Source organism: Cololabis saira, chromosome 14 (assembly GCF_033807715.1).
Source record: "Cololabis saira isolate AMF1-May2022 chromosome 14, fColSai1.1, whole genome shotgun sequence".
In the NCBI taxonomy this organism is placed as follows: Eukaryota; Metazoa; Chordata; class Actinopteri; order Beloniformes; family Belonidae; genus Cololabis; species Cololabis saira.
Window position 1 is genome coordinate 5,958,736 of NC_084600.1, and position 68,765 is coordinate 6,027,500.

The 68,765-nt window shown below is 40.5% G+C and overlaps 1 protein-coding gene across 1 annotated transcript; it reads right to left on the reverse strand.

Annotated features, from left to right (window-relative positions):
- Window positions 1-14,474: 14,474 nt before the first annotated feature.
- On the reverse strand, window positions 14,475-60,343 carry rad50 (RAD50 homolog, double strand break repair protein). Its single transcript, XM_061740791.1, has 28 exons — window positions 60,296-60,343; window positions 58,842-58,979; window positions 58,366-58,449; window positions 57,957-58,108; window positions 57,657-57,842; window positions 56,983-57,187; window positions 56,701-56,829; window positions 55,501-55,666; window positions 54,283-54,341; window positions 53,979-54,113; window positions 52,596-52,802; window positions 51,129-51,311; window positions 50,442-50,599; window positions 50,154-50,329; window positions 48,948-49,185; window positions 43,298-43,487; window positions 41,965-42,091; window positions 40,369-40,562; window positions 40,009-40,119; window positions 39,237-39,329; window positions 38,962-39,075; window positions 36,692-36,819; window positions 36,239-36,340; window positions 35,186-35,308; window positions 23,420-23,505; window positions 23,190-23,332; window positions 17,584-17,717; window positions 14,475-15,310 (listed from the first exon to the last, which is right to left on the reverse strand). The coding sequence occupies exons 2-28, from the start codon at window positions 58,968-58,970 to the stop codon at window positions 15,124-15,126; spliced, it is 3,939 nt and encodes a 1,312-aa protein (XP_061596775.1). The 5' UTR covers window positions 58,971-58,979; window positions 60,296-60,343; the 3' UTR covers window positions 14,475-15,123.
- Between the last annotated feature and the right edge of the window lie 8,422 nt (window positions 60,344-68,765).

A 68,765-nucleotide genomic window follows, 5' to 3' on the forward strand; every position in this document is an offset into this window, starting at 1 on the left:
AGGCTGCAGTGAAAGCGCTTGTATGACTTGCATCATGTAGATTCTTCAGGCCTGGACATTTAGCAGATGAGACCAGCCACTCTCTATGTCAAACCAGTCAAAAGTTATGGCAGAAAGTAGGAATATGATAGGATATGAGAGGATATGATACAGGTGTGTACCAATTTTCGTGCATGTACATCAATCCGTATTGTGGGGCTTGAGGCACGAAGTTTTATCTGTATGGACCAATAAGATGGAGGGGGGGGGGCACGCTTTTTAGCATCTAGTGTCGCCACAGTAACGCTTTTGACTGAGAAAAGTAATGCACATCTTCACAGGATAGAGACGCACATTTTGATGTATAACACACCTGGGTGCACGTTACGGTTCGGGCCGTATTAACGGACGAAGAAGTGGCATAAATTGTGCCAAAATTACACAATTAATTCAAAATGGCCGACTTCCTGTTCGGTTCCGGCCATGGCGCCAAGAGACTTTTCTTTAAGTTGCGACATGATACAGGTGTGTACCGATTTTCGTCCATGTACGTCAAACCGCTAGACGCTAGACTGCCGTAACTTTTGAATGGTATGACATACAGAGTCGTGGGCGGTGTCATCGGACTCGGTTTTGACCCCTTCACCTTAATTGGTGCAAATTAGCCTCGTCCCTTCTTCTGATTGGTCGATATTTGATAGTCCCTATTCTCTGCCATATCTTTTGAATGGGTTGTGATAAAGACTCGTGGGTGGTGTCATCGGACTCGGTATTGAGTACTTGACCTTCATTGGCATGACTTAGCCCCGTCCCTTCTTCTGATTGGTCGATATCTGATAGTTCCTACTTTCTGCCATAAATTTTGAATGGTTTGATAGAGAGTCGTGGGTGGTGTCATCCGCTAAATGTCCAGGCCTGAAGAATCTACATGCAAGTCATACAAGCTTCCACTGCAGCCTGAACGTGCACAAGGGTGCGAAGGCCCGTTCATCGCTGCTTGCAGCTTTAATTTGTTTTTCCAGTTGCCTAGAAGAGAAAAGAAGTTTTTAGAACTTTCAGGGGGTCGAGATAAATCTCGATGTTTCTGCACAATCCTCTCGAGGTCTTTGTTTGGCTTTTCCTCAAATATCGGACGATGATTCAGGATATAATGAAGTGTGTCTATAATAGAAATCAACCATAAATATAGAAACACAGACATGAACATGAAAAAAGACTGAGACAATGTAGATCTTGATTACAGATAGTGAATACTAAAGCAAACGTGATACTTTTCTCACCTCATATCTTTCGTGATACAAGTCGTCCACATCCTCCACATAGTACTCCTGTCATGCAGAATAATTATCAATCACTTGCAGGTTAAGATAAGCTCTCATAGTAAAGCAGACAGGATGAGCTCTTACCTTTGTGAAACTGCTGTTAAAGTCTGAAACCAGGTCGATTATTTGTTAGAAGTTGTATAAGTTCTGTGTTGAGACGGAGGCTGGGCTGAGCTCCTGGGCCACAGCAGACACCAGGAGAAGCATGACCACCTCCATGCATGTTGCTCGTTCACTGACGCCCTTGGACTCCCTTGATCAATTGTCAGCTGGCAGTATGCTCTAAAAGTCTTGAGTTTGAGCAAAAGATATATAAGTGTTTCCCCACACCTCTGTCCTGTTTCTACATTGCAAAAAAACACATGCAGCGCGTATCTGAGATTAGATAAGAGTTGTGGCTGGTGAGCAGCGTCACAAGAAGGTTTTCAGAGAAAACTTTCAAATTGGCTCAGTAAACTGGAATGGTTTCGGTATTATTGGAAAAGCAAGCGCATCTTTGTTTCAAACATGTTGCTTCGAAAGAGGTTTAAAAACAGAACATCATCTTCAAGCTTCAACACGCCAAATTCTTTGCACAAGCACCCATGCACATTTGAAAGAGAAACAATGCAGTTTTCCAAATTAGAAAATAAATCTAAACATGTTTTATATGTAGAAAACTATAATGATTTTAGTTGGAGAACTTTTTACAGTATTTCAGAAAGAAAAAAGTCAAGAGGGTCACAACATGGCCTGTTCTCACTAACATTATTTTGAAAGAACTAAATGTTCACATCCGTCTGAATCAAATTTGTATCAAATCAACTCCAACAAGCATTTCTTCTCTTTATATTATTTAATTCCAAGACTTGGACCAAAAGTTTCAAATAAACTGGTTCAATACATCAACCTCAATGTTAGTATACGCAGGTCCAAAAAAACAACCTGACTTTATGGCCAGATTATCTGTTGGTGATCTATTGTTGAATTATATCAAAAATAATCAGGTTAAATATTATTTAATTGGGTTTTATATGAATTAAAAACATCTGAAGCTTAACTAAGCACTTAGAATGAGTGAGAAATTGATCACTGGAGCTATCAACATATTTAACAATTAATGCAACAGAAAAAAGTGATAATAATAATAATGTAACAGAACCAAAGATTTCTTGACAGTTTCCATTCTTGGGCAGCAAGATTTATTGTTCTGTAAATACTCAATCTCTACATGACAAAATTCAATTTAAATAAATACATTGTTCAAATATATTCATAAAAGACATGCAATTAAAATTAATTTATGTTAAATAAACTAAAAATATATATTTAAATATGTAGATGTATCTGGACTGCAAAAATACCAAGTTGCTACGGTTACGAATGGACTGACACCTAACGAAACACATGGAAGCAAAAAAATTAAATTTGGTAATTTTACTGCATACAGTTGCTAAATGATAAGCTTAAACAACAGCATAAAAAAGAAATTTAAATGTAAACTACTAATAAAATCATCTACTCCATTCAGTATGTCCCATCAACCTGCCGCGTGACTTCTCTGTTGTGATCAATGTGAACTTTTAGACAATGATTAACTTATATAAATTCAGCAATACGAACAGAAACATGGCTGAAGACGGAGATGTCTTCAGGGGGAACTGGTGGTGTTGAAGGGCCCGCTGAAGTTGATGCGCTTGCTGCATTTGCTGACGAAGTCCAGCAGTGTTGTGATGGGTCTGCTCACTTCTGACTTCCTCACAGTCTTCAGGATGAGCGTACAGTTACTCTGAAGGAAGAAGAAAAAGGTGAGTGCTTCGCCGTTAACGGATGCTCCACAACTCATCTCTGGCAGTTTTCTAGAAGCAGAGAAAACGTCCCCGACCCCCCAGTCTGGCCCTCGGCAGGAGGGTCCCCCCTTATGATCCTGGTCCTGGTCCAGGTTTCTTCCTCCTAAAGGGGAGTTTTTCTTGCCACTGTTTGGCTTAAGGTTTTTCTCCCACTAGGGGAGGTTTTACCTGCCATTGTTTATGTAATAATTGCTCGGGGGTTCATGTTCTGGGTCTCTGGAAAGCGTCAATAGACAACTTTTGTTGTATTAGACGCTACAAATAAAATTGAATTGAAAAAAAAATGAATAGAAGACAGAAGAAGAAGACATTCTTACTTTCAGGTGATTGTTATAAACCTCCAAGTTTCGCACAATCCTAGAAATGTCCTTTTTAAGATTCTCCTCAGCAGCCTTGTTGTGGTGCTTCAGGACGTCGTGAACTTTGCAGAAGAAGTGCGTCTATAAGAGAAAGCAACAAAGAATATAGAAACACAGACAAACATGAAATAAGAGACAATGTAGATCTTGATTACAGATGGTGAATACACAAGAAAACATGGTACTTCTCTCACCTCGCATCCTGCGTGATACAAGTCCTCCACATCCTCCACATAGTACTCCTGTCATGCAGAATAATGATCATTCACTTGCAGGTTAAGATAAGCTCTCATAGCAGAGCAGACAGGATGAGCTCTTACCTTTGTGAAACTGCTGTTAAAGTCTGAAACCAGGTCGATGATGTGCTTGAGGTTGTCATGTGGGGTCTGTACTGAGACGGGGGCTGGGACGACCACCGGGGACACAGCACACACCAGGAGAAGAATGACCACCTCCATACTCGCTGATGTTGACTCACGTCCTCTGGAAGAAGTTGCTCGATTGTTTGATTGTCAGCTGGCAGTTTGCTCTGAAAGTCTGGAGCGTGAGCACAAGTTTTATACAGACTTGCCCACGCCTCTGCCATGATTCCCCATCGCGAAAAAAAAACCCATGCTCTTTGTTCTGAGATGAGATAAAAGTTGTGGTTGATGAGCAACATCGCCAAAAAAAATGAGCAAGTTTTCAGAGAAAACCTCACTAAATGGTGAACCGAACTGCAAACACTGCAACTTCAGCACACCAAACATCACCCGAAGGCATCCCTCAGTTACCACTGACCGTGTGACACCACCACTAAATTGAGCAACACTTTGCCCAAGAGATCTAAAATAAATGCAGTTTTATTGCAGAAAAGAATTCAATACACTGTTTTCAAAGTGTCACATCAGTAGAGAGCTAGAAACAGAAAGTTGTTGAAGTAACTAGTCCAGAAATGCATGTTGTCAGTTAGGAATCATTGCAGCAGAATATTGATTGTTGTTAAAACGGTGACGTCTCGTTTTCAGGCCGGTACCGTGACAAACCAGACCGACTCGTGCCTTGAATGAAAGATATTGTCAATTATTTCAGGTATTGTTTCAACCAATTCTCTTCTGAGAAGTAGTTCATGTGGTGTGTCGGTTGTAGCTGATTTTGTAATCAATATCTGGCTTGTAGTCATTTGTTCTGTGTCTTCAGCGGCAATGACGTGCCCTTCTCCTCCACGTCTGCCACCGACACACGAGGGCGACTGATAAACCGTTGAATGACGACACAAAGCTGTAGATGAACAAAGATAATTATAATCAGCTTCATTGGAGTTCTGACTAAACATGGGACGAATCGAGACATTTTTTTTGTAACAAGCCAGCTGTGGTTCCAACCTGAACTGTAGTGCTTTAGCAGACTCGTCTGCTCGGCCAATCACAGTCATTATCTGAATGGAATTAGATTTTTATTTATTGAAAAAGTGTATATTTACCTACATGCAGTACTCGAGTTGTAAAAAAAAATCAGGGGGGATGGTGGATTTGATCATATGGAGACAGATAATTTGTGCTGATTACAAATAATATAATATATTACAAATAATAGCAGTGACCAAAACACCTGCAGAAATACTGCAGGAATGACATAGCAGCAGTTAAATGCAGCCTTCTGTAAGCTTTAAATATCCACTGGACTTACATCAAATACATCAAAACACAACAATAAAAAACACTTTTCTGAACTTATCAATATGACTCTGTCCTTCACAGGATAAGTAACATGGATCACTGCAAAAACTCACAATCCTAACAAGAATATTTGTCTTATTTCTTTTGGGGCTCTAGTGGCCCTTTATTCAAGCTGCAGATAGGAAAGGGGTAGAGAGAGAGATCGGGGATGACATGCAGCAAAGGTGTGCAGGCTGGGATTCCAACCTGCGACCGCTGCAGGAGGACTGTAGCCTCAGTATATGAGCTGCTGCTTAACCCACTGCTCCACCGAGCGGCCCATATTTGTCTTATTTCTAGTTAAAATGTCTCATTTTAGTAAAAAGATCTCATTACACTTAAAACAAGACTCATCACTGGAAAAAACAACAATTTTCACCTGTTTCAAGTAGATTTTTTCACTTAAAATAAGTACAAAAATCTGCCAGTGAAACAAGATTTTTTTGCTTGTAATAAGAAGATAAATCTTGTCCCACTGGCAGATTTTCCTACTGATTTCAAGTTTACTTGAAACAGGTGAAAATTGTCAAATAAGTTATTTTTCTGGTGTTATTTTTCTGGTGATGACTCTAAATGTTTAAATAGCAGTAAAACCACATTCATTGATGAAATGACATAAGGGATGGAAAGGGGGGGATGGCAGTTTTACAGGGGGGATGATTTGGACCGTTTTTTTATTTCAGGGGGGATGATTTGGACCGTTTTTATTTCAGGGGGGATGATTTGGACCGTTTTTATTTCAATGGGGGATGATTTGGACCGTTTTTATTTCAGGGGGGGATGATTTGGACCGTTTTTATTTCAGGGGGGGATGATTTGGACCGTTTTTATTTCAGGGGGGGATGATTTGGACCGTTTTTATTTCAGGGGGGATGATTTGGACCGTTTTTATTTCAGGGGGGGATGATTTGGACCGTTTTTATTTCAGGGGGGATGCCGTCCCCCCTCATCCCCCCTCAACTCCAGTACTGGATGTACATAAACAAACAAAGAGTGAACAACAGACTCCTGTAAATGGTCAATAAATAAATAAATATACTTCATAGAAACCTGTAGGTCACATTACTGGCACCAGAAAGTGAAATATAAGTCTTGTTCTGAGGTAGTATTTACAAGTAATTAACATGCATTTCTGCAGATCTCTTGCAGCTTCTGCAGCCTCCCTTGGTGCTCGGGATCAGTGTCCCCCCCTCTCTTCTGCCTCGTCTCCCTCCTGCCGTTGCACCTTTTCTCCCCCCCCCCCCCCCACTCCCCCACTCCCCTGACCCCACTATCTGATTGTTATAATTAAAAAAAGATTAAGTGCAGAAGTTTAAAAAGATCTCATACAGCATGGTAATCTTACGATTCACATAAAAATAAACCCAGAAATGGATCTTACAATCTCGCTAATTTTGGGTGCAATAATGTAATCTGTCGCTCCTTACATTACATCAGTCTCTCTACGGAGGAGTATTAGGGCCATGCAGGAGAAATTTTTTTTTTTTTTATTCTGCACTTTGAGAAAAAAGTGGAAATGTCGAGAAAAAAAGTTGAAATGTCGAGATTAATGTTGAATACAATTTCGAGAAAAAAGTCGAAATGTCTAGACTAAGGTTGAAATACAATTTCTAGAGAAAAGTCCAAATGTCGAGATTAACGTTGAAATACAATTTCAAGAATAAAGTTGGAATTACGAGAATAAAGTCGGAATATATTTCGACTTTTTTCTCGAAATTATACTTCAACATTATTCTCGAAATTTCGACTTTTTTTTTCAACATTTCGACTTTTTTCTCGAAATTGTACCGCTGTGGGGTGGAGAGGTCTCGGGGGCCCGACAGGTGGGTGGTGCCGGTGTCTTCACGTGAGCGGAGCGGAGCCGTGAGGAGCCGCGGCTCAAACAAATGAATTAACAAACTTATTTAACGAAATACAGAAGAGAACAAAAAGGAAAAGAACTTCAAAATGACAACAAGAAAGCAGGCGAGCAAGTTGGATGAGGATATTGAGGACATCAGAAAGTCCCTGAATTTCACGAGTGGTGAGATTAGCCAGGTTGTCAAGCAGGTCAAGCAAGAACCTCCTGGTTCTGCTCTCGTCATGTTGGGGTACTGGGTGTGGGGCTGCTGGGGGAGACTGGACTCTGGTGGTTCGGGGGACAGAGTGCAGCATGATGGGTCTAGGTGCTCTGGCCCTTTTGCACTAGTACCACCTCAGCTCAGTTCTACCCGTTTTGCGCTTTTGCATTAGGGCTGAGACGGGTAGAGCCGCTCCAAGCCGATACATTTTTCTGTATCCATTCTAGCGAGGTTCTATCCGGGCTGAGCCGGGACTATTTCTGACGTCACCACCCTCCTCACCACTGATTGGTCGGGGGGCGGGGCCATCACCACCCTCCACGCCTCTGATTGGTCGGGGGGCGGGGCCGTCACCACCCTCCACGCCTCTGATTGGTCGGGGGGCGGGGCCGTCAGACGTTTGAATCAGGAAGGGGGAGTCAGCGCGAGGCGACTCGCGACTCGCGGCGATTTTATTATACAGCACAAACGTCTGTTTGGTGATCCAACTCTGAGGTGCAGATGTTCATAAACCTGGTGCTGAGGAGAGAATTAAAAAAGGGATGTAGACGGGCTGTTTTTTTCTCAGCCGCTCGCTGCTCCAGCTGATTTCTGATCTGCGCCGACACAAACAAAGGTGTTGCGCAATCGAGTACGTCACAGCAGATTCACCCCAACCCCCCCACTTCTCACCTGGCTGTGGAAAAGCACACGGGTGGAGCCGCGTAGAGCCGCGCCGAGCCGAGCCGGGCTGAAGCGAGTTGAAAGTATGTGTATAGGAGTACCAGTGTGTAGTTGGATGTGAATGTGTATCTGAATGTCCATTTACAACGTTAACATTTAGCATTAAAATAATATTAAATTACTTTCTGCATTACTTTATATGTAGATATGTTTTTTTTTTTTCACAACACTCCGAAAATTCAATTCAATTCAATTCAATTTGATTTATGTAGCATCTAATACAACAGAAGTTGTCTCTAGGATCTTTCCAGAGACCCAGAACATAAACCCCCGAGCAGTTATTACATAAACAATGACAGGTAAAAACTCCCCTAGTGGGAGAAAAACCTTAAGCCAAACAGTGGCAAGAAAAAACCCCCTTTAGGAGGAAGAAACCTGGACCAGGACCTGGATCATAAGGAGAAACCTGGACCAGGACCTGGATCATAAGGAGAAACCTGGACCAGGACCTGGATCATAAGGGGGGACCCTCCTGAGGCCAGCTGGGCAGAGTAGGAAAAGAGAAAACAGAGAGAATCAAATCAAATCAAATCAAATCAAATAATTCTTTATTTATATAGTGCTTTTCATGCATAAATAAAATGTAACACAAAGTGCTTTACATAAAATTTAAACAAACATAAAACTTAATAATATATAATATATATAATAAGAAAGCAGGATAAGACAGGCTATGAAGTTAAATTACACACTAAAAGAGTTTAAAAGTATAGCATAAAATCCTAAAAGTAAGAATGATAAGGATGACTATATAAGCAGATGTAGACAGCAGACGCTAAGGTGGTCAGGAGTGGGGGGGGAGGGGTCAGGATGTCAGCAGCATCTACCAGACATCCACACAGACCTGTAGGAGAGTAGTGGGATGATCAGAGGGGGGGCTGCAGCTCAGCCTGCAGCTCCTGGAGCTCTGGCCTGCAAACATGCACCAAGAGACTTTTCTTTAAGTTACGACATGATACAGGTGTGTACCGATTTTCCTGCATGTACGTCAAACCGTATCGTGGGGCTTGAGGCACAAAGTTTTCTAGGGGGCGCTGTTGAGCCATTAGGCCACGCCCATTAATGCAAACCATTAAATATCACATTTTCCACCAGGCCTGGATTGGTGCAAAATTTGGTGACTTTTGGGGCACGTTTAGGGGGAAAAAAAGACCCTCATTTCGTCGGAAAAATAAAAACGAGAAAAACACTGTCAGTGCTCGGGCCCTAATAATAATAATAATAATAATAATAATAATAATAATAATAATAATACTGAATAATGCAGCAGAACAAAAGATTTCTTTACAATTTCCATTCATGGGCAGCAAGATTTATTGCTCTGGAAATAATCTCCACATGACAAAATTACAAATAAATACAGTATTCATTAAAGACTAAAAAAAATAAAGAATAAATTATGTATAAATAAAAATAAATCAAATAATTCAAATATAAGTGTATATATAAGTGTACGTTTACAGTTATTGATGCACTTCTAATGAAACACATACAAGCAAATGTTAATGACAACTCAAACGTAAAGCCCATACCAAAATCTGTAACTTTAAGTAATATCCTTTTTTACACAATAAGCTCAATCAACAACATAAAAAAAAATATATTTTATAAACCAATAAAATAATAAATTAAATTACTGCATTCATTATTCAGAATCAGAATCAGAATCAGGTTTATTTGGCCAAATCAGGTCAAACTAGACTGGGAATTTAGTTGCAGAGAGCGAAACACCGTGGCGAGCGTCCAAGGCTCCGTCTTGGTGGAACATTCACTATGTCCCATCACGGTGGAACATTCACTATGTCCCATCACGGTGCCTGAGGGAGCCGGGGCGTCTTCAGGAGTCACTGAAGGCCCCGCTGAAGTTGATGCGCTTGCTGCATTTGCTGACGAAGTCCAGCAGCGTTGTGACGGGTCTGCTCACTCCTGACTTCCTCACAGTCTTCAAAACATCTGTACAGTTAATCTGAGGAGAAAAGATCATTCAGTCCTTTGCTATTAACTGGTGCTCCGTAACTAATGAGTTTTCTGAAAGAACAGAAAAGAAATTCTTACCTTTGGGTTGTTGATATAAAAATGGAGGTTATGCACAATCTTCTTAAGATCCTTCTCGACGTTCTCCTCAGAAATCTTCCTACAGCCTTTCAGGATATTGTGAACTTTGCAGAAGAAGCTTTTCTATATAGAAAACAACCAAGAATATACGAGAAAATACATGAAGGTCAAATTATGCAGTCGGTGTAGATCATCTACAGATGATTACAACCAGTACTGGAGTTGAGGGGGGATGAGAGGGGATGAGAGTCATCCCCCCAGTAAAACTGCCATCCCCCCTTTCCATCCCTTATGTCATTTCATCAATGAATGTGGTTTTACTGCTATTTCAACATTTAGAGTCATCACCAGAAAAATAACACCAGAAAAATAATTTATTTGACAATTTTCACCTGTTTCAAGTAAATTTTCACTTGAAATAAGTAGGAAAATCTGCCAGTGGGACAAGATTTATCTTCTTATTACAAGCAAAAAAATCTTGTTCCACTGGCAGATTTTTCTACTTATTTCAAGTGAAAATCTACTTGAAACAGGTGGAAATTGTTGTTTTTTCCAGTGATGAGTCTTGTTTTAAGTGTAATGAGATTTTTTTTACTAAAATGAGACATTTTAACTAGAAATAAGACAAATACTCTTGTTAAGATTTTGAGTTTTTGCAGTGATCCATGTTACTTATCCTGTGAAGGACAAGTTCAGAAAAGTGTTTTTTATTGTTGTGTTTTGATGTATTTGATGTAAGCCCAGTGGATATTTAAAGCTTACAGAAGGCTGCATTTAACTGCTGCTATGTCATTCCTGCAGTATTTCTGCAGGTGTTTTGGTCACTGCTATTATTTGTAATATATTATATTATTTGTAATCAGCACAAATTGTCTGTCCCCATATGATAAAATCCACCATCCCCCCTGATTTTGTTTTACAACTCGAGGACTGATTACAACACAAGCAAATATATAGAAAACATGGCCGTTCTCTCACCTGACATCCTGCGTGATACAAGTCCTCCACATCCTCCACATAGTACTCCTGTCATGCAGAATAATGATCATTCACTTGCAGGTTAAGATAAGCTCTCATAGCAGAGCAGACAGGATGAGCTCTTACCTTTGTGAAACTGCTGTTAAAGTCTGAAACCAGGTCGATTATGTGCTTGAGGTTGTCATGTGGGGTCTGTACTGAGACGGGGGCTGGGACGACCACCGGGGACACAGCACACACCAGGAGAAGAATGACCACCTCCATACTCGCTGATGTTGACTCACGTCCTCTGGAAGAAGTTGCTCGATTGTTTGATTGTCAGCTGGCAGTTTGCTCTGAAAGTCTGGACCGCCAGCTAAGATTTATACTTGCTGGCCCACGCAAGGTTTCTCCTTTAAAAAAAACCCATGCAGTCTGAGATGAGATCAAAGTTGTGGTTGATGAGCAACGTCACAAAGGTTTTCAGAGAAATCCTTAGACTTGTAGTTCTGGTCTTGGTCTGGAGAACAGTTTTTTATGGTCTTGGTCTTGTCTCGGACTCGGATAATTGAGATGCCGTTGCCACAACAAGGTGACAGAATCTGGTGATCAGTTCTTCCTCTTGTTAATGTAGTTTTGTAAACTATTTGTATTTTGCATTTGATTTAATGTTTTGGTGCATCTGCATGTGTCTGTATTTAATTACAGTCTTGTGTTTATAACGGCCTTGTTTGAATAAATATATGCCATCATTGGCCTTTGAACAATATTTGCATATCGTTGTGATTGATTAAGCATCCGGTCCATTTCAGTGATGCTGATATACGGTGTAATCTGATTACTATAATGGTAAATAATGCAATTTCAAGTTGATAATTGTGTGCATCTTTAATATCTAAAATTCAGGTTTCAGCTCCAAATTAAGTCCAATTTAAATCAGTAACTATTCATTCATTTCTGAGGTGGAGGGGGTGTTGGAGGCTTGGTGTTTTGTTAAATTACTTTGGGACTAGTTAGTAGTCGTGTCAATCCTTAAAAGCTCTGGAGTCAATCCTCCAATAGTGTAGAAATAGCGGTAGTGCAGTCACACATATCTGATCTCAGCTGATGGATGGAAACATTTATAGTGAGTTCAACATCATCATCCACTTCTCTGTGTTATTGATCTGCAGTGGAAAACAAGCTCATATGGAAACTATCTGAACCAGGATGATGTTCTACAATCACGCAGGATCAGGACATTACTAGGTGTTGTTGGTCTCGACCTTGAGCTGAACTAGTCCTGGTCTTGTCTTGGTCTCGGTTTAGGCAAATTTGACTACAAGTCTAGAAATCCTGCTACATGGCGAACCAAACTGCAGGTGCCTGCTGTTTTACCCTGTATAACGTCCGCTCAGGGTTCCCATAGTGAGTCTGTGGCCACTTATAAATACCTCGGCATAACATTAGATGATAGCCTTTCTTCTAAATGCCATATTGACCAATTAATGAAGAAACTTACATGAAAGCTGGGGTTTTTTTCTTTTAATGCAAGAAAACGTGTTGTTGCAGCCACTTTCTTGCCACTCCTGGATCATGGTGGTGTTTATATGAATGCCTCTGCTCACTCCCTACATCTACTGGATGCTGCGGATCACAGATCTCTGAGATTCATAACTGGTTTTAAACCCCTCACACATCACTGCACATTGTACTCTCATTGACTGCTCTTCACCTCCCACTGGCATCTATCAGTCTATAAATCCATCATTGACTTCTATATTTATCCACATACTTGACACGGAACCAGTCTGATCAAAGCCCCGGTCCCTGGATTACATCTGGATTACATCTGGATTACATCTCATCTGCCCCTCAGTCCTGGAACCTGGAACCGGCTCCAACAGAAGCTGAAGTGTCCAGTTTTACTCGGCTAGAGGACGGCTGGTGAGACAGTGAGAGGGCTCTGCACATGGACTGTATTTAACTAGTTCCTTTTTTACTTCATTTTATTCTTATCAATTATCTTATGTTCCTGTTTGTTTTTGTATCTTATACGTTCAGTTAGTCTGTAACTTTGTGTTTTGTTGCTGCCTACCTGAAACAGGGGCCGGTTCACCAATATGTTCTTAAGAACGATCTTAGGAAATGTCTTAAGATCTAAAATTAAGAACTTCATAAGAAAGTTCTTAAGTGCAATTCCTCAATATTTTCTTAAGAACCGTCTTAAGAACTGTCATTTCTTACAAATTTCTTATTTTTCCTACTTACGAACTTCTTAAAATATGGCTGTATCAGAAATGGCATACTAAGTACTACAGCTACATACTGCATCAGTATGTACTGTATACTGCATCAGTATGTACTGTATACTGCATACTACATGAAGGATTCAGTAGCCACTCCAGCAGACCGTTCACACAGCAGTAGCAGCCAAGTATCCCAGAATTATTTTATATTTATATTATTATTATTCATTTCATCATATTCAGTCGATGCACCTGAAGCCAGACTTCACTACACCGATGCATCGCTCCACAATATTGCTGGTCTTTGTTTGTGCAAATGTGTTGAAAAAGGTGATATTAGAGTCTTACCTTTTCACAGAAGACATTTTAAGACAGGTCAAGGTTGTCTTAAAGTTAAGAAAAAAAGTCAAGAACAAATTTGAGAACTTTTATTTCAAGAATACCATTTATTCTTAAGTTTTTTCTTAAGAAGAAACTTAAGATGAAAGTTGAGAAAATACTTAAGAACTTTTTTGGAGAATATGACTTCTTCTCTTTTTTCTTCTTAAGACTGAACTTAAGAAAAAAATGACACTTAAAGGAGCTTGAGGCTCCTTTTAAGAAATGAGACTCTCTAGCGCCACCCTTCACCACGACGGCCGTCGGGGGTACTGCAGCCAACAGCGTAGCCGGCACAGGAGAACGGGGAGAACGCACATGCAGCGTCATGTGACGTCACATCCACAGCCCAGCGCGGAAAATTCGGGACCGAATTGCAGCACATTTTGCAGCACACAGCCTGTTCAAGGCAAAGGAGAGATACACTAGAGGAAACATTCTTTTGGGTTTAGAACGCTTCATCTGACATTATTACTAGAAAACTTAAAATGTATACAGATTTTTTTCATAAATCTTGCCACAATCCGGCCTCAAGCTCCTTTAAGATTTTTTTTTTGGTTTTGTGTTTTTGTTGCAGATTTCCAGTGCTTGACGTGTGTCTCCGTGTGTTCCTGCTTCCTGGATTGGCAGTGGATGTCACCCCCCCCCCCCCCCACGCCCCACCCCCCCATCTTAATGTTTTGTGAATCCGGCCCCAGGTCTCTTGTAAATGAGACCCTGGTCTCAATTAGATTTTAACTGTATAAATACAGGTTAATAAAAAAGACAAACTGCACTGCCACTTTGAAAAAGCAAAAGAAAAGCAAAATAATGTTGATATCAAGCAAAAACTCCAGTCAGACCAACTGTCTCAGAGCTTGTAAAGAGATTTAATAAGAGAGCATCATCTCCTCACAGCTGAAAATGAAACATCTTGAACTTCAACACCCCGAACTTCAATCCCTGAGTGAGTTAGTGGTCACTGATGAAGGCGTGACGGCCACCACCAACTCGGTCAACAAGGAAACAAACTTGGAAGAGATTGAACATCCGTATCTGTCCAGAGCCGTCATGAACCTCAGGAGAGAGCAGGTTACAGCGTTACAGCTGTCCATGCAACACATAAGGATCTTAACTTCTGATATCCCTTTCATGAATTTGTTGTTGTATGCAAATATTATCTATACAAAGGATTTTATTTTGTTTTTTTAAAGACACTCGATACAACCTGCTGAAAGTAGGATATAATAGTTAATGGTCACTGAACAGTGATCGTACAACTACATAAACAAAGGCGCTTCCAAAAACTTACAATTTGTGATTGAAAGAACAAAGAAAGGGAACAAACTATTCCTTATTTTGAAGTTATAAATATACATTTTTTAAACAAGGAGAAGAAAATAAAGACACTCATGCTTGGTTACATTCAGATTGTACATCTTCCAGTTGCCAAAGAGGATCTTTCCTGCAAGCTTTAAGAACAGAACAGAACGTGACTGTACCAACCAAATAAAGAGCATAAAGCACTGCTAGCATTCCTGAAGGTGTTTTTTTTGCTCAATGGAGAAAGGTAGAGAGGGAAGTGATGCTGCACTTGGTGATTTCAGAGTTCTGGTCCTGGTTCTTACGGATCCGGTAGAAATGCTCGATGTAGCTGGAGCGCCCTAAAAGCTCCACGAAGTCCTCGTCGTGGGTGATGACGAGCAGCTGGAAGTTACGCTGGCGAGAGCGACTCTTGATGATTCTGAATGGGAGGGAGAAAAGGCAAAGACGTACAGAAAATTGATCAGGACCATATTGTAATAAGTGTAATTAGAGTCTGCTGAATAATGGAGGCTGGACACATCTCAAATTCTTTCATGAATTGAAAAATAAAAAAATCTTCCTTCCTGAACTGTAAACCATCTCCTATTACAGCATCACATGCTCATTAAAGCCTAAAGGCTGGATATGGTTATGCGTTAAATCCACGCCGAGTGTGCGCTGCAATGAGCACCCCACAGCGCACGCCACGCAGAGGTCGCAGACCAAACGCAGACGAGAGGGCTGTGATTGGTTCGCTTGGAAGCAATGCATTTCCAGTTTCCGGTTTGAAGCAGTCGTGAACTTTCAGCGCTCTTTTCTTCGTGTATGTGTGATTTATTTTGGTTTGGTTTTTTGAACAATAGTTGTCCTTATCTCTTTGATTCACTGGGGCCGGAAAAGCCGGATAAACCATTCAGGAAACCACTTTATATACAGGACTATCTCAGAAAATTAGAATATTGTGATAAAGTCCTTTTTCCATTTTCTGTAATGCAAAAATGTCATACATTCTGGATTCATTACAAATCAACTGAAATATTGCAAGCCTTTTATTATTTTAATATTGCTGATCATGGCTTACAGTTTAAGAAAACTCAAATATCCTATCTCAAAAAAGTAGAATATTCTGGGAATCTTAATCTTAAACTGTAAACCATAATCAGCAATATTAAAATAATAAAGGCTTGCAATATTTCAGTTGATTTGTAATGAATCCAGAATGTATGACATTTTAGTTTTTTTTAATTGCATTACAGAAAATAAAGAACTTTATCACAATATTCTAATTTTCTGAGACAGTCCTGTATGTTAAAGCGACACTACGTAACTTTTCCACCTTAATATCATATTTCCAGAGTCATTGTGATGGTACATCAACTTCCAACAGGTTTAATGAACCTCTGTCATGGTCTGAGGGGTCTGTATCGCCTTCACTGGCACTATGTAACTTTGAGGAGCATGGTAGGAACCCTGCCACACTAAAAAACTACAAATCGTTACGACTTTGACTGCTTTACGGCATACGTCACTTCCCCCTCCTTCCCGATTCGCAGTCGAGACGAAAATGGGCGGGGCGTGGAGCGCAGCTCCCCAGAACCTGTTGCTGCGTTGTGGCTGCAGCAGCTCCACATAACAGACGTGGGGAAAAGATCCTAATGGTTAAACTTTTCACCGCTTTCCTGCTTGGAGGCAGAACCACGGAGGCCAAGTATCTGATATAACAAAGTAAAAGAGTGAAAGAGTCGTCGGCTCGCTTTGGATCGCGGCTGTAACGACCAAACCTTCCACACAGTAAAGCCTGAATTATGGTTCTGCGTTAAATCGACGCACACCTACGGCGTAGGGTACGCGGCGACGCGCAACGTACGGTGCGTGTCGCTCTGTACCCTACGCCGTAGGCTCTGCGTCGATTTAACGCAGAACCATAAACAGCCTTAAACCACAAACACTCACACAGACGGGCGTCGGATCAAAACACGGGTTTTATTCCCCACTTCGCCAGCTAAACGCAGTTGCTGGCCAGCTCTCTGCAGTGCAGTTAACCCCAATCTTCAGATAAAACTAGTTTGTTGAGGAAAAAATATTAACTCTTATTTGTAGCTGCAGAGGAAAAAAATAATCTCACGAGGAAAACAAAAATATTGCTCACGGCTCGGAGCCTCTTCACCATAATATAGCGGTCAAAAAAAAGAAAAGAGAAGTAAGAGGGATACAAAACATGTAGTGTATGTTGTACTATTATACAAATTTATTGAAACACATATGGCTCTTCAGTACGGATTTCATATGGACCCAAACCGTTAATAATCATTATTTTCTCCATATACTGCTCCCTGGCTTCCTTGTTTAAGGTATCCCGGTAAATTCCAGTTCCTTTCCAGCAGTTTAACATCTTTTTTTTTGCGTTCTGTCTGTTCACTTGGTGAAACAGAAAAGCGTCCCGTGTTCTCTCATGAAAACAAATGCAGCGACGGGACAGGAGTTTTCCGGCAGTACGCGCTGGTGCTCATGGGAAACGTAGTGTTCTTTCTGGTAAAACACTACCTTTTTTTGTCCAGAAGATGCCGCCAAACTCGGAAAAGCTGAAAGTTACGTTGTGCTGCTTTAAAGCAAGAAAAAAACGTGTTTTTCATAACAGGTCCCCTTTAACTCTGATTTTAGGGAGCTGGTTCCGAGGGTCATCTGCATGCAGCTTCGTGTTAAAAGACTCACTCCACGAGGGCGTGGGCCAGAGACTCGATGTTCTCCCGGTCCAGGTTGGTGGTGGGCTCGTCCAGCGCCAGGATCCCGCAGTTCAGACAGAACGTTTCTGCCAGAGCCAGACGGATGATCAGGGAGGCCAACACCTGCACATACAGGCACACCGCTGGAGAATTAGCAACATATCAGGGAATGCAGCAATTAAAAAAAAAGCTTTCTAAAACACATCGTACACTTAGATTTGAATTAATTTGTTTATATAAATAATAAATATACAAGTTCAAACAATACTATTTCCAGTGTTTTCACTGACCAGCTTCATTGTATCTAGAAAATATAGATTTTGAGACTTTAATGTCAGCAACATACTGAATTAATAGAAAACATTTTAAAGTTGGAAGGGTGGCATTATTGTCAACGTGTTACATCAGTTATGCTTTGACTTTACTTTGTTGGGGAGCTGATGGTCGTTGCAACTTTGCAACTGTATTTTATATTTTAGTTCCTCAGCTTTCTCATCGTTTGCAAACAGGACCCGACATTAGGGCTGAACGATTTTTGAAAATAATCTAATTGCGATTTCTTTCCGCAATATTGCGATTTAATATGAGATTCTTTTTTCAAGATCCTGTAGAAAAACACAGAAAAACTCCCACAGGGAACAAAAAAACCTTCCTCACAGGGAACTCAGAACTTCTTCACAAAAAACTCAAAAATCACAGGGAGACAAAAACCCACCAGCAAACTAACAAACAAACCAACAAAGCTCAGAGTTAACAAAACAAATCAGCATTGAACTGGCAGCCCCGCTGTTTAACCTTTAACCTTTTACCTCTCCTCCTGATGAGCAGGTTCAGGCTCAGAGCGACTCCACTGTCCGCCGCCGCGCACCCGGCTCGTGCTCCCCGCCACGCCGACTCCGCGCTCATATATTTAATACATTTATAAAGCCCATATATTTATAAAGCCCCGCCTGGCCGAGCCCCAATGCTGAGGCCGTGATAGATGGCCTCAGCCTAGAACAAGTCAACACTGTTGACTTGTTTTCCCTGCCGGCTCTGCTCTTCCCGCTCTGCTCACTCGCACATTACGTGACCAGATCACGTGACCAGATCACGTGACCGGTCAAATCGCAGCCTTTGCGGTTAGAAAATCTTGTTTTATCACAATGCGATATTATCGCAAATGCAATTAATGGTTCAGCCCTACCCAACATCCACGCTGACACTTGGACCGTGGTGCAGCGAGTGTTCACTGTGCTTCTCTGAGCTAACGTTCATGTCCGGAGAAATCAGTCATGTGGGAACTAAGACACAGCTTCCAAACAAATGTGTAACTCCAGGTCAGATTTCTGGATGCTGTGGACTGCTGTCTTGGGTTCCAGAGGTTCATTCACACACATACAACCCTGGCCTTTACATTACACCAGGGCTATTCAATTGGCGGCCCGCGGGCCACATGCGGCCCGCCAGGAGCTTTTATGTGGCCCCTGGTCATATTTCAAAAAAGGTGGTGTTTGTTGGAAAAAAAAAAAAAAAAATATAATAGTGATGCACCGAATGTTCGGCCGAAAATAGCAAAAAAAAACACTTTCGGTGTTCGGTGGAATAAGTGGGGAAAAAACTGAACAGTTAATAACAGCTAACAGACACAGGCAGACACACAGGCAGACAGCCATGCCAGGAATGCGTTCACACAAGGTGCAATTTTTATTTGTAATGTGTGCAGAGAATGCATATCGCATTTAAGTTTAAGATGCTTGGTAGCCTTTTTTTAGTTGGTTAACGATGCATAGAGTTTGTACATGTTAATCTCTGTTGGAGATGTTTTTTTACTTCGGATTTTTTGCCAGTGTTGCACAGTGTTAATGTTTGTCACGTTATTATTAACCTCCGTTGTATAGAGGACTTATTGACATCATTAGGCTTCTAGGATTGGCCTGACATTTTTTTCATTTGAATAAGTGAGGACTTTGCATTTCAGATGGAACTTCTAAGCCTCCTATAATTCGTGATTGTTTAGTTTTGCTGATATAATGCACAGATGTGTCATTAATAAAGGAGCTTATGGTTAATATTTTGGTTGCTTATTTATAACATCAAACTGGCTACTATGGACTGAAATGCTTGTGGTCAATGCTTAATATAATATTCAAATAAGGAAATCTTGGTGGAAAGTGGTGCTTTGTCATTATGGCGTGTTTTATTAAAAGTAGGTCAATATCAACTTCATTAAGTTTGCACAATGCATGGTTTCAAAATGAACTTGCATTCAAAATAATATTTCTTTATCTGAATATTATATTTAACATTCACAATGACTAAATCTGGAGACAATTAATACATAATTCATATGTAAACTAGATATATTCAAATGTATAATACAAATGTATTATATATACATAAGTCTTCGTCTTTGAGTGCAAAATACATTTTGAAAACCCCCACATTTTCAAATTGTGCGGCCCTCTCCATACAGTCCTTTTGCAGATGTGGCCCCCGGCCGAATCTATTTGAATACCCCTGCATTACACCGTTCCCTTTAACTCTGGCTATGTCTGCTGTAAATCTAAGTTGAAACTGATGATTCTTCGACTAAATCTGGTACAAAGCAGCAAATATTAAAACTCTTGTCTGCTCTGATGAATGTCTATGTTAATCTAATCTTTAGTGTATAAACCAGCTCCCCGTCCCAGCCTCCACCTGTCAGTGGATCACCAGCTTCCTGGCAGACAGGAGGCAGCAGTTGAGGCTGGGGAGCATCACATCCAGCACCCGGACAATCAGCACAGGCGCCCCCCAGGAATGCCATTTACTCCGTTACATTTACTTGAGTAAGTTTTGAGAAATGTTGTACTTTAAGGAGTAGTTTTGAATCACTATACTTTTTACTTTTACTTGAGTAGATTTGTGAAGAAGAAACTGTTCCTCTTACTCCGCTACATTAGGCTACGTTGAGCTGTTACTTTTCTTTTATTCCTTTTATCCGCGTACGCGTCAATCTCATGACATCACTGAGTGATTCTTTGGGAAAAATGTTTGTTTTTGCATGTTTTGTCACATTTACACAGACTCAAACACACACAGAGTTTCTATGAGTTCATGTTTGTTCTAGTTCTGCCTGGTTAAAAAAGAAAAGTACAAAGGCTGGACATTTTGTGCTACTTGTGCTTAATTTATTCTTTTATTCTGTTATTATTTCATTTATTTTATTATTTATTAAAGTACTTGAATTTACTTTAAGTTTATTTTAATTTAAGCTATTTTAATTTTTTATTAATTTTAATTTATTTTATTATTTTATTGATTTAATTTGCCTGAAGATGATTATTTTGTACTTTTGTCTGTTTGAATGGTTGTGTTAAAAAAATAAATCAGACGTTACTCAACAGTTACTCAGTACTTGAGTAGTTTTTTCACCAAGTACTTTTTTACTTTTACTCAAGTAATTATTTGGATGACTATTTTTTACTTTTACTTGAGTCATATTATTCTGAAGTAACAGTACTTTTACTTGAGTACAATTTTTGGCTCCTCTACCCAGCTCTGTTACCCCTTTTACACCAAGCTGGTTCCAGGGCTGGTGCTAGTGCTGGTGCTAGAGCCGGTTCGCGGTTGGTTCTAAGTAAGAACCGTTTGCTTTTACACAGCTGGTACTAGCCTGCAGCTGGCCAGAGAGCCACGTCATCACGTCACCACTCCCCCTCGTTTTCATCCCCACCCTGATCAGGAAGCTGAGAGCCAAAAGCTGTTTTAATTTCAGCTGTAGCGCTGTTAATATGGCACTTTATTAAGTTTGAATATTTTTTCAGGTAAAGTAACCTTTAAGATCCCCAAGCTGGGCTCAGTTTATCCAAATAACGCCTGTTAAGAAATTTGCTCTGAAAATTTCGGAATTTCTGGCTGACTGCCGGCTCTGGAGCTGATTTATGGTTCCGCGTTAAATCGACGCAGAGCCTACGGCGTAGGGTACGGCGTACGGCGCCCGTCGCCGCGTAACCTACGCCGTAGGCTCTGCGTCGATCGTCACACCATATGAGGAAGCCGAGTTAAAAGCTGTTTTAATTCCTGCTGTAGCGCTGTTAATATGGCACTTTATTAAGTTTTAATATTTTTTCAGGCGTAAAAGTAACCTTTAAGATCCGCAACCTGGGCTCAGTTTATCCACATAAGAGAGCTCCTCTTCTCCTGTGTAACCTACGGCGTAGGTTACGTAACATACGCCGTAGGCTCTGCGTTGGTGTAACGCAGAACCAGAACTGCGGGCTCCCGGCCCGCGGGCCGGGAATTTTTATTAAATAAATGGATCGAGCGTTGAAGACGGCGGTTAAGTTAGCAGACTCTTATTATGACATCCATATATTTAATAGGCTGCGCTCGCCGACGTTACTGTTGGTGGATTGTACCGTAGACCACTGCTGCTTCTGTTTTACATCCATTATTAAATAAATTGATATAATAATAAAAGAGTCTGCTAACTTAACCGCCGTCTTCAACGCTCCGTTGTTTAAAAACGGCGCTCTTCCGTGTTTATTCTGCTTTGGTTGTTCAGTAACACCGTCCCCAGCCCCGCCCCCAGCCCTTGACGTAAGCACGTAGCCCCCAACGAAACTGGTTCTTTGAGCTGGCCCAGCAGCTCAAAGGGGCTGGCGTAGCACCAGTTTTGAGAGCCAGGAGCCGGTGCTAAGTCTGGCTCTAGCCCAGAACCAGCCCTGGAACCAGCTTGGTGTAAAAGGGGTATGTGTGTAGGCTATGTTAATGAGACGGGGATTTCTGCAGCCTGACCAGAGGCTCCAGGCTGCATGATATGCCCCGCCCCCCAGCCATAAGCCCCGCCCCCGGCCATAAGCCCCGCCCCCCCGCCCGGCTCTGATATGTTCTACTGGCGAGAGGGTTCTCCTCCTGGGGATGGGACTTCTGATAGATAACTGCATCTGGTTATTTTCTTGGAGGATCTCGTCATATCAGACAGTGAGGTTTCTCCACCGCATCGGCCCTTTTCTCTGCTGTGCGTCCCGTCACCGTCTCCATCACCAAGCGGTTTCCCAAATCCAACTCAGCCTGGATCATTTCTCGTGTCCTCTGCTTTTTCCCACATTCAAGTAATGATCTGACATGCCGACATGTTTGCTATATTTAACGCCGCATTTACGCCCCTCACTCCAGCTGTTCGCTGTTTTCTTTGCGTCATCACACAACGTTATTAATTGTTCATTTTTTTCCCCACTTATTCCACCGAACGTGTTTTTTTTTTGCTATTTTCGACCGAACAATTTCGGTTACCGAAAAATCGGTGCATCACTAGTTACTATATGCAGGGGTGCACACAAGCCGGTACTCGAGGGCTGGTCTACTGCATGTTTTAGATGTTTCCCTGCCTTCAACACACCTGATTCTAATCACTGGTTGTCATCAACATGTAATCAAGGTTTACACAACTCTGTTGGTGACACAGGCTTGTCTATCAGGGTTGTGTTGAGGCAGGAAACATCTAAAACGTGCAGTAGACTGGCCCTCGAGTCCCGGCTTGTGTGGACCCCTGACTATATATTTAGGTATCACAATCTTAGAAGACTTTCAGTAACATCAGCATCAATACAGAGTATAGTTCTCCAGCACCTTCTGTCCGGCACTGCAGCGGCCTCTCATATCCAGATGCGTGTCCCCTTTCACCATAACCACTCGGTAGTTGTAAACCCTCCGTCTGACTCCAGCAGATGCGTTCTCGTCCACATCGGACCTGATTTCCACATACTCGATGTCTGGAACAGAAGCCAGAAACAGGACAAGGGGCTAAGCAGGAGAGGGACCACGGCGGAGAATGATGGGAGTTTTAAAATAAGAAGCACCTTGACCCCTGTAGGTGCTGCGCCACAGGTCTCTGATAATCTTATTGATCTCATCCATCTTCATGCTGTGGAATTTCATAATGGTTCTGGTGAAAACAAAAGGAAAACAAAGTTAAAGACCAACAGTAGACAAGGTACTATGTTCACTATGTTAGCGTCGCTCCATTGGCTACCTGTAAAATTCAGAATGCAATTTAAAATTTTATTACTTGCATATAAAGCCCAAAACGGCTTAGCTCCGCAGTATTTACAAGACCTGATAGTGCCTTATGTTCCTGGCAGAGCTCTCCGCTCTCAGAGTGCAGGTTTACTCGTAGTTCCTAGAGTATCTAAATGTAGATTTGGAGGGCGGGCGTTCTGCTATCAGGCACCATTACTTTGGAACCAACTTCCAATCTGGGTTAAGGAGGCTGACACCACCTCCACCTTTAAAACTAAACTTAAAACCTTTCTGTTTAGTAAAGCCTATAGTTAGTGTTTAGTAAACCTCTAGCTGGTTTTGGTAAATCTCTAGGTGGTGTAAACACAAGACTATAATAGTTAGTCTCAAATATAGTTGTGTTTGCAGGCCGGAGCCTCGGGACCTGCGTTCTGGCCTGCGGTCCCGGCGCGCCCCCCCCCCTCCTTAATAATCAGATAGCAACACCTGGATAATTCGTTCACAGTCGGAATGTTAACTCCATGTATACAGAGACATCGGATATTGCAGTCTGCGCATGCTCGAGAATTTCCTCTGGGGCTTTGCCCCGGAAGTGGAAGGAGAAGGCGCGTGTTAAATAGCTGTTTAAACACCTTCAAAAATATCGCGAAAGAGATGGCAGAAGCTTCATCAGGACGCCGGAGCAGATAAAAATAAAGTGGAAAAATATACGGAAGGCGTAACATTGGCGCCAAACAAAACAACCGTCAACCGGAAGTGGCTCTTTGTTGAAATGGTTACCATGGTTACCATGGTTACAGCGCCACATAGCGTCACGGAGTCAGCCATGCTCTGGACATGTATCCGATTCTCTGAAGAGCATGTAAACTCAGACAAGTGATTGGGTCTTCTGGATGTTTATCTGATACGATCAGAAATCCGATTTCTGTGCTGCATGTACCGGTATACATATATGTACTGACAGTTTTGTTCGACATTTGACTTCCACCAAATATCTTCCAAATCAGGCCAAGAATTAGAGAAGTCAAACAGGAAATACAGTACACAAAACTCTTAGTTCATGCACTCAAGCATACTTTATGGGCAAAATCATTATTAAATGTCAAGCTGCCTTGATGACCATCGACTGTATTCACATTAAACTAGTTGTCTGTTCTACTTGTGGCTTTACTGACTTCTACCTTTTCATAATTTGATTAGAAAATGCAACTGACAGCAACTTTCCATTTAATATCGCTACATGACAATATAATTTGATTTATACGATGTGAAAAGAGCTAGCAGGAGGGTGTTTTCCTGCATACCTAGAAGTTTGTTGTCTACAATCTAGCAAACTGATGAGAAACTCTAATGTGGTTTGGAAACATCAAAGTCAAAGCAATACAGCCCTTCTTCCTCAGCCAGCAGACAGAGGACGATGCACCACGGAGGAGAAACCAAGAGGCAAACGGAGTACAGCTACCCTTATCCATCCATCTGCCCCACTAAGACTTTACGTATCTGCTTAGTCAACAAATGCCAGAAATGACTTTTGCAACTGAAGTATCATTAGTGGGAAGTGATTTGAAGAAGACCAGCGTGGCGTCAGTGGTGACGTGTCACAAGTGCCATCACAGAAACAGGTTGTCGATGCCAGTGTGAATCCAGTAAATGCAAGAATAGAATTCTCCTGAATTTACAGGATTGCAAAATAGCTCTTGCATTTGTGAAACTTTGTGAAGGTAAAGATTCATTCCTATTACGAAGCAACAATGTACCGTATAGCTATTTTTCACTGCGTTTATCGATTAAAACACAAAAATTTAAAAAAAATTAACAATCACATGGTCGATACCAAGAACCCCCATGTGCCAGTAGTTAGTAAATCTTGTTTTAGTGGCAATGACATAAATAAGTCACTTTAGTTTATTGAGGTTACAGAGGTCACTGGTGCACTGCTCTCGTAACCTTTCTCAAACTCTCAATCTCTCGTTTATCATCCATTTGCTGGTGTTCTTCAGATCTTTGTCCTGTTGAATGACCCAATTTCAACTAAGGTTTAGCCGTCAAACTGATGAGCTCACATCTGCCTCCAAAATACTGCTGATGCAATGGCTGCATGATACCCAGGTCCTGCAGAATAACGTATCACCCCTTCACTGCTGGGCTTGGCTGGGATGTATTGTGTATGTATCATGTAATACACAGATGAAATTACTGAGATCAGGCCCTTTTTTGTATGTTTTTTTTGGTAAATAACAGAGTCTGACTGCTGGAAACAGCTTTGTTAACCCTTTTAAGATTTTGTACAGACACCATTGCTCCTCTAAGACTATTGAGAACTTAAAATCTAAATCCTTCAATTTCCTATTACTCCTAAATCTCCACAGTAACGGCACTTTCCCTTGGGTCGTAACTTGTAAATATCTTATAATTTAGCAACTACTCCAGAAATCGTGTCGTTAACAAGTTTAAACTAGACGAATCCAATGTTTTAAAAACTCTGCGCTGACAATCAACTTGTTAATTAGCATATCAAAGTAGCTGTGATAACTCAAAGATGACAACAGCTTCACTAAGCTCCGTGACCCAATAACCTGATTTCCATTGCTTCCACTTCCTTGAATTTATGTCAACATTATGAAGTATGCAGCATCAAACAATTCATTAAAAAAGGCAACTTTTTACAGCTATTCTGAGGAATAATCTAAATAACAATAACTTCCATGACATTTATTGTCTGTCACAGACATCATGCAAAAGGCAGCAAAAACAGAACAAAATTAATTTGGGTGCATTAAAGGTCATTTTCTTTTTACTTAATGGAGTTTATGGCAGGTTATACAATGATTATAAGAAGATATTTTTTATATATATATATATATATATATATATATATATTATATCACAATATGACTAATCTCCGCTTGCACAAACTGATGTTTCTATAACAAAACAAAATTATTGGTCAAATCATTGTCGCCATTATCAACTTCCACCTAAGTTTCGTTTTTTCAGTCCCAAATCAAAAAATCTCACCATGAAACTATTTTCTGTGTATACCGACAGAAACTGTGACATGGACGCATCATACTCTGAACAGCTGCGAGGACCGCCTTCAATCTTGATAAAGCTTGAGACCACAATGCCCTAATCAACCCACACTCACACGGGTAAATGATGCTGCTGCTAAACTCGATGATTTTATCTAAAACAGTGAGCAAGCACTTCCTCAAATAGTCATCTGTGAATTCTATTGATGCAGTCATAAACAAAATCCCCTCCCTCTCTGTTAAATCCTGTTTTTGCTAATGGAAAAAAAAAATAAATAAAAATAGGTCAAGCTCAAATTAATTTATGTAGGGCATTGATTGTTAAAATAACCAAGACTGACGAAAGTTTTTCGAGGTAAAAATGAGAGAATACACACAATGCACATCAAGACCAACTGGGCAAAAGCACAACTAAATATAACATATAGCAATATCTCAGACCTTAACACTAATGAAAAAGCCAATGAGTAGAAATTGGTTTGAGCAACGATCTGAATGTTAATAAACGCAGTGAAGGTTCAAACGGCCCTTATTTGCAAAGGTGAGTGTTCCAGGGGATTGGGCAGCAACTGAAAACCTACAGCCATCTCCGTTTCTGTGGACCAATCTGACTGGATGAGCTCAGTGCTCTGACAGGGATGTTAGTGGAACAAGTTCACACAAATACAGTGGTACCACCTCATTCAAAAATATATATATAAAAAACAAAAAAACAAGCTATAATATCATAAAACCTTATTCTACACTGGACAAGAAGACAGTGGAGTGACTGCAGAACTTGGAAACCTGCTCACATGTATTAACGACGAGATGACAGTTCTGAGCCCAGATATAAAGAATTACAATTGTTGTTCAGTCGGGTTACGACTCTTTCAAATTTTGTATTAAAATAGATGTGTTTTCATTTTGGTCACAAGTAATAACTGGAAGAAACTAGTTTTGCCAACAGAACTAAGGTATTTGTCAAGTTCAAAGGTCAAAAATCACAACTATTTTAATGAACAAATCCCTGAATGAGCCTTGAGGCCCAAGGATGGCAGCACCGTCTCCCCCTGATCTGAGCAACCAAACACAGAGAACTCTTCATTTAGGTTTCATTTCACAGATAAAGAAATCAGCTGTTTTGTTCACTTGGTAGTGTACCAATATATGTACATGAATGCATCTGCCGTGTCTGCGGTTGCTTGACACTGTATCATTGTGCCTACAGATTTGTCCCTGGCTGTAAACATCTTACCCACCACTGGACCTTGAATGCCAAATCTGCGTGGCCATCTTTATATGTACGCAGGCGTATGCATTGGTTGCACATTATTTATAAAACCCTTCTGGGATTGGTCCCTGCTTACCTATGTACATATCTCCATAGAAGCCAAAGCCATTATTTAGTTAGTCTCAAATATAGCTTCATGGTAGATATGCTGCTATAGGCTTATGCTGCAGGGGGGCACCGACATGATCCACTCTCACCTTTCTTCTCCTCTCCTCTTCCCTTCCTGTCTTCCCCATTTCCTTTTTTTATTTATTATAAGTATCTCATAGCTATCAATTTTGTCCATCGCTCCTGTAGTTTCTTGTGCTGGCCCCTTTTATTCTCTTTTTTTCTCTTTTGTACATGGTGCAGCATCCTCTGCCGGTGGCGAAGAGCATCTCTGAATAAACAACACTGGAACTTGCAGCGTGAGAGTGAGAGGGGCAGGGTAACGGCCCGGTCAGGCGGGGGAGAGATTTGTCCATCAAGACACCTCTCCCTGGCCCTGCCCCTTCTCAACCTTTCCCCGACCCTGAACCTAACCTGGGGCTTGCTGATTGGGCCGGAGCTTCGGGAGCTGCGTGCTGGCCTGCGGTCCCCACCCCTGGTCATCCCGTTGCTGCTTCCACCTGCCTGCTGTGCTGTTGACGTCCCCGACCCCCCCAGTCTGGCCCTCGGCAGGAGGGTCCCCCCTTATGATCCAGGTCCTGGTCCAGGTTTCTTCCCTCCTAAAGGGGAGTTTTTCTTGCCACTGTTTGGCTTAAGGTTTTTCTCCCACTAGGGGAGTTTTTACCTGCCATTGTTTATGTAATAATTGCTCGGGGTTTATGTTCATGTTCTGGGTCTCTGGAAAGCGTCTGGAGACAACTTTTGTTGTATTACACGCTATATAAATAAAATTGAATTGAATTGAAATTGAATTACGGCCTGCGCTCCCATGATGCTTTGCGCTTTATTGTTCCGCGTGTTCGCACTGAGCTGGGAAAAAGAGCTTTTAAATTTGCTGCCCCCTTTGCTTGGAACACCTTTCAGAAAGACTTAAAACTGACGGACCTGATATCTTTCGATGACTTTGGTTCGATCCTGAAGGGCCGAGAGCGTGAAAGCTTTAGTGTCTCTGTACCTGATGGTAGTTATGTCTTCCTCAACATCTGCACTTTATATGATTGATGTGATTATGTACTGCTAACTGGCTGTGACCTCCTATGCATCTGCACTTTATAAGACGTGGTTTTATCATTTTACTGATACTTTGTTCCTCTGTTATTGTTTTGTATTCTGTCTTTTAACCTTGTGATTTTATTTATTTTGACGTGCGCTGCTGCTTCCTGGCCAGGTCACCCTTGTGGAAGAGATCCTTGATCTCAATGGGCTACTACCTGGTTAAATAAAGGTTAAATAAAAAATAAATAAAAAACTACCGTGAATCAGACCCTTCAAAAATAACTGAATATCATCTGTATAACAATAAAACGACAGATTATGGAAGAATGTAAAAAAAGCCCTGGGTCCACAGGCCTTGAGAACTCACTTATCTGTCCATAAAAACTCCTGTCATTAAATACGACTAACCAACGAAGGGCTGAGCCCTCAAAGCCCACACACTGCTCAGGGTGGATACAAGGAGGGAGTGGTTGACTGGTTTAAAAACAGCATTCAAATGTTGTTCATCTAAAGCTGTATTTACATCATGACACTGGCAACTATCATATGTGTTTTCACACAAAACATATTTTACCACTTGACTTTTCAAGAATAAAAAAAACTAAAAACAAAAACAACTGTCACTTTGAGTAAATACACTGGTTTTCATGGATTTCTGTCAAAAACAGTTGGAGTTGATCAAGTCACTTTTTTTTTTTTTTTTTTAGGGAAAGCCAAAAGCAATAGCAATCACGGAATGTAGAATTCATTATCCTGGATAACCAGTCTCTGTTAGTGTTTGAAAATGTCAGATTTCTCCACTTAATTGAATATTTAGTCACAGTATAGTTTGTTGGGAAATGTATACCCGAAACTGCTCTCCACAAACAAGTGACCTGAACTGAACGTGTTCATGGAAGCCAGAGGAGGAGCAGGCGAGCGGCTTCACCAGAGCCTGCGATGTTTCTACGTTTAATCCCACACTGGCTGACGAAAATGTTGCATCAAACCTTTCACTTCAAAATGTGGTGCTGCATCCAAATGACTTTTGTAAATTTAACACAGGCATGTCAACAGCCAGGGAAACTGAAGGGTTGCTGGCAATTGTTAGATTCTGTTATTCAATACATAGTTAATAATCATTCATTATTTGATATTCATTTATTATAACTGTCATACCAGACAAGAGTTTCTGCTGCAATTGTTGTTAACATTTGCTTTTTATTTTTTCAGAAAGACTTAAACCTGAGCTAGGACAAACCTGAGCTAGGACATACAACTATGGGGGAAAAATACAATCAGGATCTCTCTATTTTGATTTTAAGCACCATTAAAGTTACAGAATCCATGCTTGTTTTAATGAGCTTAACAAACACAAACTAAGTTCTGGCTGCTGTTGGTCAAAAATATGCCTTTAGTGAATTGAAACGTGTTCAGAGTACACAATCATTAAACATACTGTGTGCATTTAATATACTGAAAAGAATCATAAGGACCATTTCTCAAGCATCTGCATTTTTATCCTTGAGATCAGTCAACTTAATCTGTTCCGATTGGTTTCACATCCCACGGTTGGTAAATGGCACTGACGTCGGTTTCTCAAATGGGTTTCTCCAAATAATTGACTTTGATGCACACAGATTTGTTTTAAGGTGTTCTGTCTAACTAGTGATGGGTTAAAGCAGAGGACTCATTTCAGTGCGTTTCGTACGATTTATACCGACAAATAAAGATGATTACGTCTGGGGTGTGAGACAAAAAAAACAAAAAAAACACACAAAACAAAACAATGCCAAGGCAACTTAAACCTTTACAAGATACTGCATATAAGAGGCCACCCAAGAATACCTGCTGATTCTTTCAACTACTTTCTTTGTCATTTTTCTAAAACAGAAAAGTCTTCTTTTACTATAGATCAGTGTGTAGATCATGTTCCCTTCCTCTGATCATGTACAACTACATACAATAACATTAGTTTCTCAATTCTTAAAGTACATACTGTATTAGTCAAAACATGCTTGTGTACAAATATAAAACCAACTAGAGTGCACAGTTCCATATTTCATCAGCGCCAGCATTTTAACTTCTGGGTTGAGTCTGACCAGGAAATGTTAAAATCATGGTTCCTTGTCTGACCATTGGCAGCTGGTTTCAGTTTCCACTGAACCCCATGTTAAATGTCCATTTCTCTACAAGAAATACATATATTTACATCTGTGAGCAAAAGACTTAACACGACATAACAATGCAGATTTGGAAGATTTCAGATTGTCCAGATTGATCAGCTGTGGGCTGAGCTGGAAGAGCCTGAGCACGAAGCTCAGCTGAGCAGCTGGAAGCTTCTGCTTGGGCTAAACGGATTGGTCATTTCTGATTTTGCCACTGAAACAACTTATAAGAGAGGAGGTCGTTTTGCAAATGTTTGGCAGCAGCTTCAAAGGTGGCCTGGTGTGGATTGGGTGAAGCGGCTGGGAGCCACAGGGGATCTTTTCAGGATCTTTTCAAGTGGAAATCCCCTGGGACCTGAAGTAGATCATGTGGGAATGCCGGTAGAAATAAGCCCCTTTCACATAGAGGGCGCACAGCGGCAGCCGCCGCCGGCTTTCCCATTCATTGTGTATGTGCTACAGCCGCGCAAGGGCGCAAGGCTTTGCCGCCGAGCTCGGCAGCGCGCCAGAGGGCCGCTCACATGTATTCACATGCTCACATGCCGCTGCGAATTGAAAATGTTTTAATTCCACCGTGCGCCCTGTGACGGCATCTCGGCGGTGTCCAATAGGAGAGATGGTGATGGAGGGAGAAAAAAAACGTGCAGGTTGTAGATCAGAGACGATCAACATGGAGGAAAGAATGATCTTGGCTGTGAGTCTGTGAGGAGCTGTGGATGAGACTGCAGGCCTATCAGGACATCAATAAAAAGGGACAAAAGTGGAGAGAAATCTCCCAGAATTTGGACATACCTGGTGTGTTTAAAAGTGGTAGAAATGTGATATTCTTTTGCTCTTTTAACAATAAAATGTTAGCTTAAAATAAAATATAGCATTTCCATGCCTCATATCAGGATCAATTGAATCATTTATCAATATATGGTTATGAAAAGACCACGTGTCAATACTTTTGTAAACTGAAGCACATACTTTACTACATGTCCACTCAGTATATCTAAAAATCTAGATGACTGACATGAGCCAAAAAACAACATAGTTCAGAAAGGGTTTTTTTAATAAAATATGTTTTTAACTATTGTGGATGACTTGAAGAAAAAAATGGAAGAACTTGAGGGACAGATATATGACGGAGAGGAAGGGAGGCCAGGCGTTCAGCCTGAAGTTGGTTGTTCCTGCTGAGGTTCCAACTCTCCCCAACAGGCTGTAACTGCTCCCTGTTCAGCCTGAAGTAGAAGCTCATCATGGAGCTGTAGCTCCAATGAGCCCGTGTTCCTCCAAATCCTGTCTTCATGAGGATTTCATGGACCCTCCTTGCTGCTGCTGCTGCTTGTCACCTCCTCAGAAGAAGAAGAACTAAAGCCAGGGCTTTTCTTTGAAGCAGGGACAGATACATGTTTCAAACCGAGCTGCAGCTACTGTACGTCCAAACGAGTGGGAAAACGGCGCCAGACCGGAAAAACCTTTTTCGGTCGGCAAGCAACTTGCAACAAATATGTACGCGATGCGCGAATGCGTGCGCTGCTCTGCGCCGAGTCTGCACCCACCCCGGCGGTATGCGCGGCGCAAACCGCGTTCTAGGTGAAAGCCCCTACAGCCTGATAACCTTGGGCAGCAGGTCAGGCAACAGAAGGCTCCCATCAGCTCTGCTCATCCTTGATTCAGGTCTGTGAGCACTAGTTTCAGATGCACTACCCAAAATGATGATGATTGGAGTGATTGGATCCAAATTACCTCAAATCATATCAATGTGTATCATATGTTAGCATAAGCTAAGTGAACAGAGTGATTGACCTAAGGTGGGTGTGTTCCAGCCGTCTTCCCGGGTCTTTTCCTTCCACCCATTTGCAACACGACGCCATGCAGTATGAGGAAAAACAGAAACTTAAAGCATCTCTCTGAGTGACATGACGGTGGGATCGTACGGGGCCCTGGCCTCGCCCGCCCACCGCACACCAACCATCTACCTTCTGGCCTGAGGCCTATGCAGAACATGTTTTGTTGCAGTTCCTCATCTGGCCACTAGAGGCTGCCTCCAAAAGCAAGTCAATCTCCATCGACTCCCATGTTAAAATAATCCAACTTTAGAGCAGAAATAAACATATTTACAAACTTATTTTTGATTTCACCATTGAATCAAGGTGTGAAAGGGGATATTCCACTGTAAACGTCTGCCGGCAGGCTGACGGCTGTTTCAGTGGGGATCAGGTGAAGGAGCTGGGACCACCGCTAACTTAAAGCAGCACAACGTAACTTTCAGCTTTTGTTGAGTTTGGCGGCATCTTTTGGACAAAAGCGGTAGTGCTTTACCAGAAAGAACACTATGTTTCCCATGAGCACCAGCGCGTACTGCCAGAAAGATCCTGTCCCGTCGCTTGCAGTTGTGTTGATAGCGAATGAAATAAGACGGGACGGACTTTCAAAACTACTTTTCTGTTTTCAGCGGCCGTTTGCAGGATGGATAGTGAAGAGGTAATGTATCTATTTTTGGCTAAACAATATAATATGACGATGTTGAAAATCACCAAGTTCAACTTGGTTTTATTAGTGAAGTCACCCCCGCCCCCCTGTCCTGTTTCAGCCAGATAATGCGCCCCAAATTACTACTGCACCTTTTTCCTGTCACGTTTTTTAGAGGGACTTCGTCATAAATCGCCTCCTCCGATAAAACTTTTATTTTCTTGCTTCGGCCATGACACCAGCTTCTGCTGAGCTCTGCGCTCCACGCCCCGCCCAACTTTGGTCTCCACTACGAATCGGGAAGGAGGGGGAAGTGACGTATGCCGTAAAGCAGTCAAAGTCGTAAAGATTTGTAGTTTTTTAGTGTGGCAGGGTTCCTACCATGCTCCTCAAAGTTACATAGTGCCAGTGAAGGCGATACAGACCCCTCAGACCATGACAGAGGTTCATTAAACCTGTTGGAAGTTGATGTTCCATCACAATGATGATGATGAAATATTAGATTAAGCTGGAAAAGTTACATAGTGCTGCTTTAAGCTTGGTCTGATGTATTAGCAGAATGATCATAATTGGATCAGCTGGATGTTATTATGGACTTGACTTCAGTCTGTTAACTGAGTGACAGAGATGACAGAGCAGCATGACGTCTGGATGGGAATGAAAAGGACTCGTAACAGCATTTGCACTGTATTAACACACACACACACACACACACACACACACACACACACACACACACACACACACACACACACACACACACACACACACACACACACACACACACACACACACACACACACACACACACACACACACACACACACACACACACACACACACACACACACACACACACACACACACACGTTCATGAACCCGTGTTTGATCACACAGCACGCCAGCCCCGGTAAGAGTAGCATGCTGCTGGCTCGGCCTTGCATGCAGAGCTCTTCTGGCCTGTTTTACTTCTGTTAGTACCTCAAAAGGTAGAACAGAAGTGAAACAAAAAACCCCTGCTGTTACATTAAAGTAGTTAAACTGAAGCAGAATACCTTCACAAATACCCCTGCCATTAAACTGTGTTTCTGTCTACCATATATAAAGTGTAGCACGTGTGTAACTGAAAAGCCACATAATTATACTACATTACATTATGCTACATTAATATTCTGTATGAATTAATATATTATATCAATTGAAATAATACATTTCCATTTTCAGCTATCAAAGTTTCAGGAGAAATCTGCTTTACCAAGTGAGTGGCAGTTAGTAGTTTATCATTATGCCTTAACCTAAATGACTGATATAATTTGATCAATCATTAAATCATGACTAATTCAACAACTATTTTCCCTTAGGAGAGTAATAAAGTAAAGCTGAACTGAATTGAATCCAAAAAAATCATCATTATTTTGAATCGACTTTTATTTAAAAACACCCATCCATCCTTGATTGGCATCTAATTTGTTGGTGAAGTAGGTTTATAATATTTTTGTTATTAGTACCAAATAATGTATGAATACATTCAAATTAAATTCAAATAAAACTTACTGATCAAGGGCCTTGTAGTAGAGATCCAGGTCTTTAATGACCAACTCTGTGGTCCTCATTGTTATCATTTTGTTTTTGTAGCACTCATCCGCTTTGTCATATTGGTCTTCTCGCAGCTCTTTTCTGGATGCAATCAATTAAAGAAAAAAAACAAGGTTAATTTCAAGAAAAACATTACAATCTTTAAAATTTACAAGCCTTTTTGGTTTACTATTGACAATTCACAAACAATTTCAAATGGTCTTGGTTCTTGCTGAATCTGCTCTTTAGTCTAGAGCAGCGGTCGGCAACCCAAAATGTTGAAAGAGCCATATGGGACCAAAAACACAAACAACAAATATGTCTGGAGCTGCAAAAAATGAAAAGTCTTGTATAAGCCTTAGAATGAAGGCAAATGGCGAAAGGCGAAATGTCAAGAAAAAATTCAAAATGTCGAGAAAAGTCGAAATGTCGAGAAAAAAGTCGAAATGTTGAGAAAAAAGTCGAAATGTTGAGATTAATGTTGAAGTACAATTTCGAGAAAAAAGCCGAAATGTTGAGAAAAAAGTCGAAATGTCGAGAAAAAAGTCAAACCTTTGAGAAAAAAGTCAAAATGTCGAGGAAAAAAGTCGAAATGTCGAGAAAAAAGTCAAAATGTAAAGAAAAAAGTCAAGATGTAAAGAAAAAAGTCAAAATGTAAAGAAAAAAGTCAAAATGTCGAGATTAAAAAGGATAGGAAAAAGGAAGAATAAAAGAGAATAAAAGAGAAAAAAAAGAAGGTAAAAAAGAGAAAAAAAAGGTCTAACATTTTTGAAAAAGCTCCACGGAGCCACTAGGGTGGCGCTCTAGAGCCGCGGGTTGCCGACCCCTGGTCTGGAATATATGACCCGTCAAACAAAATGTGGTTTAGTGACAGCACAGGCCTTTTGTCTGCGTTTTTTTTAAATTTTTTATATCTATCACCTGTCCGGTCATTTCATATTGATGCCAGAACAGATTGGAATGATAATGAACATCCCATCAGTTAAATATTCAGCTCTTGGCTGTACTGACACCAGTGCAGGTACGTGTCACCTGTAGTGCAGGATCTCCTCCTCAAACCCTTTCTGGCGACCCAGTGCAATGCTGCGGTTCTTTTTCAAATCCTCCAACCTCCGTTCCAGATCGCGACGTTCTCTGAAAAACCACAAAGAGATTATGTGGAAGTACCTTGTTTGGCTTTCATCACAGACAGTCTGACCACGAGCGACAGATCATGCAAAGATTGAGGCGACTTGAGCTATATAGAATAGAAATTCTGTTTTTTAGCAGCCAAGTTTAGCTTTATGGCCGAGTGCACAGACTATTAATAATTCAATTCAGTTTGAATTGAATTATTTAGAAAACATCTTTATTTGTATAGTACCATTTCAAAACAAAAGCATTCCAGACACTTAACACAAGACAAGTACGATAACATTCAATCCAAAAACAATCCATTTCAGTTCAATTATATTCCAAATCAGTTCCACATATGGAAGCTCTTACTGGCGGAGCTGATGGACCTGCATGTTGCCCATGTCTTTCAAAAGAGCTTCACGTTTGGCCACAACCTCCTTCAGTTCCTCAACACGCTTCCTCAGGGTCAGATTGTCAAGTAACCACCGCTCCTGGACCTGAGAAATATACATTCAGATACATTTACCTATACACAAAAGTACCATACTAGTAATTAACTTGTCTACGTGCCTTTGAACGTTCTCATAGAAACAACTTATATAAATATGTGAGATGGCTAAGTGGTTATAAATAAGTGGATCCACAAGAATGATGCTAAAGGCGGGTGAGTTCAGGGGACTGCACTGTGCAAGTATGTGGAAGTAACAAAACAGATCAAAACACAACTCATTCTTTCTAAAATAAGCGAGAATAATACAATATATTCAAAATGTGATTAAAGTTGCTTTTTCAATTTTAATACAGCCATTCTCTGCACATTTCTTATCCTGTGTTAGATTAGGTTAGCTTTTTACCTGTGGCCTCTTGACATCAGTAAAGAGGTGGGTCACAGACGAGTAACCATGGTTACTCAGATATAAACCATCACTTTATTTAGGCTGAACTAGTGTACTACACTGAGGCTTTAGGCAGAGCTTTTCAAAGGCTGCTGTCATGCATGTTTGAGATGTTTCCATTCTTCAACAGATGAATGTGTCCGCATCAGCTTGTCATCAAGGTTTATGAAAGTCTGGTAATGAAGCCTTCATGTGAATCAGGGCCGTTAGAGCTGGGAAGCTTCTAATGCAGAGGTTTTCCACTGGTTTTGTCCCAGTCCCACCATTATAACCAAGAAGCAACTCAGGGACCAACTGCTTCTGGGGATGTTTGTTTTATTTTGCACCTTGCTTTTAAATAAGAGTAGGGGACTATATAGGCTATTTATTTGCATCAGTGTATATCTTTATTTGCACCTTTTGCTATAAAAAAAAAAAAAAAACAGTCAATGAAAAAGGAACAATAGAAAGCCAAGAGGGCTTATAATGTTACAAAGTCCTCTTTGAAATGTTACAAAAGACGTTTGAAGGAACTTGACTGCTGTTTTGTAACTGTTTTCCCAATGTATTGTTGTACATGTGTGAGAAAGTGAGCAACCCCTCCCCTTCTCACCATCACCGGACTTGTTTTTAATGTGTGTGTCAGAGTGGAGGATTGGGCGTGGCCTGCGGGGGAGCAGCACACAGGTGTGCCTGGTTCTGCTGATTGTGGCACACCTGTGTCCAATCAACCTCTCCACCCTGCCTGGGTTTATAAACAGCAGCTGCATACCGGAAGAGGGTCTGCTGAATGGAGGAAGCTTGTTGAGAGGTTATGCCCCATTGTGCCTTTTCAGAATACGGATTTTGCCCTCCGCCTGTATGTGTTTTTTTTTTACACAAAATAAAAAGCCTTATTTTTTGGCATTCTACGCTCTGCCAGGTTTTTTTTTACACCCAGGTCCAGTTTTGCCTTGTCCCCTTGTACGTGGGGAGGCCGCTCTGGTTCCTCACAACATGTATCCATGTTCTTTTTTTTTTTTTTGTGTGTTTCACTCATAGTGACAAGTACCGTTTTATTTGCTCAGGAGTCAGTATAAGTAATATAAGTTGTAAAAACAATATCCCATGCACACTCACACACACTTATTTTTTTGTCTTTATTCTTTATTATTTATATATTGCATTATTAGTTTGTCATCACTTTTGTGTAGTTATACTTTTTGTTTTTGTATGTTAATCTTGTGTTGTTTATAACACATGAAATTTTAATAACTTCAGTGGAGGCTTCAAATAAGCCCATTGGGTTTTTTGCCTCTTCCTGCACCTATAGTATTTATATTTGATATTTCCTGTATATTTTTAAAACTGTGCAAAACAAACTAAACTAAAGTTCACTCTCACTCATTTGACATAATTTGGATGGGTAAATTATTCACAAAAATGAATAGTAAATGGAAAATAAATTGAGTCTAAAGAATAAATATACATTCTTTAAATTATTATTGTTTTCCATTTACAATTTCACAGACCCCCTGCAAAACCGCCACAGACCACCAGAGGGCCGCGGCCCACCGGCTGACAATCCCTGCTCTAATGCATGCAGAACAGCAGCCATCATGACCGGGCTGGCTACTGGGTCTAGTGGAGCCGGCCCAGGTTCCACTCCCTGCCTGGGACCCCTCGCTGCAGGTCTGCCCTTAAATCCCTGCCAAAGCTACTTTAAATTCAACTGCAAGTATCAAAAGATGCAAAGACTGGAAACGATGACTCAGGACCCCGTACCTTTTGAGTGTCAATGTCTTGACGAATGTTGCCAATCTCCTTATTGATCTTCTCTTTCAGTTTCTCAGCTTCATGGAGCTGAGTGTTGGTTTCTTGAAGCTCAGACTCTTTTTGCTGCAGCAATAGGAAACAGTCGTTTAATACATTCAAAAATGAACAAGTCACATAAAGTATAGAGAAGATTTTACTACTAATATTAAGGGACACAGCAAAATTGTATTCAAAAGGAAAATTACAAATGTGATAAATGATGGTAAAAGCAGCATACAGATTACCTCTTTGTATTCATCTTTGCCTTCATTGATGTATTTAGTGATATCTCGCTCTAATGTGGTTATCACCTTCACTCTCTCTTTGATGGCGTTGATCTGTCATTCAAGCACATTTAAATTGGTAGTTTTCAAAACCATGATTCACAGTGGAATAAGTAGAATAAATACAAAAACAGAAAATAAAGTTGGAACAGTATAGGTGTGCTTCTACTCAGGATGACAAACTGGAATATGACACTGTGTGAGAAATTACTATTTCTTTAATATGGAGCCACAGGAAGAGATGTTTTTCTGTTAATGAATTAAGCAAAATTAAATCAAAACTATTCATTACAGAAGAATGCCATCCATTTTCTATACCCACTTAATCCTGTACAGGGTCAAGGGGGTCGTATAAATACTTCAGTACATAGTATTCATGTTGGGCTTTCCTTCTTTGATGCAAACCTGTATACATTTATGTGATTTACTGTCTCAGGGACATTTAGGTCATTTCAGCGCTCACAACACTCTCTTAGCGCTAACGTTCCACTGCATCATTTATATTTTTGTTGTGAGTGTTGGAGCCCTGAAGCACAACAGTGGATGTATATTAACAAATGAAACAAAAACACAGACATCCCCTGGGCTCATACTGTCTGTAAAAGAAATAAAAGTCAAAGTAATGACTTATTTTTGGTTTAATTGCATTATCCATATCAACGCAACTTTACTTTTAATTACTTTAGGGATATAATAGGTACCACTAAACAGGACAAGTGGAGTATGCATCTACCTTCTCCTGCCCTTCTTCCTGCTTCTGTCTTCTGCGCTCCAGCAGCTCTTGTTTCTCCTGCTGCAACTTCTCCAGAGCAGCAGACAGAGGAGCCAGCTGCTCCTTGGCCTCCTAATTGAACCCAAAGCGAAGAAAAGACGTAAACAACATGTCATTAATAGAAAACATAAATTTTTACCATTTTAATTGCAAACATAAATACACTGGGAAAGTTAAACTTTAAACAGGAAAACAAGAATTAAAAGTAGTGATCACAATTCTGAAAATAAATATATTGGATCATTTTATTATGTATAACAACATAGTGAAAAACGCAAGTGTTTATCCATTTGAACAAGAAAAATATAATAAAAATAGCACCCTTATGTCCCTGGTCAGGGCCTGGATCTCCGTGGTGAACTCCACACACTGCTCCTCCAGCTGCTGCTGCTTCTGCATGTCGCTGCTCAGCTGCAGCTTCTCCGCCCTCGTCTCATTCACCGCACTTTTCAGCATCTGGATCTGGTCCTGCTGGTCCTGAATTAGTTTACGTTTCAGCTCCATCTTGCTGGAAGCTGAAAGGACACAAAGGAATAAAGGTCACAAAAATAAAATCTTTATTAAAAAAAAGAAAGGAAGAATTCTAGTTCAATAGTCAGCATTTCTGCAGACATAACTGTTGAAGCTTGTTGGGGAGTAACCGAGCACCAACCGTCTAACATCCGGACCGACGCTCATGCAGAACTAAAATATGTTGCAGTTCCTCCACTGACCACTAGAGTTTGGGTGCAAAAGTGTGTAAATCTTTACTGTTCAACTTTATAGCAGAAATGTTCAACTTTCTGCTCTAAAGTGTGCTCTAATGTTCAACTTTAGAGCAGAAATAAACATATTTACTGGGCCGCTGTGTGGCACAGTGGTTTAAACAAGCGGCTCATGCAATGAGGCTACAGTCCTCCTGCAGCGGTCGCTGGTTCCAGTCCTGGCCTGCGGCCCTTGGCTGCACGTCGTCCCCATTCTCTCCCTCTACTCCCTTCCTGTCTACAACTTGAATAAAGGCCCCTATAGCCACAAAATCTTAAAAAAAATAAAGTAAATAAACAAACATATTTACATCCTGGTTCAACCCAAAGCAACCACCCGTTCGTATCAACCCATCGTTGGCTAAAAGCAACTCTAATTTTTTTCACGTGACCTAGCGCTTCATCCATTACAGGCTATGAGTGAAACCAAACTATAAGCAAGAGTTGAGTTTGAAACTTCAAAAATCTTAACATTAGTCTGCTTATTCCTTTACACAAGCAGTTTTCACAACAACCTGGGGTGACGGTTCTTCTGGACGACACGGCACTGTTCAAATGCCAGTGGAAGCTGATGGAGTGTACAGGACTGTCTCAGAAAATTTGAATATTGTGATTTTCTGTAATGCAATTACAAAAACAAAAATGTCATACATTCTGGATTCATTACAAATCAACTGAAATATTGCAAGCCTTTTATTATTTTAATATTGCTGATCATGGCTTACAGCTTAAGAAAACTCAAATATCCTATCTCAAAAAATTTGAATATTCTGGGAATCTTAATCTTAAACTGTAAGCCATAATCAGCAATATTAAAATAATAAAAGGCTTGCAATATTTCAGTTGATTTGTAATAAATCCAGAATGTATGACATTTTTGTTTTTTTAAATTGCATTACAGAAAATAAAGAACTTTATCACAATATTGTGTTTTGATCTGTTTTGTGACTTCCACATACTTGCACAGTGCAGTCCCCTGAACTCACCTGCCGTCGCATCAGTCGTGCATCATTAGAATTTATTACTGCCCCCGCAAATCCCAGTAAAATCATTGTGATTGAAAATAATATTGAAAGTTAATTAAAATACCCCACTGCTGCTGCAGCAACTCTGCCACATCAAAAACATACAAAAAAAAAGCCACGGATGTTTCCTCTAAATGATAACATCTTACTGGTGTCGAGCTTGTGCTGAGTTTCTTGTTTCTCTTGACTGACTTGCTGGATGGTTCGGGTCAGGTCAACTCCCTGGAGTTTAGCTGCCTGCTGAGCTATTTTCCTCTCCACCTCTTTAAGGTCCATCTGAAAAGAAAAGATACAATGAAAAAAGACAGACGTGAGAGAAAGAAACATTTAAATAACAACTAAAATCTATATTAAATTAGTGAAGTGCAGAAAAAAAAATGATAAAAATGATATGTCAAGGACATAGAAAAATGAATGAAGTCTGAGAATATTAACAATCTGGATGGTGACAAAAGGTTTACAGGAGAAAGGGCCAATCCCAATGTTCACCCTACTCACTACCACTAGCCCTCAAAATGAAGCCACAAAGGGTAGGGCTTTGTAATGTTCCCTAGGGATTGGGACACCACTTGCTACCTCACTGCATGGTTTACGTTCGGGTACGTAAGTGACTGCGTAGTTACGTTTGCACATACGTCACACCATATCAGGAAGCTGAGAGCTAAAAGCTGTTTTAATTTCAGCTGTACCGCTGTTAATATGCCACTTTATTAAGTTTCAATATTTTTTCAGGCGTAAAAGTAACCGTTAAGATCCCCAACCTGGGCTCAGTTTATCCAAATAACGCCTGTTAAGAAATTTGATCCGATGTTTTCGGGATGAGAAGATCCGCCGGCGATTTATGGCTCTGCGTTAAATCAACGCAGAGCCCGCGGCGTAGGGTACGCGGCGACCCGCGCCGTCGATTTAACGCGGAACCATAAATCAGCCTTTATTCTGGCGAAATCTGAAGATACAAGGGCAAGCGAGTGATTATGTACATTCACTGAGTGAATATTATGAAAGTAAAATATATTTTTCTCGCTAGAAATGTAATCAAAACGCATTTTTATGCAGAAACTAACTCAAAATATTGATTTTATTCAATAAAAATTAGAAATGTCCGCCATGTTTTTTTGTTTGATTCAGTCTGCAAATGATGACGTAAAGCATTCTGGGAAATTTCCTCTAGCCCTCGGTCAGTGAGTCAGCATCTGAAATCCCTCGCTCTGAAGGGCTAGATTCATACTCCCTACCCCTCGTTATGCCCACTAGCCCTAGGTGAAAAGAGGAATTGGGACACCACTACCCTCACGGGAACGCGCAAAATGTAGGGGTAGGGCTGAAAAGTAGGACTAGGGGGGGGATTGGGACTGGCCCAAAAAGAAGTGATATAAAGAAGTGGAAACTAATAGGCAGGTAAGGTAGGTGCTGTGTCTGTCAGCAGCCGTGTGCACAGGAGGGGGCTCAGGTGTTCAGAAAGCATGGACGGGACGTGGGTACCAGGTATCTGTCCATAAGAGATATGTCCTGCAGACAGGCTTTGGCTGTTTCCTCCTCAGACATCAGAGTGGCCAGCAGAGCCTCCTGCTCCTCCACATCAGCTTTCAGCCTCTCAATCTCTCTGTTCACAGTCTGTAGACGGTTCCTCAACTCGGGTAACTCCTTTTCCCGAAGATGTACGACGGACTGCCTGGAAAAAACATGAAACGAAAATAATAGACAAACTGTAAAACAGAGGATTGGGCACGTTGAAATGTATTCAAAAACTTGTTTTCAGTTTTTTTGATACATAATTTATACTTTGAGACAAAAACCTTTTTTTTCATAGGATATTTTCACATGAAAGTTCAATCTATTTCTTTTTTTTCCCATAAAAGTAAACCAACCTTGTGTTCACACTTAAAAGAGCTACCACAGAGTAAGCAGTTGACACTAGCTGTCTCTATTTGGACAGAACAAATCAGAGCTCAAGTACTCTGTAACTTATAAGCCTCGACAGACTAAGGCCCCGTTTACACGGGTCAAAACGGAGGCGTTTTCATGCGTTTTGGCCGTTCGTTTACACCAAAACGGAGGTCAAAGCCCCCAAAAACTATCATTTCTGAAAACTCCGGCCAAAGTGGAGATTTTCAAAAACTCCGTCTTCACGTTTGCGTCTAAACAGACAAAACGGAGGAAAACAGAGATTTACGTCACATTATGCGACAGAAACGTCACCAGCAGTGTCATGAGTGCGACCTGTGTTTACAATTTGTTTGGCCACCGTCAATATTTTATTTTATTTTACCTGTTTTAAATTCTCCCAGACTCTCGTTCCGTCTTGGAAGTAAAGCCTGAATTATGGTCCCGCGTTAAATCGACGCAGAGCCTACGGCGTAGGGTACGCGGCGATGCGCCGTAGGCTACGCCGTCGATTTTACGCGGAACCATAAATCTGCCTTTATTCACCCGCCCGAGACTCGCCTTTTATTCGCCCCACCAACCGCCCGTGCGCTCTTAAAATAAACTCCTAAAAGAACTCCTAGACAAGGCGGCAAGAAGAAAATAGAAGCAGGTCTAACGTCCGACCAAAGTGGGGAAAAAAACGAACAAAATAACGGCGTGTGGTGACGCAATCAAACAGCGAACAGGTGGAGTGAGCGGCGTGTTCGTGGTGTTAAAGCAGCAAACATGTCAGATCATTACTGGGATGTGGGGGAAAAGCAGAGGACACGAGAAATGATCAAATAGGTACCAGATCTTGTTGGATCCGGCACAAATTAAGCCCTAATAAGATTAAGATAAGATGATAAGATGATAATTCTTATTATATCTTATTATTTTATCAGAACCTTCCAGCTCCCTGGCGATCTCCCTCCAGCAGTTGCCACTTTATTGAGGTTCTTGTATTGAAATGACTGTTTCCTACAGCGCTTTCAACTTTTTTTTCAACTTTCAACCGGCTTTCAAAGCGAGCAACAGGAAGAAAATAAAATAGAAGCAGGGCGTGCGACAAAAGTCAAGCTCAAAACGGCGCCGCGTCGCTCGCAACCAGTGTAGACAGTGCAAATAAAAAATAAAGCTCGCTCGCTCGCATGCAGTGTGGACATGGTGTAACGCGGAACCATAAATCAGCCTTAACTGGAAGTTACACGTGTCATTTGTTGATGTTTTTTCCAGGATTCTGATTGGCTGGCATGATGTTACCAGCGTTTTCATGCGAGTCCGTGTAAACGAGGATATTTTTGAAAACGGAGTGGGAAAAATATCCGTTTTTGTAAATACCCGGCTACGTGTAAACGTGGCCTAAAGCTTCAGTACTAAACTTGTAGACAACCTTTCGCAGCAACACATCATACTATTACAGCAAGCCTAGTGTGTATAATCACACTCTGAAGCTGACACTATAGTTGCCGGTCCTATCCTGGTAAAGCCACCGTTAAATGACCACCAGTAAAATCAACTAGTGTATCATCTTTTGCTATTATTGTCTGGGTTTGGTCCCACACATATAATGTTAGAGGTGCCCTCCTCGTTGCTAAAAGATGGTAGCCAGAAAGCCACTTTAAGACAGATAAATGTTTCTCTACTTAGTTTAGCTTTCAAAATAGAAATCATTTCACGTTTAAAAAGGTACATTGAATCTGGGAAGAATGTTTACAATATATCATGAGATCTTGCCAATTTATCTTTTCACATGAAAAGCTGTTTAACCAACAAAGGTGTAGGAGGAGCAATACATCCTTACGACATTTAGCGGATGACACCAGCCACGACTCTCTATATTAAAACCATTCAAAAGTTATGGCAGAAAGTAGGAACTATCAAATATGAACCAATCAGATGAAGGGGGGTCGCGCTTTTTGGCATCTAGCGTCGCCACGGTAACGCTTTTGACTGACAAAAGTAATGCCCATCGTCGCAGGATCTAGACATTTACACATCTACACATTTTGATGTATAACACACCTGGGTGCACGTTACGTTTCGGGCCGTATTAACTGCCGAAGAAATGGCATAAATTTGGCCAAATTTAAACGATTAATTCAAAATGGCCGACTTCCTGTTGGGTTTCGGCCATGGCTCCAAGAGAATTTTCTTTAAGTTGCGACATGATACAGGTGTGTACCGATTTTCCTGCATGTACGTCAATCCCTATTGTGGGGCTTGAGGCACAAAGTTTTCTAGGGAGCGCTGTTGAGCCATTAGGCCACGCCCATTAATGCAAACCATTAAATATCACATTTTTCACCAGAGGATAACAAAAAAAACAAAAACAAAAATTCCTAGATACAATAGGGCCTTCGCAGTGTCAGTGCTCGGGCCCTTATTAAGCAACATACAAATGGTAAATTAGGTAGTGACGTCAATTACAGACTTTGCGTGACTTTAAGGTCAGCCATCTTTCTTTACTGAGGAGTTGGCAACGCTGCATCCACCACTTTAAAATCATTTCTGTGGAGAATTGTGAGTCCAGTGAATATAAAAAATGTGGGAGGAGACAGGAGACATACTGTAGTTACTTAGCCTCAAGTCCTGCCAGAAAATGCAGACATGCTCGTCTTCTTGAAAAGTAGCATGACCATCGCCGTTTCTCAATATACGGTACGTTGGTGTTTAAATGCAGCTGAAACATTGTTCCAACGGCCAGGACACAAATGAACAAGAACAGATGAAATGCCTGGATGTGTTTTTATCAGGGATGCATCCAGTGGAGACTTATGTAGATCTGAGATCTACAAGATATCCCAGAATGGATTTTGTGGCAAAACGGGAAAGTAATAGAGACGAGGAGTAAATATTATAAATTGATTTTTGTTCGACAGAATCCAGTTTTAAGATATTTTGCGAAAATATAGTTATGATAACTTTCATAACTTAACCTCCTGGTAAAGTTATAAAGACAGAGCGTATTTTAAAAGTTTTTTTTCTTTCCACTTCTACCAAGCTTTATTTATATCGCGGGTGGCATACAAAAGTATACAAATCCATTAAAAACAGTAATGGCTATAAAAGATTATAAAGGGAGCAATACATGGCCCATTCTCAGTTGTTATAGTGTTAACGATGCTTTTATTCATTGCCATTATTTTACCTGTATCAGGAAGTGAATAAATGTAATTTAAAACTGTATGCTAGCCAATTTGCCTGGTTTTAAGATGATTGTACTGTACTTTTATTCATTCGTTTTATTCTATTCTATTTTTGCACTGTATCTGTCTTTCTTGTGATATGGCATGCATGCTGTATTTGTGTTTATGTCTATTGTGCATTTTTTTATTTTATTAAAAAAAAAAAAAAGTATTAACATCTGGCGAAGGGACTGCCGATGAAAATTAGCCTTTCGGCTTACTCGGGTACATTTACTTTCTGCAAGGAAACGTTGATCAATGTACACTGTCCCTTTTAAAAAATAAAGAATTATTATTATTATTATTATTATAACCAATTAAACTGGAGACGTTCCGTGTCCAGGTCAATGCATGTTAGCTCAGATCTGACGCTGCTGTTCCAGTTGCAGAAAGAGAAAAATGGGCCGTACGGCTCTGCAGCTGCACCTTGTTGGGGAAAAGTTTTGCAGTATTTGTTTGTATTTTATACAAGAAAAAAAAAAGTTATAGGAGTCGATTTTCACATTGTGGAAAAGAGGTACTTTCACAAAAGTCTGTGGTAGTTAATGCATGGTTATTTACATATTTGCAGTTATAAAACGTTTCTAAATAACCTTGCACGGTTTCGACAGCCTTACAAATAAAAGGCTTTTTTGTCACATTTATTTCAAGTCTGACATTTTCTTCAAGATAATGGAAAAGTTTTGTCCCATCTTGTTAACTCCATTTTATCGTCTTGTGAGGTAAGTGTTTCATCACACCCCTAATGTTTATCATCAAAAAAAGAGATAAAAAAAATCTTAATTCCTTTCCTAATAAAGAATAGTGTGCCAACACAGATTCCATCTCATAAAATATCTGAGCACTGTCAAAAGATGACAGCTGTAATATACATGAAAACATTTTAATGCAAGTCTTTAACAAGTATGACGTTTAGCATTTGAATCAAAATTAATAAATTAACTTTGAATATACTTTTTTTTTCTCCAAATATTTCTTCAACGTTTAAAAAGTGCACCTATAAAAAGCAACGATCAGGTCACTGCAAAACTATGGAGAGAACGGCAGATAAAACCTAGATTATACAAGGAGCTCCATCTAGTGGAACCGACTTCACAAACACCTACAACCTGACTGGAGACACAAACACAAAACTAACACACTCCTCCTGCCAGTTCATCTGATAACATCAATTAGCATTATTTGATTGATGTTAAAAATATTTATAATTTACAAATGTCCATCTTTTGTTCGCTCTCTTTTATAAATCCAAATAACAACCAATTCCACTGCACAGAAAAGTCTGATTACTGATTTTACATATAATTATCAAAAGAGCAGATTTATTTTCATGAATCAAATTCTGCATAACAATATTATGCTTCAAAGCCACGCAGGACTAAACTGCTTTATCCTTTCACCAACGCCCTCCTGCTTGAACAAACACGGCCAATGAAAACTGGGCATCTATTTTTAGAGTGGCTTTTAGAGATGCTTTGCTGTTTGTCATAACTGGCTGACTGAACAATAACATCCGTTTCTTTCTCCTCTGCTGTTACGCATTATATCTAAAATGGCTCTGCACTGAATAATTAGATGGTGTAGATCAACAACTGCAATAATTGTGAATGTGAGGTTGGTATTTGAACACATTCAACATTGTTTTCACTTCTCAACTTGAATTTCCACAGAACCATTACATTAGTTTTAATGTACAATGTTATAAACTTCTGCCTAAATATTTGTAGATTAAGAGGCAAAACTGCCACTATTTATTTATTCCCTTCAACTTCTTTTTTTTATATTTTATGTCACTGGAACCACAACAGCTTCATAATCTGCAGTAGAAACGTCATCTTTACAAGCACAGATTTAATAATTGGTGAAAAAATGGTCACTAACAAAACTAGACAGAAAATCTGCCATTGTAGAAATAAATATAGGACCAGTGCATATTCTTGGATTTGCAAAGGTGTATAAATTGCTGATAAATGATAATGATTTTCTTGCTTTGTGGCCCCAGCTGCCATTGTTAGAGTTTAGAGACTGGAGCATCGTACCTTACAGGTCTGAGAGCCATCATATCATCTTTCTTCCTCTCCTTCCTTTTCAGGTCCTGCTCTGTGTTTTTCAGTTTGTCCGGCACCAGGCGGAGTTTAGACTGCATGTCGCTGATCACTTCCTGGAGGTCAGATTCGGAGGGAAAGGTCCGCTGGCACACGGGGCAGCAGGGCTCCCTCTCCTCCGTCAGCTGACTGATGAACTGAGTGTACACGGCCGTGGCTCCTGCTAACATGGCTGCACAGCAAAAACAGAAGAGGAATCCATGACCATTACTAGTTAGGGCCATAAAATGCACACGCTTTTAACCAAAACTGTCCTGTTAATGAGTACTTCACATCACTTGGCTGGGTCTTCAGTTTGTTTGTTTGAATATTATTTATAACTCCAAGTCAGCGTCTACCTGTCACATTAAATGCTAAGTCCTTTGTTCAAGTCCTTTGTTTCAGAAACTTTATATTCTCAACATTTATAACATCAATATTTATCAGACATGTGTTTTTATTTATAAGGTCTTAAAGGAGGAAAGCATTCCTGCTCACCTCAAAGACTATTTCACTACAAACTCTCAGGTCCAGACTTATGCAACCCGTCCAGCGTTAGATCTGCATCCTCCAAAATGTGTTACAACCAGGGGTAAATATGCACTACGGTACCGGGGGGTCAAACTATGGAATACATATTCCCATTTAGCAAAAACATGCTTCTCTGTACAAGGTTTTAAAGGATGTCTGAAACACCACTTCATTTTTGTTTTGTAAATGGAACTGCTCTGGCATAAGTAATGGATGTACTGACACATTTTATCGTCTTGTGTAATCTCCTTGAAATTATTTTTTGTTTGTGTTCTTTTGGTTTGTTATTTAGTCGTTTATTTTTTGTTTGTTTCTTAATTATTAAATTGTACTCTTTATCGTTATTCATATAGCCGATCATTTTTCTCTTTTGTAAATTCTTTTGTAATTTTCATTTATTTCTATCATCTATAGATTTCTAATTGCTCATTTGTATATTTTGTTCTTATAAGTATGATATTCAATTTTATGTTAACTATAGGTGGAGGTACCTGATAAGCTCTTTGAGTTTTCGCCTCTTCCTGCACTTTAATTTGTAAAGTTGTTACTTTTATTTGTGTAAATTTTAACTGTGCAAATAAATAAATCTAAATCTAAGTAACTTCTCAATCTTGATTTCTAACAATGTACCTCTCTGTTTTGATATCTTCTCCAGATCCTCCTGTAGTTTGCCCAGGTCCTGTTCCAGATCTTGACTGCCACAAACGTTGAAGAACTTCTCTTCATCTTCAGTTAACTGCTGCTCCTTCTTACGCAGCTCGGCAGCGGTATGGCTCCTGTTCTGCTCAGCTGACGCCAAATCCTTACTGACATTTATGAAAACAAAAACATAATAGTGGTCAGTGCCAAAGACGGGGAATTGATAAAGCATCTTTTCTCCACTGACTGCTTGTTTTAATGTAAATACTTCTTACTAACTTGATTTTTGCAAGCCTGTCTCTAGTGCTGTTGATCTCCTTAGACTTGGAATAGATCCAATCTTCCAGCTCCCTCTTGTTGGGAAAGTGACCCAAGAGGGACACGAGATCCTCCCCGTGACGAGACTTGATCTTCCGTACCTGCTCCTCCTTCTCTGACTGCAGGAATGATGGATGGAAGGAAGGACAGCCAAGAGTGAATAGACACAAGAGAAAGCAGAAGGATATGATGCAACATTAGATTACAAGGGTAGTTCAGTTTCACACTGCAAAAACTCAAAATCTTAACAAGAATATGTGTCTTATTTCTAGTTAAAATGTCTCATTTTTAGTAAAAGAAAATCTCATTACACTGAAAACAAGACTCATCACTGGAAAAAAACAATAATTTTCACCTGTTTCAAGTAGATTTTCACTTAAAATAAATAGAAAAATCTGCCAGTGGAACAAGATTTTTTTGCTTGTAATAAGAAGATAAATCTTGTCCCACTGGCAGATTTTTCTACTTATTTCAAGTGAAAATTGTCAAATAAGTTATTTTTCTGGTGATGACTCTTGTTTTAAGTGTAATGAGATTTTTTGACAAAAAAATGACATTTTAACTAGAAATAAGACAAATATTCCTGGTTAGATTTTGAGTTTTTGCAGTGCAATACTGGCTCTACTCTCAGATGAGATCATTTCATACCTTATCTTTCTTCAACATGTCCATTTGTGTGCGTGCGGTGGTGTGTGTGTTGAGAGTCTGCATCTCTTGGTCAAGTTGTCTCTGTGTGCGGTCGAGTTTAGCCTTTTCTCTCTGGAGCTCCTCCACCTCGGCCTTCAGCTCCTCCACGTTGGAGCTGTGAACAGCACTCTGCAGCTCACGCTCCTGTCGACGACAAATTAAAACCCCACTAAATCATTATTGTTGTGGTTAGAACACATGAGCAGGAAACATTGTGCTCACTAATGGCGCTTTTCCACTAGTACTTACTCAGCCCGACTCCACTCGCCTTTGCGCTTTTCCACTGGGGCAGCAGTCGGCAAGCCTCTTTAGAGCCGCCCTAGTGGCTCCTGGAGCTTTTTCAAAAATGTTTGACCTTTTTTTTCCTTCTTGTTTTCCTTTTTTCTTCTTTTTTTCCTTTTTTCTCTTTTTTTCTTCCTTTTTCCCTTTCCTTTTTAATCTTGACATTTCAACTTTTTTTATCGACATTTCGACTTTTTTCCTCAACATTTTGACTTTTTTCTCGAGATTGTACTTCGACATTAATCTCGAAATTTAAACTTTTTTATCGACATTTCGACTTTTTTTCTCGAAGTGCATAATGAAAAAAAACATCTTCCCCCGGTTATAACAAATATAGATTCATCCAGCATGTGTTGTCTTCATTCTAAGGCTTATACAAGACTTTTCATTTTTTGCGGCACCAGACATATTTGTTTTTTGTGTTTTTGGTCCAATATGGCTCTAAAACATTTTGGGTTGCCGACCCCTGCACTAGGGGTCTAACGTGCCGAGTAGATACTTTTCTGTAACTATTCTGCCGAGTTTCTAAGTTGCTGAGTCGGATGTATCTGACATCATCGCACTACAGGCCACCGATTGGTCGGGGGGGTTGGAGTCAGACGTCTAAGTCAGGATGTGACAGAGAAAGAGCGACTTTGACGGATTCTTGAAAAGTCTGTTTCATGATCCAACTCTGAGGTGCAGATGTTCATAAACCTGGTGCTGAGGAGAGAATTAAAAAGGGATCTAGACGGAGATAAGGAACGACCAGATCTACCAGGAACTCTGTCTCTTCATAGCTGCTCACGGCTCCAGCTGACTTTTCAGCAGCAGAGACAAACTAACAAAAAATTTATAAGCGTCGCCGCTTGAAGCTTCTCTCACTTTAATTTTTAACTTGATATCAAACACAAGCCACAGACCCAGCAGCACATCTATCATGTCCTCCAGGTTCTACATCCTTAGTGTTGTTGTCTTCTTCCTTTAGATCACACAATCAAATACGTCACAGCAGCTTCACAGGTGCTGAATTGTAGTGGAAAAGAAACCAGGCCAAGTTGAGATGAGCAGAGCCGAGTAGGTACTACTGGAAAAGTGCCATATGAGGCGTGTGGTACACTGGTACACTTAAATCAGGTGTACCCAGCCTTAAGAGTGTGTGCTCACCGCTTTAGCCAACTCATTTTCCAGTTCTTGCAGGCGACTAGATGAACCCTCGAGCCTCTGCAGGTCTGCCCTGATGTTCCTCAGCTCCTGCTGCTTCTTCCCCTGCAGGTCTCGCTTCAGCTCCACCGTCCTCTCCAGCCCCGTCTTCTTATCCCTCATCTCGTCAATAGAGTTCTGTTTCTGTTGTTCCTTTTCCTGAAGATCTGTCTGTATGGAGAAAATCAATGGAGAAATAAAGCATTAGGAATATGAAATGCATGAATAATGTGAATGGTTTCATGAATGGCTCCACTGAACCGCTGTCTCTGTCCATCACATCTTTGAATTACAATGACAGAAACTCAGATGTGCCTTGGGTTCGCCAGTGTAACCCAATGCTGCGATCCCAACGGAAAAATAGGACGAACTAGAAAATGTCAGGAAATTTTGATATGGGCATGCCCTACTGCCCATTCGACCCCTCTTGCTGCTTTGGTTTGGGGCTGTAGTGTTTGTGTTCGGGGTGGTTCTATGTCAGTTTGAGGTGTTTACGGTTGTATTGCATTCATTCCTGTGCTCCCAATAGTTATTAATGGGTCGCGCTTTTTGGAATCTAGCATGTAAACACCAAACGGAATATCCCCATCAAACGGAACATTAATTTGTTTTCTGCTCATGTTCTGTTCACAAGGAATCCTGGTCTTTTGAGTCCAGGAAGTTCTTATAAACACGGAGAAACACAAGACCAGGAGGAGACTAATCACTTCATAAATGTAATGAAGGATTTGAACATTTCTGCATTTGTAGACGGTAGAAAGTACCGGGATAGAAGATTTACAAGAAGGTGAGAGAAAAGTTGCGCGAAGCAGCATTTGTTTTGAATTTGGATACAGGAAGAAGAAGCAGAAATGACGGGAATTGTGTCATGATGTTCTCTCGCTGGTTTGATCCAGATATCCCAAATGATTAATTACCATGTAAACGTAATATTCCCAATGTTTCAGTAACCGGAATATTAGCAGTAACCTGAATTTTGACTGCATGTAAACGTAGTCAGTGAGAACTCACAAGCGCTAAAATGCAGGCACCAAGCAGCTTTTAAAAACAGCAAACTCTGAGACGTTTCACTCCAGGGAACAAAAAAACCATACATCATCAAATACTGGCTCGCTGCAGCATCAGTGGGTAGGAACTATTTATTATTTTGAAGGCGAAATTGTGTAATTATTACTATTAATATATTATTAAATGTGCATCACTAATAGTTCATTCAAAAAAGTAATAATAGTAATAACTTGTAAAGTATGTCCAGTTACACCAAAAAAACTAGCTATTTATTTCAGGTATGTATACATATCTTCATTTCAGGAGTAAAATTAAAGGTTCAAACAGAACAATTCTTACCAGAATCTGAGTAAGTGTCTGTTTTTCCTGCTCCAGTCTCTGTGTGACGTGACGGTTAAAGCTCTCGAGCTGCAGGGAGGTGAAGGGCGGCCGGTCGTAACCCTCCATCTCCAGATACGTGGACAGAGAGCGCACCTGGGAGACAAAGTGGACTTGAATTAAACTAAATGGAGTTTTTATTTCGTATATAAAGAATAACACTGACTTGTTTTAAAGATTCCACAAAAACTAAGTAAATACTCCAATGTAGGCAACAAGTGTGCTTTCAGTCTGCCATTACAAATGTGTTGATCTTTGTTTTCACCTGAGTGTCACGATTCTTGATGGTCTGATTCTGCCGATCAGATTCCAACTGCAGACGTCCTGAGGGAAAAATACAGTTTCATCTTGTGATTATTCAAAAAACATTTTCTATTTGTTTGTTTTTTTTAAGAACAACCTCCAAGGCTAAAATATTGCAAGTTCAAATCAACTTTTGATGTTCTTCCAAAGTGGTTGTCACACAAATAAAATGAGAATCAAACATGTTCAGTCTTCTTTGACCTCCTAACACCAACCTCCTGTAATGGACCATACCATACCAACCACCACTTAGTAATAATAATAATTAAAGCTGCAAGCAGCGATGAACGGGCCCTCCACCCTTGTGCACGTTCAGGCTGCAGTGGAAGCTTGTATGACTTGATGTAGATTCTTCAGACCTGGACATTTAGTGGATGAAACCACCCATGATTCTCTATGTAAAAACCATTCAAAAGTTATGGTAGAAAAAAGGGACTATCAAATATGGACCAATCAGATGAAGTGGGGGCACGCTTTTTGGCGTCTATCGTCGCCACGGTAATGCTTTTGACTGAGAAAAGTAATGTACGCCATCGCAGGATGGAGACGCACATTTTGATGTATAACACACCTGGGTGCACGTTACGGTTCGGGCCGTATTAACGGACGAAGAAATGGCATAAATTGCACCAGAATTACACGATTAATTCAAAATGTTCAAAATGGCCGACTTCCTGTTGGGTTTCGGCCATGGCCAAGAGACTTTTCTTTAAGTTGCGACATGATACAGGTGTGTACCGGTTTTCGTGCATGTACGTCAAACCGTATTGTGGGGCTTGAGGCACAAAGTTTTCTAGGGGGCGCTGTTGAGCCGTTAGGCCACGCCCATTAATGCAAACCATGAAATATCACATTTTTCGCCAGGCCTGGCTTGGTGCAAAATTTGGTGACTTTTGGGGCACGTTTAGGGGGAAAAAAAAGGCCCTCCTTTCGTCAGAAGAAGGAAAATAAAAATAACGAAAAAATTCCTACAGATACAATAGGGCCCTGTTAGTGCTCGGGCCCTAATAATTATTATTATAATAATCCCGTGTCTACGTACTGAAATATTGACATTGATGAGATACTATCATAAATCTACAGAACATTTGGCAACGCCATGTCCCCCATCTCCTGTGACACTACAGATTTCATCTACTAAATGATTAAAATGTACAATTGATAATTTGCATCTTTGTACCTTGTTCTACCAGGAGCTCTGCTTTGACTCTGTTGAGTCTCTGACACTCTCGGCCAGCTTTCTCCAGCTCTTTCTGGCAGTCCGTCAGCCTCCGCTCTTTCTCTCTCACCGTCTTCTGGTGGTTCTGGTAAACCTCCTGGAGCTCCTCATCCGAACCTTGGAACACCTGCCACACAGAGCCGACAGGCTCAGAATAGCTTACATTCACTTTAATATTCTTTAAAATACTAACGTTTTGTGATCATCTCACCTAAATCAAAATGTTTGTTACCTGAAAACACATTTGATAAATGTAGCCCTCACTGATGACAGTTTGGACAGGACTCCACTCATGCTGCTGCAGAGCATGGAGATTTAACTTTAGCTCAGCCGGCTCTAATAAAGAACATTTCCTGCTCTGTCAACATGTGACACTTTGTCAAGCCATGTCCACAAGTTTCAATAAAACATTTTGCACATGCTGTTATTGTGGACGTTGTTGACAAGAAGCATTTATGAACCCTAGACAGAGTGATTGCATCTGAGTTTGTATCCATGTGTCCTACCCAGAGTTCACCTGTGTGTGACGTCGTCACCTCAGTGGTTTCCAGACTACAGGACTGTCTCAGAAAATTAGAATATTGTGATAAAGTTCTTTATTTTCTGTAATGCAATTAAAAAAACAAAAATGTCATACATTCTGGATTCATTACAAATCAACAGAAATATTGCAAGCCTTTTATTATTTTAATATTGCTGATTATGTCTTACGGTTTAAGATTAAGTTTTCTTAAGCTGTAAGCCATGATCCGCAATATCAAAATAATAAAAGGCTTGCAATATTTCAGTTGATTTGTAATGAATCCAGAATGTATGACATTTTTGCATTACAGAAAATAAAGGACTTTATCACAATATTCAAATTTTCTGAGACAATCCTGTACAAACACAATACACCTGTAAGTGGTTGAAACCCTCAGATTTCAAACACTCTCCAAAAACTTTTTAAGTGATTTTTACTTCATATATTTTTCTTCAATAATTTACACAACAATAAAGTTTCTCTTTGGAGCTTAATTAAATATTATTCAGTGAACTTAAATTAAATTCTTCCATCCATTTCTTTTCTAAACCTGCCTTTTCTTATTCAGACTTATGACTCAGGGGTCCGGATCCTAGATTTTTATACATTTTTTTTATAAATATTTGCAACTACATTACCTGTTCCATTGTTTCCTCCAGTTCTTTGTTGTCCTCCTCCATTTGTTTCTTCCTGCTTTCTAATGCCTTTATGTCATTGTCTATTTTCATCACTTTTCCAAGCTTCGTGTCAATATCCATCAGTCGATTCTGAAAGATATTCAGAAGAAAATAAACACGAGGGACTAACGATAAACCTCTGACATGGCTCAGCTTAACACTTCATCAGTTCGGTCTTCCTCCATGTTAGTTACAATTGATTCATTTTGCCATCGTAAACACAATTATCCATCATCAACTCACCTCCAGCGGATCGATCTGGCTCTCGATCTGCTGCACGTTGTTTTTTGACGTCATCAGCTGAGCCTCCTTCGTGGACAGAGTCTCTCTGATCTGCTGAGCCTTTTCCTTGTTCTGTTTCAGGTAGCGCAGCTCCACCTGGCATTCCTTCACCGTCTGACTACGTTTGAGTCGCAGCTGACGCATCGTCTCCAGAGCTTTGATATACCTGGAAGAAAAAATGTATTAAGATTTAGGTTTGAATTTAAAAATTTTTTTTATTTAGATTCAGTTTTGAATTAAATTAATTTTACATACAGGACTGTCTCAGAAAATTAGAATATTGTGATAAAGTCCTTTATTTTCTGTAATGCAAAAATGTCATACATTCTGGATTCATTACAAATCAACTGAAATATTGCAAGCCTTTTATTATTTTAATATTGCTGATCATGGCTTACAGCTTAAGAAAACTCAAATATCCTATCTCAAAAAATTAGAATATTCTGGGAATCTTAATCTTAAACTGTAAGCCATAATCAGCAATATTAAAATAATAAAAGGCTTGCAATATTTCAGTTGATTTGTAATGCATTACAGAAAATAAAGAACTTTATCACAATATTCTAATTTTCTGAGACAGTCCTGTAGAGTGGTGTTTTTATATTCATAAAATCAGATAAATATGAACGATTTACTTAGTTGCAGCAAAGATGGAGTCAAATTTTTCTTTGAGTGCTTTGCCCTCGCTGAGTGGCCAGTTAGACTCTTCTTGGTGACAGAAGATGACGTGATTCAGCACCGGCTTCGATACGCCCAACGAGGAAATCATCTCCCGGTCCATATCGCCACATTTGGAGGGCAAGCTCACTTTCTGACCGTCTCTGGATAAATTAGAAAAGGAGTTACATATGGACAGAGGCACAACGGAGCCTCGATATACAATGCCCAGTATTTGCATTCTTAACATGAAACATTATACTTTATTCTTGGCTTACTTCATTCTGCTAATAACCTGCTCTAAACTTTTGAAAGAGTAGTTCTTCGCCTTCTGAGTGCAGGACATGGAGCGCTGGACTGTGACTTTCTCTCCATTAACGTCTGTGAATAAGAGGCGAATCTGAGCTCGCACATCCGTCTCATGGGCATCCTGCAATAGGACATGATCATTTTCAGAGGTTTAAAAGTGAATGAATAACGTCAGTGACCATTATCTCACAACGGTTTAAGGCTGAGCCTAGGGTGAAATTACATGCAACATGACTTAAAAAGTTTTATTACAGCCATGACGCACTAGTTAATCATGTTAAACAATGACTGCAATCTGCAAAGGTTGTTGTGAAACTAATAGATACCCAGAAAAAAGCAGTTAAAATGTAATGCAACATTCAAATATTTATGACTAACCTTTGGATCATGTACAAAAGCAGCTCCTTTAGCTCCAGGGGGAAGTTCTCCTGATGTTGCATACTTAAGGCATTCAATAATAGTCTGAAAAAGTAAACCAAATTGCAAAAGAAAGAATACAAGAGAGTAGCATTTATTATTATAGAATATTTCCATTCAGTGTTCACCTACAAGATATTAAAGTGCCAAGTAATTTTTAATACAGACAGTTTAATTTGTGCCTCATAGTTTAAGTGCAAATTGCAGGCTGTGATATTGGGAGTAGATGTGTTTGATGCTCAAGGTATTTCAAATTCAGAAGTCAAAGTAGACAATGTGAACATTACTGTATTTTCTCAAAGTGTAAATCAGCTCAGAGAACACACGTGTGTGCATGTTTTTTCATAATCTTAGAACTTTTTATTACATTGAAGTCAATATTGCCATTAACCTGCAAATTCCACTTATATTTGGCTCTCGTGAGGATGTTTCCATACCGTTTTCCCTGCTCCGTTAGGTCCAACTAGAACAGTTAGAGGATTGAAGAAGGAGATGACTTGTTTGTCTTTATCCTCAACCCCAAAGCTCCTCACCCCCAGAATGCTCATCTTGTCTATCTTCGACATTTTTGCTTTCTGAAAGAGAAAAGTAGAAGAAAGCACTAGTCAGGTCAAAAGCAAACATGATATTACAATTCACTTCAGTATGAGATCAGCCCAAGGATAGGCCAGCAACAGAGAAGGGCTGCTGTTTCAAACTCACAAAGTCCCTTTAATGGTGTCTTTTCAGAGTATCTGCTTTAGCCTCGTTGAAAACGTAAACAGCTGCACAAATTCCGTGTAAACTGCATTTGCACCATGTTCTTCGGGAGTATTTGTGGTCGTGCGCAGTACTCGAGTTGTAAAAAAAAAAATCAGGGGGGATGGTGGATTTGATCATATGGGGACAGACAATTTGTGCTGATTACAAATAATATAATATATTACAAATAATAGCAGTGACCAAAACACCTGCAGAAATACTGCAGGAATGACATAGCAGCAGTTAAATGCAGCCTTCTGTAAGCTTTAAATATCCACTGGGCTTACATCAAATACATCAAAACACAACAATAAAAAACACTTTTCTGAACTTTTCTGAACACTTCACAGGATAAGTAACATGGATCACTGCAAAAACTCAAAATCTATTTCTAGTTAAAATGTCTCATTTTAGTAAAAAAAAAATCTCATTACACTTAAAACAAGACTCATCACTGGAAAAAAACAACAATTTTCACCTGTTTCAAGTAGATTTTCACTTGAAATAAGTAGAAAAATCAGCAAAAAGATTTTTTTGCTTGTAATAAAAAGATAAATCTTGTTCCACTGGCAGATTTTTCTACTTATTTCAAGTGAAAATTTACTTGAAACAGGTGAAAATTGTCAAATAAGTTATTTTTCTGGTGTTATTTTTCTGGTGATGACTCTAAATGTTGAAATAGCAGTAAAACCACATTCATTGATGAAATGACATAAGGGATGGAAAGGGGGGATGAAAGTCGTCGATTTAACGCGGAACCATAAATCAGGCTCATACCTCCCCTGTTGTGTAGCTCTGTCTAGAAATGAAACTGGTTTAATTGCACTGTAAATATTGTCTGGTCATTTTCTAAACTGCCTGAAGCACCGAGGAAATTACTACAGGGCTGCCCTTTCCCGAAGACTGCACATGTGGATCAAATATTCACGTTTTAAACGTGTGTCCACTGTAATGATGCATCTATGAAGAGCTGAAAGTTGTGTTTACGTTTTCAACCAACGTGCTAGCTAATGATCACGTTGGGCTATCATGCTACGTAGCGGTGTTTATTCGTCAAACTACTGCTCGACGGAATGAACTGCTGGGTAATTAAGATGAATTAGCTGTCTGCAGCTCCACGTGTGCAGTAAAGTGAAGTGAAGTTACTCACCGGGAACTCGCTGCTCCGGTCTGACTAGTGACGGTCCAGGTTTCCCGCGGCTGGGGGGAAGTGACGTAGGCAGCCGTCACTTCCGGTGTGGGAGACAATTTTTTCTTTTCAAAAAATTCATTAATTATTATGTACTTAATGGATCTATTATTTCAATCAACCAATCAGTCAATCAATCTTTTTATTTAGACCAAGGTCCATTAAAAAAGACAAACAAACATACAACAATATTTAAAAAAGACAGTCATACCAGTGTTTCCACATAGCAGACTGGTATCTTACAGGACTGGGTTGGTTAACGTCATAATAATGGCATTACAAGAGCTATTAAATCGACATATGAATTTGAACATCAATCGCCTCAAAAGAGCATGAAAAGTGATAACTTGTACTTTACAAAACAGTTCACTTGCACTAGACCATCTTGGTTTCCCAAGCAAAATACGCAGACAATCGTTGTACGCAACCCTTAATTTATGGATGCTGGCCTTCTTAAATGTAATCCATAAGGGTGCAGTATAAAAAAGGGTACAGTAAGCCCTAAAAAGACCCACTTTCACCCTCTCTGAACACCAGGAAAATCTTCTGGTCAACAAATTAGCCTGCATATACAATTTATATTTATTTATTTAAGTTTATATAAATTAAATAAATGTATATTTATTTAATTTATATAAAGAGGTATGTTTTAACAACACTAAATCCATCGAGGAGGCTTTTAGACTTGTAGTCAAGACTGCCTAAACCGAGACTACTACCAAGACCAAAAAAACCTAGTAATTTCATCATCTTGCGTGAGTTGTAGAACATCAGCACCATCCTGGTTCAGATAGTTTCCATATGAGCTTGTATTCAACTGCAGCTCAATAACACAGAGAAGTGGATGATGATGTTGAAATCACTAGAAATGTTTTCATCAATCAGCTGAGACCAAACATATATGTTGACATGACGAATCCCAAAGTATCTACCAGAATAACCAGCACCAACACCCAACACCCCCCTCCACCTCAGAAAAGTAATGAATGGTAAATGTGACTGATTTAAATTGGACTTAATTTGTAGATGAAACGTGAATTTTAAATATTAAAGATACACACAATTATCGACTTGAACTTGCATTATTTACCATTATAGTAATCAGATTACACCGTATATCAGCATCACTGAAATAGACCTGATGCTTCAATCACAACGATATGCAAATATTATTCAAAGGCCAATGATGCTATATATTTATTCAAACAAGGCCGTTATAAACACAATACTGTAATGAAATACAGACACATGCAGATGCACCAAAACATTAAATCAAATGCAAAATACAAATAGTTTACAAAACTATACATTAACAAGAGGAAGAACTGATCCCCAGATTCTGTCACCTTGGTGTGGCAACGGCATCTCAATTATCCGAGTCTGAGACCTGGCGAGACCAAGACCAAGACCACAAAAAAGTGGTCTTGAGACCGATTTTGAGACCAAGACCGGTCTGGAGAACTACAAGTCTACAGGCTTCTATTTCTGTCAGGCTCTATCACATTTTCCCATCATTTAATGAGGTGAGTATTTTCCTGCTTTATCAATTTCCCTTTTCATGTTATCTTTAGAACAAAACTAGTTTACTGTTACAACATTTTCCCTTTGTTAACCTTAGTTGTAGCTAATACAAATATTCAGATTCACGCATTCTCTTTACGAGAAAATAAATTGCTTAAGTAGAAATACAAGCAGTTCCTCTAAACTCTGCAGATTTGGTAGAGGTCTGTTGCAATGAGGTCATGTATGCACACATTAAAAACATTAGATATCAAGGATCTATCTGCATTAAGTATGTTAAACTTTATGGCTATTAATGATCTCTGTGAATACATTTTAAAGCCATCCATTTGGAGTTTTTATATAGTTGAATTCAGAGGTCCCTGGTGGTGTGAGATCTCTTGAACCTTTTGGTCATTCTGAAATGATGACAAACAGGGTTATCTCATATCAAAGTGCATACTACAATCTGATACTGTTGGTGTGTAGCCTGGTGGATGCAGGTGTACCTGCTTTTCACTTGAGACAAAACAAACATTTGCACATTTCAGAACTGATGCCAGAGTATAAACATTGGCTGACACTCATGTAAAAAGATCTGCCACAAGAGGACAGTGTTTTCCTGTGAAGAGATGAGAGCTGCCAAACCTAAAATCTCATCATTTTCCTCTCCTTTCATTGCTTGTAACCCCTTTGTATTGCCACTGCTGCGTCAGTGCTCGACTATTCTTACCCCTAGGATCTCCTCTGTTAAGAGAGAAGAAACCTAATCCATAACGTTTTCCACATCCTTTCTTGATGATCCAGAACACTACTGTATGTCTCAGTCTCTGCACAAAATGCTCAGTCGCCTCAGCCTTTTTTATTTTATATTTTGAATTAGTCACTCTTCTGTAAGATCCTTAAATAGCTTTCACCTAGTCAGGCTCAGTGTGCAGGTGCTATTTACTCATTTCCAAACACCATGAATACATTCTCACATTTTGCACTTTGGTGCACAGATGTCACCACTTACATGCATGGACCTACAATTATTCTCCTCTTGCTACAAATCCATCCATTATCTACACCTGCTTATTCCTATCTCTGATCAGAGGGGTCTGTTGGAGCCTGTCCCATCTCTCTTGGGTTGAAAGGCAGGGGTACACTCAGAACAGGTTGCCAGCCCATCACAGCACCACTTACAGACAAACAACCACACACACTTACTCCTACGGGGAATTTAGAAAAGACAAATTAACCCGACAACCATGTTTTTGGACCTTGGGAGGAAGCCAGAGCATCTGCAGAAAACCCACGCAAACATGGTGAGATCATGCAAACTCCACACAGAAAGGCCCCTTGCTGGTATCTGAACCAGTAACCACAGATGAGATGCCCCCAAGGACAAAACTCAACACTGCCACTGGACCTGACAACATCTGCGGACGGACCCTGAAGTACTGTGCTGAGCAGCTGGGGGAGGTGTTCCAGCAGCTGTTCCAGACCTCCATGAACTGCAGCACAGTGCCTCAGAAATGGAAACTTTCCAAAATCATTCCCATTCCCAAGAAGGGCCCCACCAAAGTTTTAAACGACCTGAAGCCGGTGGCCTTGACCTCTCTGGTAATGAAAGCGATGGAGAGAGGATTGTCAAAAACTCTATCACACAGTATGTTGAGCCCTTGATGGATCTGCTGCAGTTCGCATACAGGGCCGGCCGGGGAGTGGACGACGCCAAGATATTTATCTTGGAGACCATCCACACACATCTGGTCACCCCCAACACCATCGCCAGGCTCCTGTTTGCAGACTTCTCTTCTGCTTCCAACACCATGCAGCCACACATCCTTGCAGAGAAGTTAATAACCCGCTTCAATCTGGATTACCAGCTCACCATGTGGATTATTGACTTTTTAACCAACCGGTCACAGAGGAGCTTGTTAATGGCTCCTTTTCCAACATTGTCCACACCTCCACCTGCTCCCCACAGGGCTGTGTCCTATCGCCTCTGCTTTACATCCTTTACACCGATGACTGCAGGTCCACTCAGCCAAATTGTCATCTGGTAAAATTTGCAGATGACACAGTCCTGCTCTCTCTGCTCTCTGCCCCCAACCTACACCACAGCTCTGTTCTTCAGGACTTTATCAACTGGTGTGAGGGTGCTTGTCTCCAGCTGAACTCAACTTAGACCAAAGAGCTGATTATAACATCCTCCAGCAAGCAGAGACAACTGGCAGAGGCCGTCACTACCACCATCCGGGGGGAGCCGGTGGAGGTGGTGGAGGAGTACAGATACTTGGGCACAATCTTCGATGGCCTCCTGAAGTTTTCCTCTAACATTGAGGAGATCATTAGGAAGTGTCATTAGAGACAATATCTGCTCAGGAAGTTGACATAATTTGGTGTGAACAAAGACATTCTCCTGACCTTCTACCACGCATTCATTGAGAGTATCGTAATATTCTCATTCATCTCCTGGTTTAATTCCATCACCCTGCAAGATCGGTCACGCCTACTCAGCATCACCAAAGTCTGCTCTAAAATCATTGGACACCCTGTTAGAGCTCTGTCTGCTTTTTGCGACCAACAAACCTTCCGCTCTGCTCACAGGATCCTGCACGACCCCGCACACGCACTTCACTGGTTGCGATGTCCACGCTGCAGAACACAGAGGAGGAGGGACACCTTTGTCCCCAGAGCAGTCCAGCTCTTAAACAACGACCCCTCCCTGTCTCAACGGCGACTGACTTAATGCACATAGCACTTTAACATTAAGCACAAAGCACTTTTACTGGCAGTAGCTTGGATATTTTTAACTGCACACCCTATGTATGTATGTATGTATGTTTTTATGTTGTTGATGTTCTATTTGTCTTTTAATGCTGCTCCTTATGCCTTTTAAATTGCCCCTCGGGGACAAATAAAGTGTTTTGAATTGAATTGAATTGAATTACTGTGAGGCTAACCAATAAGCCACTGTGCTGCTCAGAAAATAAGGAAATTAAAAGGAAATTTGTGAAGCTGTGATAGACCTTGTTCATGAAAGGACAGTAAAAGAAGCAGGGGAAAGAGAATCACCCACTCTCAACAGGTTCCTTAACCCCACCATCAAGAAATTACAGTAAAACTGGTGTTTGTTGTCGTTCTCGGGTAATTGGATTCCTATTTTATTTCTTTGGTTTGTTGATTTTGTTCAGATGTTTCTGCAAATAGTGTATTTCTCCCGGCCTGTTGAATTGCAAGGCTTATGTGTGAAGGGTGGAAGGACTCCAATGTTCTTCTAGTGGGAGGTTCTCGTTTGCTATTAGATCCCTCAAACCTATGCCAGAGTATAAACAAATGCAACACAAAGTTGCATTTTGGTGTTTGCTTATATAAAGGTGTAAAACAAGATTACAGTGTTGCTTTGCAGCTGTTTGTTAACCAAAGCATGAGTCCTGTCAGATAAACCTTCCTTTATTGGGGTGGAGAAATGTTCTTTCAGTCTGTCTCCATCAAATTGGATGAACAATGCTACTAAGTTACCAGCGATGCCATACCTCCACATCTTTAATCACCTTAACCTCTGGGAATAAATATATTTTAGCCTTTGCAACCTCCTAGGACCTGGCGTACACGTATCTGGACATCACAACGTTTTTTAACAGGGGCCCAAATCAGCAAGAAAAAGATGGCACTAGGTGTTAGGAGGTTAATGAAACTCCAAATAATGTATTTCAGATATTTCCCTTTCAATGAAGCATCACATTTGTTACAATGATTTTTATCATCAGAGTCAATCACTTTTTTTATTTATTTGTGATTAACCCTTATGAGGCGCTAAGGCTCGGTTCAAAATGACCCAAGCCAGAGCAAACCCTTCCAGCGCCTTGCAAGGGTGAAATTACGATCGCAGGTAACGACTGACCACTCCCACAGTTTCCCATTTACAGCCTCTCTGGCTATCGCCTGAAGCCACACATCGTTCCTTTTACTGTCATTTCTCTTCTCTCAGGAACTGTTGAAGTCCCTGGTCAGGGTGGGGGCAACCTGATGCAGTGCAGCCACATGTAATCATGACTTTCTTCACTGGTGATGCATAATCCAGGAAAGACATACTATCTTATGACATTTGTGTGTGTCTTGTCTGGCCATAAGCAGCGTGATCATGAATAGACAGAGTCTGCTTTGTTCTGGTATAGTAGAAGTCCAACAACAAGACACCAAGACAGCCCTAAGGCAAAGTGGATGACTTGACTTTAAACCTGGCAAATACATTTACCATGTAAACGGTGAATGCAAAATCAGTAGATTCATGGACAATGAAAAACAAGGAACTCAAAAACTCAGACAAGGGTTACTTACCCCTTAACCTGGAGCCAGGCCTGGAGGAAGGGCTCCTTATCGAGCTAACAAGTCCCATGGATCCTGGTCTCAACGCCTACGGTCAGGTTCAGGTCAGGTTCAGCGTAGGTTGGGTTCCAGCCAAAGGCACGGGCCTTCGTCTGCTGATACTCAGCTCCCGCAATGTTTAGTCCAGGAGCATTCAGTTGCTTACAATGTTATAACATCCTTGTTGTCTACATTCTGTCTTTTTAAACCACAAAATGTATTTTGTGCTTTATTAGCAAGCCGTTTCCCCTTCATACAAATACCCTAAGCACTGGTTTCTTGTCTTTAGAAGCTTCAGGATTGATTGGCTCTGGTGATACTGTTTCATTTTGAATTGTAGCATAATGAACTGCACCCCCAGCTGTAAAAAGTTTGCAATACTGTATGTTTGATGTATGTTTGAGCACTTTCCTTCATATTTGTGTACTGATGCAAGATTGAACAGAAAAGATGTTTGCAAAAGCTCTGCAGCTCTGCAGACCCCTCACACCCAGGACACAGACTGCTCCAACTCCTGCCCTCTGGACGGCGCTACAGAGCTCTGTACGCTAAAATCTCCAGACACAGGGACAGTTTCTTCCCCCAAGCTGTTGCTCTGATGAACTCTCACAACTAATAGTCTCAGAGAAACCAATCACGTGCAACTGCAATCACGTGCAACTGCTAACAATAGCAGTTACATGCTGTAACAAGCACCTTTTGGCAATAATCATGTCTGCCTCACTCTGCTGCACCTCTCACTTTTTTGTATTTTTTGTATAATGTTTTGTATAATTGTATCTATGTTATTTTATTCAGAGCTGTCATTTTTCTCTACCTCAAACTGCTGCACCTTAGTTGTTTATTTGTATATATGTCAACAAGTACCACATTTGTTTATTTACTGCCTAAAGAGCGAAATAACCGGAGTCAAATTCCTTGTTGGACAATGTTCAAACCTGGAAACCAATAAAGATGATTCTGATTCTGATTCTGACTTGTGAGACCACGGAGAAATTGTGAATGTGTTTGAGTGTATGTACGTGCAAGCAAAAGAGAACGGGGAGAATGAATCGAGTTGGAATAAAGGGAAGTGATTATTTTTAGCCCGTGTGTGGGACTGAACAAACATGATGCATCCACGGAGGCCTTGAGGCCTGGTGTTCCCCACCTGCAGCGACCCCCACTAGAACCCAGGAACATCATCTCTCTGATGTCCTCCCAACACCATCCTCCCTGAGAGGCTGCAGCACACACACGTTCCCACAAACTGCCTCCCGCTTTCCGCCCACTGATTCAGTTGGTCCGCGTTATCAGCCCACTGACTCATTTCGCCTCAGTCCGTCCAGCTCATGGCTCTCTTTCTATTTTAATCCTGACATGAAAATGCCGTGACCTTGTGTGTGTTGGACCAGCGGAGGTGCGTGTGTGTTTGTGTGTGTTATTATGCATGTTGGTGTGAAAAACTAATCCCAGTGCCGAGTGTCACCCTTCCTCTCTGAATAATGAATGGAACCGGTTTACTTTGCATCTCTGGTAAATCACACATTACAAACAGGGAACCAGCTGGGTGTTTCCCTGCTTATTATCAGAATATGGATTGAGGGAGAGCAATGACAGACGGCGGAAAAGATGTGGGAAAGAGACGGTGTACAAAGAAGCAAGTGGGATTGGTTCAATGGGTTTAGATACAGTGATATGAAATAACAGCTGCTACACTTTTCCTCCAAATAAATAAATTAGATGTTTTGGACGCTCAGCCCACAGTCAACAGTCACAGAAAATGAGGGCTGACTGACAGTCTTCCCTTTCAGGGAACTGTCTGCTTTTTGACATTTTATGAAGTCCTCCCACAACAAAACAAAACAAAACAAAACAAAACAAAATGCATAGCCAATATTTCACAAAATCCCAAGGGACTGTTTGGACGGCTCACTGAAAAGCATGGTGAGAGAAGACTGAAAGCTTCAATGATTTGATGCAGAATTAAGTCTTGTCAGTCCGCGGCCTTTATGAAATTTTGTGCCATTTATATAGCTCAAAACACTGAAATAAATAACAGTTTTTTTAAAATCTACAGATATTTACATCATCATCATTATTGTTGTCATTATTATTAATATTATTTTTATTATTTAGAATCAACAGAACCCGTTGCCGCTCTGACGGCCCGCCCGCGGGGTAAATCACCTCCAGGAAAAAATATTCCCACAAAAATGGTCTGGTTACAGTCAGAAAGGTCCAGTAGATCCAATCCAGTAAAGTATTTATTCCAAAATACATTATTATACCAGTAAAAATCCACAAACAGTCTCTTCATTGTGACCGTTGTCAGAGAACCACATGTTCTTATGTTTACATGTCTCTCACTCCGCTTTACACGTCTGCAGACGGGAGACCGCGTCTTCTCGTTTTGATTGACAGCTCATCCGACCATACAGGAGCTTCCCTGTCCCCTCCACCAACTTCATAGCGAATGAGCGTCTGTATGGAAATTACGCGCACGTCCGGCTTTTGTCATGAAAAAAACTTGCCCTGATGACAGTGCCATTGTATAGCCAATGAAATGCTGAAAACAACCATATGACGCTTCAGG

Coding starts and splice junctions, on each gene's coding strand:
- rad50 (XM_061740791.1), bottom strand. CDS start 58,970: ATGTCGAAGATAGACAAGATGAGCATTCTGGGGGTGAGGAGCTTTGGG. Junction 54,114..54,282: donor TCAAGAATCGTGACACTCAG/GTGAAAACAAAG, acceptor TTTGTCTCCCAG/GTGCGCTCTCTGTCCACGTA. Junction 39,330..40,008: donor AGGAAGAAGGGCAGGAGAAG/GTAGATGCATAC, acceptor CTTGAATGACAG/ATCAACGCCATCAAAGAGAG.